Below are 72089 nucleotides of genomic sequence, written 5' to 3' on the forward strand. Positions count from 1 at the left end.
TTGGGTGCAGCTAGCCCGGGGTAAACCCGGGGTTGGAAAAGCTCGTAAAAATCAAAATCGCATAAATCGTCACTTCACTCCAAGTAGTGAGTCGGGGGTGGGGTGGGTGGGGTCATTTGCTTACCCCCAAAAACCCCGCTAAAAGCGAACCGAAAGTCAATCGAAATCCGGCCACAACAATCAAACATTAAATAAATCTACGGACACTAGCGCCACAACAACAACAGTACCCGCTGCTGCTCACTTATCATTTGCACAGACCCCCCGTTCTCGCTCACTTTTATTCCGTTTTTTTTTTCTTCTTTACTTTCAAAGCTTAATTCCGGTAGCTAAAAGCTAATAAATAAGCTTTGCATTAGTCACTACCCTCCTGCCACCTACGCGAAGACACGAAGGACATTGAAACGGTGGGGAGGGAGAAGGGTGCAGAGAGGGGTGCTTTCCACTTTTGTTCCCATTTTTCATACTTAGCTCTCATTATCATTCCACCGAGCAGAAAGAGGTCCGCCAGGTCGAAAAACTTCGCGATGGATCGCGTCCATCCATCTCGTGCACCGGCGGACATCGTAAATCGCACAACAAACACAGCACCGCTCAGGTATTCCCGTACTGTCCCTGCGCAAAGGAATCGACTAATGTTTGGCTGTTTTTGTTTTGCCTACTTCATCGGAGATTAGCCTGGCATCGGCGGTGCGCGTCACCGACGTACCGACTGCGGGCCCCCCATTTTCCCGGGGGCTTCCTGGCGTGGGTTTTCCTGTCTTTGGAGGGAAAATTCCTTCACGTCTCCAACCTCCTCCCGCCACGAGACTGCGAATACCACGCGAGCGACTGCTACTGGGTGCAAAAGCGCACATAAAGTCGTGACCAGTCAAATGAAAAATAATAAAACAAACTCCGCTCTTTTTCCGTCCCGGCGTGTTGTTTTTGCCCCTTACCAAGCCCCAAGAGAGTGGTTCGTTTTCGTTTTGCTTCCCCTTATTTTGCCATTTCCCGCTGAGACAAGCGAAGGCGATGGCGATCGACACTAAATGAATCTTATGGCTGTTTGATAGTTTTTGGCACGCAAATAGCGGCACCACATCGGCAAAACAGCACCCCGGACGGGTCGCTTTAAGGGAAGGGGTATGCTCGAAAGAATTGTACGGTAGAACGATTCTCTCCGAGCACCGAGGGGATGTGGAACGACCCCCCAAAGCACTGGCTATAGCACTACGATAAAAACACCACCTTGCACCCCTTGCTAAAGGTGACGAAATAATGGACACTTTTAGCGAACACCTCCCGCTGAGCGTATGTCTTCGTCTAAGGGTGCAACGGCGGTGGCTTTCAAGAACAACGACACAATTTTCTTTTCCAGCTGTACTGGACTGATTTCACAACAGAAAACACCCTCCGTTTTAAACCCGCTTATGCTTATTTTATATTGCAGCATTCTAGCGAGTTAACAAACAAGGGAATAAAACAAATAAACCACACACACACACACCAGCTCATTCCATCAATGCCCCCAAGATCGAACGCGGGGCCCTACTAGCAGCAGCGTTGTCTGCGTGCGGCTATTTTTGGTGATGCGTACGATCGGGGTTGAATTTTTCTCCAGGTAATCCACTGTATCTGCCAGGCGTCTAAACCGTTTCCAAACGCTCATTAATATTCGTACAATGAATGCATCCCTTTCTCGCGGCTCATTTCCAACCATTATGGTCACGTGGTCGCGATGTTGGTAATTTGCATTTGACCTTGACGGTCCGTATGGGTGTATGATTTTCGAAAGGATAAATGGAGATGGATGTTTTAAAACAATCAAGAATCTTTATTGAATTCTGATTCGATCAATACGATTCTACAAAAAAAATCTCGATCGAAGCATAGTATAACATCAAGCAAACAGCATACGTTTAATTGCATGTGTTCGCATGCACAGTGCTGTGTGTTAATGCATGCAATCGGACACAATAATATTATTATTATTTCTAGTTTTAATAATTTATTAATCACATTTTTCTGGAGATAATATTAACTCCCAGGGGTATCCAAAAACTTAATCCAAACAGCAGGAAATTTTGTAGTCAATCTAGAAATGGTCCAAAAAAGGGGGTCTAGAATATTATTTTCATTTGGCCTTCTTTAGAACTCTAGACATCTGAAGAATATAAATATTTTTTTCAATTAAAAATTCCTTTTTCTTTGTATTTTGTTCAAAAATATATCGTAACGCTAGTCTTTGGTCATTTAATCACAAATTTAATCTATGTCAAATGCTTTAAAATGAACCTCTTTTGATTTCTACAATGCTCGATTTTTAAACGTTACACTTACATATTTTTAACGTTACAAAACACAACATAATCGACCGAAATTGTCCCTCATTGACCGAAAGCGCCGTGTCAAAATCGGTTCTTTCTATTTCCATAGAGCGCCACCCAAATTTGACTAATGCAGCGCTGAACTTATTAAATAAATAATTTAAAAAAAAATAAAGAATCAACTTTGTTCAGAATTCCAGAATCCAATTTTTAAAGATTTTGTTCAGAAAAAAAATTCAGGTCAAAAATAATCTTAAAATTAATTTCCATGTTCCTTTGACACGCTTTTAATCTTCTTCTTAAATTTTTGTATTTGCGAGAACGATATCGTAAGTTGTTTTTTCTTATTTAATTTTAAAATAATTGCCATTATCAGGGCAGATTCACCTTCAAAATACAACTTATAAATTGAACAATAAATCAGTGTAATGGTGCTCAACCAAATCATATTAACCTTCAAAATACAATTAATAAATTGAACAATAAATATGCAAACATGAGATTACGAAATATTCCTAGGTAATTGATGGATTTCACGCGTACCAATTATCACTCATGGTCAAATCCTGTGAACAAACACTAAGAACCCATAGTGTGTAAGCACCAGCGTTCCGCGATTCATACACACACTCCCGCGAGAAACATAAGTTTTATTTGCTATGATTTGAGGCTATATTCTATTTTTTCCTCTGCCCAATTTCCCAAATGTTGCTGTTTTCTTTATGTTTCTTGCATTTCTTTTGCGACCGGTTGCTTTTTGGACATTCCCCCCTCTCCTCTTCACCCTCTGGTTCTACCACACACCCGTACTGCGTTCACAATTTTTGGGCTTATCACGGTTGTTTCTGCATTCCACTATCAACTTCCCCCTTTCCCACCCCTCACTGCACGCACCCTCGTCCAGGGAAGTGATACCGAATGAATTCTGCGTACGACATGCGTAAGTCGCGCCAGTGAATATGATTTGTTGTTTTCCATCCTCTTCTGCTTATCTCTCGTTTTCGCCTGCTATTCAACTCACGCATGTTTGGGCAGGGGAGGTGGGAGGTTGTTTACGCAGAACTTACGCACAAACACAGGCAGACAAATTGTGGCTGTGTGTGAGAATGTTACCTTTCTGCCTGTTTCTTACCCCATCCAACAAATTTTGAAACCCCCCCAGTAATAGTCAGCCCCAAACAACAGACGAAAAAAAAAAAACATTTCAAACGAAAGCGAGCCGTCTCACGTTTTTCTCGCTGCGAGTCGGCGAATTTTTAGAATTCGCCACCAAAATCTGAACATCCATCTCGTTCACCCACGTGCTCGATTATCTTCTCACCCGCTCTATCGAAACCTCTTTCTCTTGTTTTCGTGATCATTTTCGCTTTCAATTTAGCTTCTCACCTTCCATTTCAACTGTTTAGACGATCTTTTCTCTCTCTCTATTGAGCGGGGGGGATAGATTATGCGTGTGTATTTTTTTTTTTTTGGAGTGCCATACGCACTTTTTTCAGCGTTACTGTTCTATCGGTTTCTTCTTCCTTTTCTTCTGGTTCAGCTCACCGTTTGGGTTGCTTGGATGCCTTTTTTCGCTGACCCTACATACATACTCGAACATTACCCTGTGGGGTGCAAAAAATAATGAACGAAATAGAAAAAAAAAACAGCACAAACACACACACACACGCGCGTAGGTTGGGACCATCATCGGAAGCGCTGCGCTGCGTTTGGCGTTCAGCGATCATTCGCGCCCGACGCAACAACCACCCCTAAAACCTCTCCAACCATCTCTATTCACACAGGGTGGTTATTTTGACTTTTTGCTTCTACGGCCCCCCTCCGCCCCCTTCCCATCATCATCCCTTCTTTCTGTTCTTTCTCTTCATTAGCGTAGCGAGACACCTTTTCCTATCCACAGCCGGGGGGTTCTTGTACCGACCAACGTTCATGCATATAGCGAAACGCACTTTTTAATGCGTGAATCGAATAGAACGGCAACCAAAATAACAATAACAATAACAACAATCATACGCGCGCTCACCCGTCTGGGGGCCGAATGGCGAAAAAAAAACATGTACACTATAGCGGCGTATGTGTATGTGTCTGTGTGTGTTGGTGTGTGCGTGTTTATGCGTAAAGGAAAGAGTTGCTTTTTTCCGCGCTAACTAGATTCGTTTGCCATTCGATGGGGTATGCTTCTTCTCCTGCCTATCATTCTGTTGTTTTTTTTTTTTGTTCGTTACGCAAACCTCAACATTAGACTGTTGGAAAAGAGTATTTGAACGGCAAAAAAAAACACACACAAACACACGAACATTCTTCCCGGTCGATGGCATCGGGGCAATTCAACAAATTTGGCAACAAAAATGGCGATTGTTGCGAAAATGGTTTTCGCCCTCGCCGGCCGGTGGTGCCCCATCAGCAACCGGAAGCAGTGGCCGAAGGCACAGGTTACACACCATCACACACTGCGTCAATGAGTCAACACAAAATGTAAGACCGGAACTCGAACTTCTACAGAAAAACCTGTTCTCGTCGCCGGTTGAAATCGACAAAACCCACCCCACGGTGGTGGAACCTGTTCGAGTGTGTTCTGCCTGTAGTCAGCTGCTAATGGAGAGCATCCTGACTAGCATTTGTTGCATCTATTTCCTTCTGATAGTGACACTTAATTAAATGGTGTTCGATTACGCATACTTACGCACCTACTACGCCCAATGCGTCTCCTCTTCGCCGTTTCCTTCGTCGTACGCCATGACATCACGCTCGACTTCACGAAACCGGTGACGGGGTGAACTTGAACGATGGACTAGCATAAGCATTTGGCCACATTGCAAACCGTGCCGCGGGGGGGTATTCTCACTGCTTTTTGGAGTAACGCTTCGCGAATATCCCGAAAAGGGTCTTTCAGCTCACTTCAAGATCACGGAGCACACTGACGAGACACGTGCACTTAAAACTCACTCTTCACTCAGAGTTCGGTGCTACTATCCACATTTCGTCACAATGCCACCAAACTATTCCGGGGGTCTCACTACTTTTGCATAAATTTTCGAACATCCCGAAGGGTCTTTAAAGTTCACCACAAGTTGGCTGAGCACTCACTAAAAGATCATTCACTAAAACTCACTTTTCACCAGAGTCCAGACTTTTCGTGGAATTTCACTTCTTTTAGGAAGATCTTTCAAATATCTTGCGGGGTCTTTACAACTCCAAGGCCGGTAAACACACCAACAGTTCATTCACTGCACTAGAATCCAATAGTAACACTTGGAAACGATCGTTTGGATGTTTCTTCATTGCTTACGATTCCTTTATTTGGCAGAGTGTGATGTCTTTTTTAATCGAAAACAATTCTACTACGCTTCGTCAACAACATGGCGGCAGCTGGCAGCGCAATTTATGTTACTGGATGCATTTTGGAACACACACAATTGTAACTACCTAAGGTTTTTGGGGTCGTCTGCCAGCTGCACGTTTCTGCCAACTTTTAATCCACTGCTGATACATCTTAGGTTAGGTATTGCCCACCGCAAGGTTCACTAATTTCCATGATGTCCGACGAAGAAAAAACCACATTTCCATTCGACAGTTTCATTAAATTTCCGGTCCGGTGTTGCTTATCATCACTTTCTGGTGTGAACCACTAGTTCCAACACAAAATTCACGTAGCTGTTGGGGGTTTTCTTTCCCCTGATCGTTGATCAGGTAACCATCCAAATGTCCATTAAGCGACAAAAGCCCCCGAGGAGATGTCTTATCGGTGCACTACACAGAACCGATGGAAAGAAACCAAAGAAAAGCACTAAACTAAAATCGGCTGCCAAATATTAAGCGCCCCCTTGTTCGCCGGCCAAACCGCACCCGATTGCGAGCAAACTGCGACTTGCGACGCGCAACCGGCACACGATGCGTATAACCTTGACCGAAACCTCGTTTTCGGAGTTGAATTTTTAGATTTTCAAGAGCACCACAGCACCAGGGCCGTGTTTTTACGACGATGAACGGAGATGCGCGCAGGAATCGGTTGGAGTGGGAGGGTGGAGGGAGGGGAGCAGGAGCACCACTGCCCTTACGCACACGCACGCACACATACGTACACCCCCGACCGTATTATGGACAGGAGCAGCCCCGATATGTATGAAAACTACGCCAAACCCGCGCGCCCGCGTGTGTTGGATTGTGTGTCCGTCCCCGGTTGGTTCGGTTGCCGTGTTTTAGTGGGTAACGATTTTCAAGTTCTCGGTCACTGCCGCCAACTACTGCTGCCGGCCTCATCTGCTCTCATCGCCATCGTCATCTGCCGGCGAATCGCCAAAAACCCAAATCACCAAAACATGCGTACGCGCGGCAAACACGCCGGTGCGTAGCGTGCGTTCGGGGCTTTGCGTAAACAAACACATGGAAACGTTTTACCCACCACCCCCCGTGCCCTGCCATGCTCGTCCGTCAACTCCTTTCCCCACCTCGCGCATCCGATTGGTGCGCCATTTTGCTACATTGCGAAACAAAACTGTAATGAGATAGCGAGCGGCGGTCGCCAATCTCGCGCCTCCGCCAGAATCGCGAATCGCATTTGTGCGTACGGCGAATGTATTAGACAGATACACACACACACACACTCGGATCCTCAAGACGGTCTCGCACTCACACAAGGATACATTCTTGTTAGGGGTGGTGGGGAGAGGGGATTGTTCTATCAGATTTACCCTACAGTGCGTAAATATCTACCATACGCACTATTATAACGTCACCAACACCTTTACAAGTTCATATTTTGCTATCTATTCTGACTCAAGTGCGTGTGTGTTAGTGTAGAGAGAGAGAGAGGGGGAAATTTTGTATGCGTTACGCACTCCAACCAACGAGCGATCCTTACACACATACAGCCTCCTTCTTATCCTCCCCCCAGACACTCCCCCCCCCTCCTCCTCCTCCTCCTTTCCACCCTTCATCACTCCCTCCCAGTTAGAGCATCAGTAGAGGGAAGCCGACTTAACCTTCGCATTGAAACAAACAACACTGTTCCCTGCCGCTCCACCTAACCCTTCCTTACCTTACCACCCCCCTGTCCTACCCACCCACTTCAAATTCTAATGAGTTACTCGTTGCGTATACGCAGGCCAACCAGGTAAAATGGCCAACATGTTCCACTTGAAAACCCCCGCTTCTTCGCTCCTTTTTTGAGATCCGGCTACGGGCCCATAGGTGATGGGACTCGTTCCTGACCTACCGCAACCGCGGCAGTCTGGGAACTCTTGATCGAGATCCTCGCGACGCTATCGCTCCCCAAGCAAATCCTGACCTGCACCAACAGTCAACACGCAACTGGAGGCGATGTTTTCGCACCACAACCCTCCTGCTTCGCGCTGTCCATTGCCTTGGGGGTGAGTGTCCCGTTTTTGGTCGGGGTATTGTGCGGTCTGGGTTCTCTATCCCCACCACAACACGGTGGTGGTTTGATGGTGTGCGCGAAGGTTTCGCAAATTTGATCGTGTTCGTCACTGTGCGCCGCGGGATTGCTTGATTCGCGAACCACGGGATGTGGGTCTTTTTTCTTGTTACGAACAAACCCCCCACCACTTTTTGTGGTTTCCCATCAACGACACGCGTGTGAGACTTGTATTTGGAAGGGGTAGATCTGTATTTTGCGCGAGTGAGTGAAGCGAATTTGCGATGTTTTCCTTCAACCGTGCTGCGATCCGTTGTTCTGATGGGTTTTTTTGTTGCTTTTTTCCCTCCACTGTTTGAAAGTAACGGACGAATGAACTCGCATCGCGAGCTCTATGAAGCGGATGATGCAGAAAAGAAAGGTGAAATGAGAGATTGTTATTTTGAAAAGTGGAATTGAGAGAGGTTTTTTTTATTTTTTATTTATTATTTTATTACATTTTTATTTGAATGATTTTATATATATTAATCACTACGGTTGACAGTTGACATTAACTGTCACTATTTCGCAGTAGATGACACCTGCCATCTTGGATCGCACCAATCAGCAAGCGGGTGCTCTTACGCACTTTTTGCCCCATTTCGCTTGTGAGCGAGATGGAGAGAGCCAAACGCCGAAAGTAGGCCAGATAACGGTACTGTGCGAAACATGTGCACTCCTCGCACAAATATTCGTATGTGTGTGTTGTTTTAGCCCAGTTCCTCCCCATCCTCCGTCTACTAATCATAGCGCCTTAATTGCGTTATTTCCCCTTACTTTTTTTGCACCGTCGATTCGCCATTTTGCAAAAAATAAAACCACAACAACAAAAAAGCAAGCGAAACCCCATTTTGTTCCCCACCCCACCAGACGGCGATCCGAAGATTCGCGAAAATATACCGATTCGCGAAAACGGTATGTGGGGGGAAAGCCGTTTCGAATGCTGGTGCTTTCTCCCTCGCGCATTGGCGCACTTTCTTCGGGCGCAAGCAGGACAGCGAAGGATCCCCACTCTTTTTCGCCATTTTCGAAAAGTGCGTGAGTGCGAAAATCTTCGCAACTTCGCGAAATTGCGAACCCGCATTCGCAAAACCGGGCTCCCCCTGCGTCGGTTTGGGCCGTTCGGTTTGGCGCATTCGACTTGCGATCGTGCCCCGGCACGGTTGTGCGTGGCTGGCTCGGCTTAAGCCTGGGTCCACTGTTTTTGGCCAACAGACTTTTGCAGAAAGCGTCCACGGTGGCCTTGCCATGCCATTCGCATGCTGGCCACCGAATGGAGCGGATCGTCTGGTGCTGCTGCCAACATCCGAAACTGAGCCATCCGAAAGCGGAGAACACCTTCCGACCCCAGCGTGGATTATTAGGTACCCCCCATCATCAAAAAGGATAACGACACGACGGCTGAGCATTCGTGATAAACGGGATAAAGAGTGATTTTTTTTTACAAAAGTGTTTAAGTTAAGAATGTGAAAGCAATAACGCATAATTAATATTGCTAGATGTGTGCCAGATAAGCAATTTCAACCACAAAATAATTCAATTCGAGTGTGCAATTTGTGTGATGAGTGAATATTCTGTTGGTACATGAAGTGTGAAGGTGATTGGGAAAATGCAAAGTCGCAGGCGATAAATTCATCAACTATTCGGCTGCTTTCAATCGTCTGTTTGGAGACAAAACGTTTGGGAATATTCATTTCACTTGAGATGCTTCAAATTGATTGTCTAAACTTTGCCTCAACTCCATAAGCGTTTTTGCTGGGTGGTTTAGTATTTTCTGTTTAATACATCAACAATCAGTTCCAATTATTATTAAATGATTGAAATAAGTGTCTTTTTCTTCTTCTTTTGAGGTTATAAAACCTGAAGAAGCTGTGGCCATTCTTATCAGTAACCTTATGGTAATTTAAGAATATTCATGGAAAATTCCGTTATATCTTGAAAAGTATATTTTAAAGATATTTGGAAGATTCTATTGAAACTTGTTTTGGACATTGGAACCAGCATTCGATATTGCAGTAAAAATTTGTATAACTTAGAAGGAAGATAAAAAAAGGAGATGGTGATCTTTTATTTAAAAAAATGCGTGGAAAAGTGAGGTTAATAATGTTTTTAAGTATCAGTAGCAAAAGCACCGACGCGATCTTCAGATCTCTTACTCGCTTGCTTACCCTGAAGTAAGCAAAATGAATTGTAATTGTAGATATCTCTCATTTTTTAAATGTGCTATGGAGTTATTGTATGTCTCTCGCATAACATGGCCAATAATTATTTGATATGCTGAACAGAGGTCCTTGTGCTCCTTGTTGTGAGTGGATCCAGATGAAATAAGAGAATAGTTGTCAGTACATCGACATCATCTTAAGTTGTCTTGTTCGCGAGACTAAATTCCTCATTTAAAACAAAACCTTTAAAAAAATAACACCGTTCACGAACCCAGATAGCTTTCAGTAAATTAGTGATATTAATCCTTCGGTGATCATCCTTTCTTTTAAGCTGAGATGTAACCAAGATCGTTAGCTATTTTCGATACGAAAGAAGGATAGAAATTCATTCCCACACTACTGGAACGTTTCTAATTCAGCGTGAAAAAAATACTTCCGCCGAAGGCCTGACATCACAATCTGACTTCTCGATTATGCTACATACATGTCCGGATCGGCATTCGATTGAATGCAATCCGCCCAATCCCTCCAACGCGCACCCAATCCCAGACGTAGAATCGGCAAAACTGTCACCTGCGTCTGTGGCGAACGTTGGTTCCCACGATTGTTCTCAAGACGCACACGGGCGCACAGGAACGAACCCCAAAATTATAGGAAGGATTTAAGCCAACGATACAGGCATTCTGTGAAGAATCGGGGAAGATCGGTTAAGGCCAAAAATTATACCTTTCTGCGGCAGTATATCTTCAAACCCGATCGAGAATTTATCTACATTCGTGTACCGACCAACAGTTGAGCAATTTTTGTTGAATGAACCACACTTCTTCCCGTGACATCCAATAGTGGAATTCTATTAAACCAACGCTATAATGCACTTCAACCCAACGCGTGTGTGCATTTCCGTCCATTTGAACGGCAGCCCCGAACGAAGCAAGTGAGCAAAACGTGTAAACCGCAGCCTTTTTTTTGGGTTTGATTTTTATTCACATTGCAAATCAAACGCGAGATCGACGAGAAAGAAAGCCAGAATCAAAAGGATAAATAAAAAAAAGCACACACACCCATAAATGCGTGAGGTATCAGAATCATTCAACCCGAGCGCTGGAGGGATACGAATCACCAATCAAATCGGTTCCCTTTCGCATTGCGGTGCGCAACAGATTGCGATCACGGGCGGCGATCGTGTATGCGTCGGGGAGGCGTGGGATTTTCGATTCCCACGGATCCTCGCGATAGCGATCCCGAATGCAAGACCAACTATTTTCGATAGTGCTATGCTTTTATTTTCTTTATTGTTGTAGCAAAGCCAAGAAAAAAGGGACACTGCTCTCAAGAACAGGTCCTAAGAAAACGATTTAGACAAACCAAAAAAAAAAACGACACCCATGAAGAAATTCCACGTGTGGTGAAGCGTGATCGCACAACCTTCGATCAAGTACGAAGTGGTGAAATGCGAAGGAAAAGCGAACGAAAATAAAAGCGAAGGTTACGAATAAACGTAATATCCCATTTTATCCAATAGATTTTATTCGTACCTGTTTTTCATACGCACTTTTGCCCGTTTGCCCTCTCGCCATCAAAACACCCCCTCCCCCCATCCCCTTTGAGGCTAGGGGTTTTGATTTTATTCGTACGATCAAATAATCGGAAAAGGATCCCATCGTGTCCCTTTTGCGCGTTCCGTTTTTACGTTTTTTTTCTGCTTTGCTTTACGGTCGAGCCAAAAGGGACCACTCCTGCACGTTTTTAAAGCTTTTATGTGTTTTTTTTCTTTTCGTTCTTTATCTACTGCCCATCCGCCGCTCGCATCTCTTCCTCGACACGCACTCTTTCGGTATCCTTTCGGTGTGGGCATTGTTGATGGAGGTGTAATTTTTATCATCCTCCCCTATGGATCGTCGCCGACCCTTTCCTGTACACTGGCCCGAGGCGAACAAGTGGACAGAACTTGATTTTGCCTTTTCATCCTTGGTTTTTTTTTATATATACGCGCCGTGTATCTGGTGTCTCGCATTTATTTCTTCCCTTTTTCCAACCACCAAGCAATGTTACCTTATGATGCGGAGACATTTAAGAAGGGAAGATTGTTATTTTATCTTTCCTCTCGAAGTCAACCTTCCGCGATCACCACCGATCGTGCTCTGGTCATCCTTTTCCCCCCCCTCCTGGCACCCTTCCACCGCATCGATCCCCGTAATGGGAACCGAATCACACGCTCTTTCCAACCCCAAGCGAATGTGTCCGCGGGTGGAAGGAAAATGCATGCGTGCTTTACAATTTGTTTGGCTTAGAAGAGGTTATTTTTCCCATTCTTTCTTTCGCTACAATCAGTCGCGCCATGCAACGATCATAAATCAGACACACACACAGGTTGTACAGTCACACACTTTGGCTTTGCAAGTGACATCCGTCTACGACGTTCCACTCCAAGTGGTCAGCGGAAAGAGAACACATTTTATGGATTGTGTATGTTGGTAGCTGATCGATCGAACGGGATGGATCCGTGTTGCGAGGGAATCCGGGTGTGGAAAATAGGTTGGGCAGCTTCTTGCAGTTAGAGACAAGGGACGATTGCCGGTGCACAGGACAATAAGGAAGAATAGATCGATATTCGATAAAACAATGTATAAATTGTCCACAACACGAGTGGATGCGCCATTATTGCGTTATAATGTTTATTAGGCCGGTATAGAAGAAATTGTTTATAGATTAAATGTAAAACAAGACCTTGACCAACTCGTGAAGTTATCTGACTTACTTCATCGAGTTCTAGTTCTGAATCCGTAATTGTGGACTTACTCTAAATATATGGCCCTCTAATAATATATGGTCTTCTAATCGGACCTATGAAGAGGTTTTGAGATTTTTGACTATTGTCTGGATGAATCAGAAGTCGGATCATTTCACATGCAAGTTGGTTACTACCACATAGCGTTAACCGTTGTTTTAATTAAAAATTAGTTATTCATGCATTTTCTTCTTAATTACTTACTCATCGACTTACTATTCGTCTGTCAATCCGTTATACCGGCATATCTGGCGGACGCATCAACGTCATCACTCCATCTCAATTTGGGTCCACCACGCCTCCTCTGTCCATGTGAACGACCTTCAAGGACTTTACGGGCTGGGTCGTCCGGTGTCATTCTCTTGACCTGAACAGCCAAAGCCATAACAGAATAGTAAATCCATAGTACGGCTCATAAAGTTCGGCATTGTCGCGGGGCTCCTCCATTATCCTTCGTTTCATACAAAAATTAGATTTATAGATCGCCTTTTTTGAAAATACGGCATTGCCGTCATAATTTAAATTAAATAAAAAAAAAATAAAAAAGATCAGGAACAGGAACCTTAGGCTAATTTTTAGTCGAGTTATAAGGCTCAGTCTGTTTGGCCAATCATTTTTAGAATTATAAATTAATACATAATAATCTATCATTAGTACGGATTGTACTTGAAAATTAACTTACATTAATACGTTGACTGACTTAAATTATTAAAAGCTTCGTCAAAGTCCGATTCTACGTTCATCATTATCTCCATATTTCTAGGTCCAGGATAAACTGAGGTCGATAATGATCCTGTGATATTAAATGTTGCCACTACAGCCTGAATAACTGTCAGGGTAGGTGTAGGGTGGATGATGGCAAAAATGTTACTACTTTGGGCTTACAGAAAGACTAGAATGGATACAAACATGACCAATATTCCAGAGTCCTCTCAGGGTTTTTTTTTTAAATTCATAGTCAATTAGATGTATACACCACTCGCTGACGTAAATGTCCTAACGGGCCATCCGGCATAGGTTCTACGGCTTGAGGAGTTGTTAGTCCGTAGGCGCTCCGGCGAATCGGGCAGTTCCCTGACCATGGTGGTTCCCGAATACGAGCGGGCAAGGATGTGGGTTCTCTATGAAGATTCTCTCCTCTGACAATCCAAAGGTGTATACACCACAGATTAATAGTTCAATCCCGGCCCGCAAGAAAGGTGATCATTTGGTTGATACATGATCATTTGTAAATTCTGAGATTCTGAGAAGTTTCTGTTCTTGCTAGCGATCTGTAGAACCTCAAACTCTGCGTATGACAGAAGATCTTCGTAGACATTTCTGAGTTTACTATTAGAACATAACCCTACAATCACAAAAGAAATAAGAAATAGGAAGAAATAGTGTTATTTCAAACGCATTGTAAGCTATTTTTTCATTTCATGTTCCGAATATCATCGGTATCATGCCAAATTGAAGCATACGTCTCCTTATTCCAACGCGGAGAACATTTAAACTTTAAATGTTCGGAGAGTTATAATTTAGTATAACAGTATTTTATTATTTTTATATCGACCGTTTCGATTTGCATCAAAGTACTACTAGACCATGCATGAAAGCAACCTGTCAATCGTACTAGCGATCATGAACGATCACATACCTAAAGCTGATTCATCTTTCGCACTGTTTTGTTTCTGTCAAGATGAGACCATATTATGATTAAATCTGTATTTTCCACGCCGCTCGTTACTCGGCGTATTGACTCACAATACGCATGCATTCGTTTCTTTTCTCTTCCCTAATTGTCTGCGCTTTGTTCGATTCCCGTTCCTAATGAAATCGATGATTGATGGATCGCTCACGGGGAAGAAGAATGATCACTTGAAATCAACGTTGAACGCACAGCGAACGCATGGAACAGTTACACCTTTTCATTTCCTTCCTTCCGTTTGTTTTTATTGTGCTTTTCCTCCCGCTTTCGTTCGTCGTTCGCATAAAGCGCATATTCGGCACCCCGATGCACCACACGATCATATTCACCGAAACGCCCATTGTCGACCTGCCGGAAACGGTATTGAGATCTGTATCACAAGTTGACGAACAGGAAGAGACCTTTCCCAAAACTCGGCGTAAACTCGGCGATGAAACCCGCGCGATTGGCGATATCGGTACATAGGCAATAATCGGTCCAGTCAACTCTTCCACCGGGACGCGCTCTGGGTTATTGCGTACGGGTGGTCCGGAAGGTAGCGCCATGGGCACACACACACACACACACGCACGCATGCACGACTTTGCCCCCAGACGCAAGTCATTTAAAGCAAGTGCCGCCGACATGATGCCGCCATCCTAGACGCACTCGCCGGTTCCTGGCCGATCGTTCGAACGATCTTCTTCGTCGCCTGCATTTATCGTGGTTCGTGCATCGAAAGCACAAACTCTGCGCACCGATACACTGTGCCCGGCAGTGGAATCGGGAATTCTGATGACTTTTGGCGGCGATTTCCCTTTTTATCTTTCGAATTTTCTGGTTTTGTTTATACCGCGCGAGAATGGAAATGTGGAAGTTGAAACAAATAAACAAATGACAACATTTTGCCGAGCTGTCAGTTGCGCAGCCTTCACGCGGCGTTACATTCGTGTTGTACGACAAACATTCAAATTCATGCCTCTATATTATATCCCATTTGTGTGCTCACTCACACACACAATCTTTTTTGTTGATTTTTTGTTGATCTCTTAGTTCCCTTGCACGATCGCATCATTTCAAACCATGTGCTAAGAAAAGCAACAACGTGTTGAAATCCCAAATTGCGCAATCGCGTCCTAAAAAAGCATTCGCCCCGGGGGAAAAAATCAACACCGAAAAGGAAGCAGAACTGCACTCGAAAGCTAAAAAGCCATCGTATTAGTCCTGAAGTCCCTAGGATGCGTTGCGCAACCGAACCGTTGCCTTCCTATTTCGCTTTGGCAGCTGCACCTGACCGATCGCCGAAAGCGGGAAAGGAACGCACAGCGAAACGTGCGAGCAAAAGAGGAAACCATAGCACGAAATGGGAAAATGTGCAACGGCGATGAAGTGCACATTTGTTCCTTTTTTTTTTGCTGCTGCTGCACCTCGATCGTACATTTTCGTTTTCCCATGCTCTCGAGAAAACACACATTTGCGATCAGCTTGCGCAACTTGCGCGGTCCCAATGAATAGATACGGCGAGAAGGATGCGCGCCGATCCGTTCGCAGGTCATTCGTTCCTCTCTTTTTTTTCCTTTTCTGTAACGTCATTAACTTCGGTTTCGCCTACACTTTGCCCGTGTCCTTCGTATTCCATGTGAAAATGTTCAACGTTTTTGCGGAGGGGTACATGGTTGGTGCGCATCCTGCAGCATTACTCTTCGCGCCGAAGGATATGCCGACACTTTATGACTTTTCGTACCTAGTGCCGCTCCGTGTCCTTAGGGATGGTTCCTTCTGTCTACCAACACATACAAAGCGTAAGCCATATGTTTCTTGTGACGTGCATATCTTATCGCTAAAAGCATTTTTTTGACTTTTTTGCGTCATGCATCCCAGCATCCGGTAGGCAAGAAGGCTTGTGGGAACTTGTATCATGTTGTGCCAATCGTTAATTGACTGCATTTTTGGGCAATTTCTCCCTCATTTGGGAAGACAGTTGCTTCCGTTGGAAGATCTAAATTGTGGTGCTATGATTTTGTTTTAAGCTTGTTTGAAATTTTAGAAGTTGCATGAGTAATATAATTTTAAATATATAATATAATAATTAAAATATTTAATTATATATATATATTTTTTATATTTTTTTGTATATATAAGTATATATAAATTACAATTACTTAAACATGCTCAAAATTGTTTTTTTTGTCGGAATTTTTTTATTACATTATCCAATTAACAATTTTGTTATATTTTTTATATGATCTCTAAAGGACTATGGCTAGGACTATGGAAAGGAGAATGGCTATTGTTAACTTTGTTATTTTTTTATAGAACTTATTCCAGTTTTTATCAATTTTTAATCGCATATTCTACTTTCACGACTTCTTTTGCTTATTTGCATTATAATCCTATGTCACTCATGGGTGACATGGAAAAATGGCAGAGCTTGACCTTTTTAGGAATGAGTGTCAAATTAGAAGAAGAAAAGGCTTTGATTAAATACCGATTATTCCGTATTTAGCTTTCTATTTAATTAGTAGAATATTTTTTCTTAATGTTGAATGTGAAAAGCAAGCATCGATCATGCGTTTTTACTCTGATTATTATGATACGATCAGATGTAAGCTTGAATTCGTTTGTTTTGTTTGTATAAAATTATTCCTGCCTAATATGAGCTATTTTAAAATAAACCTTTTGCACTAAATACCTTTCTTCTTCTACTTTATGTTAGCTAAACTTTGCAGCCGTTGTGTAGTCAATTATTGAGATCATTGTCTAGACGAACTTATTATCGAGATCGGAAAAATTGTTCAGTCGTTCGCTGCCGGCTGTACTATTTAGCCGGCATTTATTCCGCATTACACCTGCGCATAAGAATTATGCAACAGACGTTAGTTCATTCACTTTCCATGCGCTCAAATCCCTCGGCGTAATTCTTTAATTAACGTTTCGATCAAGTTTTTACATTAAAATTAAAACACATGCGCTATCGTTCTCTGCTCCAAAATAACTTCTCCTCCATTGAATCTCAAGGCACCGCTGCACATACTCAACCCTTAGATCGCGGTTGCGATTGTTTACAGTAAAGAGTTTATTCACATCAGCACGGCCCACACCGCCAGCGCAACTCCCCGTGTGTGTGTGCTCCGGAAAACCCGACCGGAGCTATTTTCGGTGGCCGCACACACACACTTCAATTGCAGACACCCGCGATGCGTTTTGCTGCCGGTTGCGCTCGCGTTCGCCAATGGCCGGATGCATTTCGGTGTGCATATTGTGCGCTTCCTGTCCTTTCCCCCTTTTTTTTTCTTTTTGGTTCGTCACACACCCCACGCCTTTGTATACATTTCCGTACAAGCGTTCGTCTCGCTGGTTTTGTTAAAAATAACGGCAAGCAAAACCGCGCGCAGAAGGATGCACCCGGGAAGATGTTGGGCGAGGCTGCGCACGGGGACGTACGGAAGGCTAGTAGAAGGGTGGTTTAAGTAGAGAAAAATGAGTGGAAGGAAAATACTACGGCCATGTTCAATGAACTTTAGTGTAAACAGCATTTTTCCCGCTGAGCAACGCGATGGTATCTGGCATTATATTTTCAATGATCGTAAAGGTTTGCCTTCCTGGTGGGGCACCTACACCTTCGACGGGCGGGCGAAGATTAATCGGAGACATTCGCTTTATAATTATGAGTGAAAAACATTCCAATGCAATGCTGGATTATAATTTTCATAAACAGACCGTTTAACGCTTAATTTAACCTTCCGAAAGGGATGTTAAGGAATATTCTTAATTTAAAAAAAAAGTCTCTATTTTCTGTAAACATATCCACGGACGGACAAATTGCCTATGTTAATTTCTTCTAAATTAGCTAACCGTACGATAAAAAAGGCCTTTCCTTTGTGATGCGCAAAGACCTTAAGACGACGCATCGAATGGAGGACTTCTGCCCTACACGCGTTGCGCATAGCAAAAGCTCCACCAATTCATTCATCATTAGTGTGCCCTCAAAACGGTTGCAACGTTCTTTGTGACGAACGGACGCAAACTTTCCAGCCGAGAACAAGCCGCAGCACGAGAATAAGATTCCATTGTAACAACACGGCCAACGCGGGGCCAAACGGGCGCCGAGAGAAAAAGAGAGCGAAATTCTGGAAAATCATTCCACTGGCCCACGGAATGCTTGGCCAGAAGAGAAAGGTTAATTACAACCACCAAACGCACGGGGTACGTGCTGGTGCTTTCGCCATGCCGAGTCTGAGTCCGAAAATGGAAGAAGTGGATAATTAATTAAAAACCCCTCCTAATTGGCGGGAGTATTTTAATCATGCTGCAAAACATTTATCAACCAACCGGGTTGGGAAAAGCTAGCGTTTTTTTGTTGTTTTTCCCCCCCTTCGACGTCATTCTTTGAGGTGCCCTTTTTTACAAGACGTTGCAACAGTTACCGTCCAAAATGCAAAGTGCTGTTGGCCGAAAAAGCCACAACAAACGGGACCTCGAAAAGCATTTCCATTGCTATTCGTTAGCGGAAACCAAACATTGGTGGAGAGATATGAAGGCGAATCAATTGGAATTAAATTAGTACTAACTGGGTAACCTTCACGTTGGGCGCCGTTGTCTAAGGGACCGTACTTTATGCAGGTAGATAACGATGTCAAAATTAGGTGCTTTCTTTTTCGGTGCAAATATGCTAACCCAATAGCATGACGCCTGCTTCCATGCTCTACTATTTAAGCAATAATTCTGATATCGAACTTGATCTAATATTGTTATGATAACCTGCTGTACTGTTTGAACTAGAATGTCCTGAAGTACATTTGGAATCCTTGGACGAAGGTGAATTCCTATAATTCACACTTTCTCGATCTTGTTCAAAAGGAAGCTAAGGTACTGCACTGCTACTTGAATTGAACTGTGCCGAAGATAGTAGGCCTGGAATCCTTGGATATATCTGATAGTGATCTGATATGTGTGATGATTCACACTTCGTATATCTTGTCCAAAAGAAGTATATCCTATTCCACGTGCTATCGTATAAGACATGCGACAATAATGAACTCTTGAAGTTATTTAATGCTCCTTAAGAATACATAGAGTTTGTCAACCAAACACGACATCGGAGAAGACAGTTCTAATCTCACTGGTACGCCTGAGTCTCATTTCGACGCTTTGCATAAGGTAATCTAAATAGAATTAGGTCTATTGCGATATGAGGTCTCATAATAGCCATTGTTGACATCGACATATAGGACTTCAATCTGACGTCTAGCTCCCCTGAGATATGAGGAGAAGTGTTACGAAGAAAACTGCACGGTTGATAGCAATCCAAGACACCACTGCTTCAACTTGAACAGAATCCACCATAATTGCTCTAGTTGAACTTCAAAGCCCTGTAAAGGGTAATCGCAAATTTATGCCCTTATAATTAGACAATTATTCATTCTATAAGCATTATTTATAACGTACAGCCCCAACTTACAACTCCCTTCAAAGCATGAAGTTCCAAAAACCCGTCCAAAAACCCCTGTAACTACCAATGCATGGTTCTACTGCAAATACACGATCCCAAGCGCTCTGCGCTGCCACACGCCCTGAGCGACACGATTCTGCTCTGTTGTTGTGCAGCGAATCTAAAATGTCTGCCCGTTGATGCGCGTCCGCCATTACGCGTCCGCCAAACGCAGCACCGCAGCGTGCAGAGAAGAAGGAAAGGAAGACAAAAACACAACCTCAAGCCCTCAAGCCGCGCAGCAAAACTCGCACTATCATGGCGCATCGGGAAGCCGTATTCCGAATTTTAAGATGCACCCAGCGGGCCGAGAACGGTGTGTCCCGGGCAGGCGGTGCGGAAAGGGACGCAGCAGAGTCACCCACTTTCCCATTCCTCCACCCCCACCGCCTGGCTTGTGTTTAGTTTGCGCATCCGTGGCCTTTGCGCGTACGCATAGTTTATATGTGTGTGCGAGCGGGCGCGCGTGTGTGTGTACGCATCGCGCGTTTCTGGTTTTATTCATTTTCCCTTTTTTCGCCTATCTCTTCTAGTCCTTCTAGGACCCCCCCCCCTCCCCCACCCTCCCCTTTCACGTTCCACAAAGCGGACACCGCGGCGAAGAAGCCACGCAAGAGATACGCGCAACCACGGTTCCGTAGGCCTCGTACGTGCACGCAGTCGCGCTCTCGCGGTCTAATCGCGCTTTCCGTCATTTTGTCGCGCACCCGGCCCTTCGTTCCCTTCCCGCGTTGGCCCGCCGGGTGTTGCTCATCTTTCGGTTTCTTCGTTTTAATCTGCGTTCGCATTATTTATTGCCCAGGCCCAGGGCAAAAGGGACGAACACATCCCGAAGAAAAGCGTTCGTTGCAGGGAAGAAAACCACGCGCGAAGCAAAAAGAAGAAACCGAGCTCCACTTCACACCTCCTTCGCCTTTTGCCTCCCCCCCCCCCTCCCCCCACCCTCACCGTCACCTGACGTTACCGATTCTGCGGCCGCGGGTATGCGTGGGCTATATGCGTAAGCGAGAGTTCCGCCCAAGCGTTGCGCACCGTTCGATCCGCGTTCGGAAGAAAAGCCACATCTCGCGCAAGTGAAGAAGCAACCAAAGCAAGAACGTAGAACGAACGTCTCACATACTAATAGAATCCATACGGCATCGTAGAGAAGCGAAGAAGCCAAACGACGCCAATGACATTAAACACCATCGTCGCGTATCGCGTCACCACCATGCGTGCACGCATGCATTCTTTGCCCGTTGCCTTTTCTCTGGCCGTCTACCTCCCACCGCAACCGCTCAAACGAGTTCTTGACGAACGCAGTGGCCTCACGGATCGACAAATTTCCATGTCGGTGCCCGTTTGCGTCCCATGTATTTCAACGTTGGAAATGCGCAACCGACAGCAATCCCGGCCCTACACCAACAGATTTTCCGTTCACATTCGTATCCGCCCGGCCCGGATTTTTTTTTCTTTTCGAAAAATGGACGACAACGTTTGTAGCAGTGGCTGGAGTATGTGCATAGGCGCATCTCGGCGAGCTAAAATTCTTTTGCCCTCTCAATCAAAAACCCAACCGCCGCACCTCGTGTGGGTGGAGTGATTTTCTTTTGAGGTTTTTCTTTTTTCGAGCTTCCTTACGAAGTGCAGTTGGGCAGTTTTCTTTTGGATCGAGACCGTGCACCTTTACGCCTCTGGACACGACACAACACGGCCGCACTTTCATGGTCACTGCCATTCGGTTGTGGACGGCTTTCGGCTTTCGTGCAGCGGTTGTTCTGATTTATTTTTGGATATTTTAATAGCACGATCTGATCGATTTTTAGAGCGGTACATGTGGATGGCACCGCGGCAGGATTATGCATCCTGTCACACGTGATTCTAAACGTGTTCGTTACATTTTACGAGCATGGGATGAGGTGGGAAAGATATGAGAAACTTAATTATGTGTAGAATCACTCTTTAGAACCCGAATAGCATAGGATTTTTTTTATAAACAATTCACCAGAAAAACGACTGATTTTGTAAAATCTGGTAAAAAAGAGTTGAACAATAACTCAAACTCATATTATTAATAAAATGTTTAGAAATGTGCTGTCCAATATCCAATAACATTGTTTAATTAACTAAGTAGAACAATCAATTTCCACAAAGTAGCCAAAAATGGAAACATCAATAGAAAATATATTCAAAGCTACAGTATCGATAAAGTATAATAATTTTAAGAAATGATATCCACTGTGTTATTAATTGTTAAAAAAGCTAGAAAACACTTCAATCAACGAATAAATGATTGACCTACTTTTCACTGGCGCAACCTTTTAATATCGATCACTTAACAGTCATCTGTAGTATGTTATATATCAATATACAGTGCGAACCATAAATATACAAATTTTCGCTCTCAGAGTTATTGGTAAAGGCTAAAGCAAAATGGAAATTAATAATAATGGACATTTTTATTGTAATAACAAATATTACAATATATTTGCTTATAACTTAAGCCATTTTTTAATTTTTTTTTAATCATTTAAAAAAAATATGTTACTTTTTAGCAGTTTTAGCAGCATTTTCGCAGTTGCTAAACAAAAATAGGTAATTGTTTTCTTTACCAATACCTATTGAAATGTGAATTACAAGCAATTGTAATACATTAAATAAAGCCACTTAGTCTATTGTAAATATATCTGTTATTGTGTTAATTCTCCAACACTTTAATTTTGTATTTAATTGTTTTTATTTAATAGCACGTTTCCAATTCCCTTTTTGGACTACAAATGATAAGAAACGATTGATATACGTTCCTAAAGTCGAAAACCGAATTGCAAATGTATAATTACACAAATTACGCAATGATTTGTTTTCCTATTTTGCAATGACCTGGCTTTAAAGAAATCGAATGTTCTATTCTTCTTCTTTACCGGCACAGCATCGTTAAGATAGCTAGAGTTTCCATTTCCGATTCTCTTTGACGCTGTTTACTCTAACTGGACCCTGCGTACTGAATAGGTCCGAATGGGATTTTGGATCGGTCCTGTAGTGTGAAAACCGACACCATAAGAATATAATGTTACTATTTAACTAACATATTAATTTTAACCACAAAACTTTTTTTTCCTAGAGTTACGTAACGCACTGTATTTACTGCCTCTAAGAGAAAACATATTTAATAGATAATTAAGTTTAATTTGCAAACATCTACATTATTTCAATCTTCAATTATTTAGAAAATTCCTTTATTAAAAAGATCATACAAAAACAGTATTATTAAACCTTTACTAAAAATCATGTCACGCCGACCCTTTTTCAAACTGCCAAAACTCTCGGTCTCTCTGTCGGTTTTGGAACGCTCCCCTGCATCGCATTTTGGCCTCCGTTGCCGGTTACCAAGCCGTTGTAAATATCCACAAATGGGTAGAATTTTAATTTCGGCATGTATGCAGTTTGACACCAACACAAACGCATTCGGCCGCGTACCCCAATAAGGCCGCCAACCATGCGTGGGATTTTCGTGGTTTTCCTAGCTGTTTTCCTCCGCTACACGCCCTCGCCCTCGCGATCGTTATTTTGCCCTAGTCTCATCCACTAGCCACCCTCGTACACCACTTCCCTGGCCGCGCTGTGCGTTTTGAAAAAAATTTCCCCCGGAATTGCCAACCCCAAACGCGCTAGCATTTACCCTCACCTACCGACGGAACTGCACATGAAAAATGCACAAATTGTGCGGTCTGATGATTAAAAGGCGAACGAATGAGAGAAGAAAAAAAACGCACTCCTTCGCAAGTCCATCACGCGTATCGCGCTCCACCCGGGGCAGACCTACACGGCCTGCCACCGGCGGGTGTGTTCCGGTGCGATTCGAACCGGAAACAACAGGGCCATGTGTGCGTTTTTCTCTAGCGAGTGGGCGAACAGCGGGGAAAGGGAAGCAGGAAGGTGGTTCGTAAAGGCAGAGTAGATAGAGAAATAATGAACCAACAACATCAAAAAATACACACGCACGCATACACCGGCCGCGCACAAAATGCGCAAAGAAGCGAAAGCGAAAGAACGCGTTGTGAATCGCACACGAAACTATCTCACTCTATTCCCCCCCCCCCAACGATTTGCCCGCACAAAAAAGCGACCAAATTGTGCGTACCGAATAGAGAAGAAAAAAACAACAATCCGACAAAATCAACGGCAGCGCCAGCAGCTTGGAACGCGAACAAGGGCGTGAGTTTCAAAAATTAGAGCTAATAATAATTTTGCGGAAGTGAGCAGTAGCAGCAGCACACGATCGCGGAGTTTTGCTGCGCGAGGGTGTGTGCGTGCATATGCAAGATCTTCAGCTGTGTGTGTGTGTGTGTGTGTGTGTGTGTGTGTGTGTGTGTGTGTGTGTGTGTGTGTGTGTGTGTGTGTGTGTGTGTGTGTGTGTGTGTGTGTGTGTGTGTGTGTGTGTGTGTGTGTCCATGTGGGTGCGGGAGAATAACCGAAAAAAAGCACTTCATCATCGCTGATTGCTTCCTTTTTGCCTAAATAAGAAACGAAACACTTCAGGTTCCGGCGTACGAAATGCGAATGCAGGACGGAGCAGGTATTATGGCGTACTATCTAGCGCTTAGGGTACGTGCGCGCGCCCTACATCGCCTTCCCCTACGTTCCGTGTGCGTGCGAGGAGCGGTTTCGGTGCGGCCTCTCAAGTGCAACTGCACTAAAAATAGGTTAACCCCCGTGCGCAGAAAAAGCCACATTACCGGCCCTGCAGCGAAGTGAGAGAGCCCTACTGCTGAGGGCGGTTTGCCTATCTGCTGCTGCCGCTGCTGCCTATGTTATACCCATTTTTCGTAGGCCAAATTGGAAACGGTTTCTGACAGCTGCAGAAAAGCGCACTAGCAGATTGCGACTTGTTTTATCGTCCACGAAGACGTTTCAATATGACTTTTGTCTTGTTGGAAGATGTAACCAAACATATTGACGCTGAATAAGGAATTTTAAGGTGCGGGAGTTTGCACTGTGCGTTTGGTAAAATTTGAGATTTTGTTAAAGAATACTTTAAAGTTTCCCTATAAACTATAAAATTAACCATATAATATTAAAAAAAAACATTACGAGGATAATATTCTGGGCCTACATTCGGTCCGATACACTTCTTATAGCAACTTGCTATTTTCTTTTTAATATATACATACAGTCCCCGAGATTCGCTATTATAGCGGACCGGTATAATCCGGAAAAAATCCGCGTAACTCGAATTTCCGCGTAAGTGGAATCCTGGGACAATTTCGTTTATATTTCAAAGGCACAGAGTCGACTTCCTTCTCTGCACTTAATTTTTTCATCAAATTATGCAACTTTTTGAAATGATATTAACATTAAATCATCAAATAGAAACAAATATGTCATATGAGAAAGGAAGGTATTTTCGACTAATTGTTCACCTTTTTTGCTTAAATTTTGTGCTACAAACTAGCTCAGCTGTCAAATTTCCAAAAACCGCGTATCTCGGGAACTGCCTGTACACGTATACATAAGCGTACATTATGAATTTCCAATTAATGCACCATGCCGTTGTTACCCTATCAGCTGTTTCAGCTCATCTTTTGAAACGTTCTGACTTTGCGTCTGTCTTTGAATTTGCTAAAAATCGTGAATATTGCAATTTGTTTTTTTGTACTCATAAATTTTAGCTCCGGGGTTTCATTAGCTGGCTAAATGAAGGCATTTTCATTTCGTGATCTTTAATCATTTGGCAAAAATAGTTCCATGTTTTTATTTCTAATTTTACAATCCTTTAGTTTCTGTTCAATACTTTCCACACATTTGCAATTTTCGCAGTTATGTTAAGATGCTGTACCATTTTGTATTTAAATTTTAATTCCTGAGTGTACCCTCTTTCTTTATCTATCTTTTACAGAATACTTCTTTCGATGGAACTAAGCTTATTTTCATTTATCATTCTTCATATCTTGATGCCATTGCAATGTGGGATGTATTTGTATTATTTGTGGTATTGTAATTATACTACTGATGGATTTTTGGATTGCTTGCGTTTTTAATTAACTCATCTGATGGATAAGCCATCTCAATTTTAATAGTTTTGATATAAGGATTGTGGAATGTCTGCTATGTATGATGGATTTTGAATGTGATTTAATATTTTTTATGAACTGTATGGAGTGTTTTCCATTTCTTTTGGTTGTCTATTCACTAGTAAGGCTTTGAGCTTTATTTCGGGGATCATGAGGTTTAAACCTCCTTGTTCTTTAGACAGAGCTAATTGGTGCAGAGCTTGGTCCACTTTTAGACCATATAAATGAACCTTGCTTAGATGTAATATTCGCTAAAAGTTTGTTGTTAATCGACAGAACTAAAATCGTACGCCCGGGTTGGCATGAGCATGGCAGCAGACTGCAAAGAAGTTTTTCTAAGTCACTTATTTTAGACTTGCAGAGACTTGAAAAACAATTTATATACAAATCTAGCGAATGGTTTTTTAAAATATTATTTTTATTCAATTTTTAGTTTGTAGATCTTTTAATACAGCAACAATAATAACAATTTTATGTAAAATAAATTAACCGAAAATGGCTAAAAACTACATCACCAAACTCCTGTAGCATTGATCGTAGCGAAAGTTTTGTCCGTACTCCACCCGAACACGCTTCAAAACCGACTCACAAACTAAGAAGTCACGCGTCAAGAATGACGCTGGCGGAAAACTAATTCCATTCCAAACGGCAAAGTCCTGCTGCTGGAATTCAATGAAACGAACCGACGCGAACTGACGAATTGAACCAAACGAAAAAAAAAACGAAGAAATATAGAAAAGCACTGAACGGAGACTGACCAACGGGCAAGAAACAATCCGGCAAAGCGTAGACCTCGGTGTTAAATGGCGATCGTGGACGTGTACCCACCCCGTAAAGAAATGCCGGCCGGCCCCCGGGAGAAATGATATGGTGAAAATTAAATTAAATTGAATAAATAAACACGACGGTGGTTGCTACGTTGCTGCTGCTGTACCTTCTCCACCACACCTTATCGCTTGATCGCTCTTGTACCGCAAAAGCAAGATCGGCTTTCTTTTCGGTGCGAAAGAGGGGTCGAGCCTTGGGGTGTAGAAGTTTCGCTCGGTTTGTGGGGCTCTTTTCTTCGGATAGCAGCTTATTGCTGACTCCAACAGCTGGGGGGAGGGGTGAAGGGAGGGGAGAGAGAAAAAAACGGCAGCCACAGTTGCACTGCGCACTGCCTACTTTGTTGGCCAAACAATGCGAGAAAGCAAGATTCACTTACCGCTGATTGCTGCATCACCGATGAACTAAAGGAAGGGACCCAACGGGATGCTTGAAGATTGAAATGTTCTACGAAAAGTCTCTTAGAAAAATCCGTACCGTACAGCGCAGCGCATACCGTTGTTGAATGTTGAAGAATTGTTCATTCAATTTAAAGCACTTCAGAGCCGGGACAGACATGTTGGAAGCAGCATCAATGTTGCTTTTCTTTCTTTCACTTCGAATTCTACGAACTTTTACCACAATATAACATGTTTTAGAAAGCACAATAAGTTTATCTTACTTCTTTAAACAAGCCAAAAGGTAATATATTGCTAGTTTTAACGGAAATTAATTAGCGAATATAAGTACAAGTGTTTCAGTACAGTCTGTAAAGCATCAAACAGAAAATGATTTTGCATAAAATAAATTGTTTTTAATTTCTGCGATAAGAAAAACATTAGGCTAAAAAATTCAAAATAAGATCTTCAGCTTTCACAATAATCTCGTTTCGTTTTTATCTATTTTACACAGCATTTAAGCTTGCCGTCAGAATTTGGAAAATGTTTTATATCTATTTTGAAGGATTTTTATACATGACTTTAATTTACTTTACGTGTATTTCATTTCGAGTTTTTAAGTAAATGTTCATTATAGTAATGCGAGATACAGCGCTCGGCTTGAGCTTACATCCATGGGAGTTATGTAGTTAATTGGCAAATCTAATCGATCTAATCTATATTAGTCCATCTAATCCATACTTAATTAATTCATGTTCGAATTAGCAACGAAGGAAATGAATAAAATTAATGGAAAAAATTATTTCTATTCTAATTTACTATTTTCTTTTATTTTGAAAATTCCATATGGATTGAGAAACTGTAGAGATATTATGTAAAATAAACATATTTTTTATGTTTTAGATACAAACGGTCTATGCCTAATATTTCTGGCTTTTTTAAATTTTGTTTTCCCACGTAACAAGTAGAGGAAAATTCAAGTTTCAAGGTTTTGTTATATTTAATAACGGTTTCATAATAATTTTAAGCTGCTTTGTTTAAAGTATAATGATCAATGCAGTTATAATGAAAACCATTGAGAATGCTTTATTATTTTAAAACGGCATTAAGGCACAAGTTTTATTGCGCGAAACGAATTTGTTTCGACCGATCGCAACAGCGTTGCAAACACACATCAAGGAACATGCCGCATCCTAAACATTGCGCAACATTCAGCTGTTGATTATGTTGCGCAATCGGATGAGCCGCTGAAAGGAAGCGAAGATGCGTCCTGGGAAGAGTTTTGTTGTATTTATGATTCTTCTCCTACTCGGATTCGCTGCTCGCTGTTCTTTTTCTGCTTTTTCACCTTTTTTACATGCATCCTTCTCATGTCCTTGCACTTGTACGCACCTGTATCTGTGTGTATTTTTTATACATTGAATTATATTGGGGAAGAATACCTGTCAGAGTAAATAGAAAATCGTACTGGAACTCGGACGCATAAAAGTTAGCAGTGCATTTCCAAACACGACCAAATCACCCGAAAGCCAGAAATAGGCACACAGGAGGAAAAACCGGTGTCTCGGAAGGGCGAAAAAAATCCAATTAGAGAGTCCGTGATTTTTTGGGGTTAAATCACCAAACCACGAAAGGCTGGAGGAAGATGGAACGAATAATAGAAAACCTGTTTCCTCGGCTCAAGATTCGACCCACTCGCCTAGAATTTGGACGCCTATCCCTTTGGCCCTTATCCTCCACAATTGCCACACGGCAATCCAAGCAATCCTTTTTCTTCTTTCTACATTCTCACTGCTCACGTCGCTGTTTCCATCGCTACACGCATTTTTTTCCCCCCTGTTTCGACCCCGCCACACGATGTGTTTCTTTCATTTGTCCTCGGCGTCACGGTTTCCTTCCTGCCTGCCTGCTTCGCGACAGGTTCCTAACCCCCGGGGACAGGAATAGCGTGTCTTGCACTTGCAGCGATTCACCAAAACTTGCCCGGTGGTTCCTCCGATCCGCGCACTAGGCACGGCTGTCGTGGATGGGGGTTACACAATCCGAATGGAAAGGAAGCAGAGCACACAATAATCGAAAACAAACGGCCACCGATGGAAAAGGAATTAAAAATGCATCTCACCCTTTTTTCGCCGAGCGGCAGGAAAACCGGCAAGAGATTTCGGGATTCCACAGACAATCCTTAATTTCTGGTGGAGAATGTCGGGGTGTTTTTTTTTCTTCCTAGCGCTGGAAAGGAATGGCGGGGACTGTAATCCAATGGCGGACAGAAATCTCGACAGTGCTTCGGTACTCTGCGGGGCGATAAAATAAACCTACAAATTTATGTCCGTTTCTATTTTGCCCATTATTTTTTTTGTCGGTCCTTCTTATTTTTCTTGTCGGATTTTTGAACATTTTTTTGTTAACTCCCGCTCCGATTCGGTTTGCTCCCCATCACCTGTAAGACGTCATATTCCTCCAAAGGAGAGTCATTTCATCGATTTGCTTTCGCAGTACTGAAAGGACTTGTTTTAGTAAATTCCATAAAGTTATTTCGATCATATGCTTAAGTTAAATGCGAGGATCAATTAAATCGCCGAGCAATTTTTCGCTCCTCGAGAAGATTCTGTCACATACTCAACTTTTAGTGATGTTTCATTTGATGATTTTATTTTTGTTCTATCACATAATTCTAACATAGCTTTTATTTAATTGCAACATAATTTTATGTATGGCTTAATTTATAGGCTTAGTACGCACTGTGCAAAATATGACTCTGTCTCTTAGCGCCGAATTTAAAAATATTTCGCCGAATTAAAAAATTAAAAAAAATAGCGCCGAATAATATTTAAAATTTTTATATCATTTTTACTATTTGTTGAAAAATTTACAATTTACAACGTTTGTGTAAAATTGCATAGCGTTGATGCTGGTAATTTATTGAAGTAACATAGGCACATAACTAAAACTTGTAAATTTGCTTTCCCAAACTGCGGAAGGCTAAACGAAGTTTATCCAAACTCCTAATCCAACCTCATCCCAATTTGTCATCGGGTATTTGAGCAAACCGGTCACCTTACCAGGGCGCAAACCCCTTAGCGAGCCGTTACCGATTCTTGGCAAAGCAAATGCAAGCCGCCACACATTTCGGAGATTGTCAAAGTTTTAATTTTTCCGTCCATTCCGTCCGTGTTCTTCCTTTTGTTGGCCTGCTTTTTTTTCTTCATTCTCTCACTCCGCCGCTGCTGCGGGTCTATAGAATGTTAAAAAGTTATGTAAACTGTGCCGTCGCTCCCCGCGCAAGCCTTCTCCACACGCACACCCTTCCACAGTCCACAGAGCATAGAATTGTCAAACATTCAAACCGCGATCGTACGCGAACCAGCCATGGCCTCCTTCTTGTGGCGATCGTTCCTCCGTTCCACCCTGCGGTGCGTTCGCTTCGTGCAGTTGCAGATAAACCTTAAATTTACCCCCCGTTTTGGGCAGCAGCATCATCAACAACAACTACAATAATAGTAACAGTAGTAATAAAAAAAGGCTCGTGAAAAGAAAACGAACAGCATCGTCATCCACGATTGCAATCGTTCGCACCAGCGCAGGGAACCCTGCAGGGCGGGGTGACAAGTGCGCCGAGGGGCCCAAGAAAGAGGTGAAGCAATATAGGCGAGATAGACGCCTGGAATCGGATCTGGGTGTGCCAGGTTTTTTTGGGTTGATGCGGCGCGAAAACTCCACGGAGAGTGGAGAGGAGACTGCCAAATCCAAACATCCAACGCCCTGACAGCAGAACCAGAACCTAGACACCAACGCGCGCACACCAGGGCACTGGTAACATTTTACTGCGTGATTGGGAAAATTCGGAAGAGAGAGAGAGAAAGAAAAGCAAACGTATCTTTTCCACAAACTATCGTAGGGCTCAAAACACTTGCCCCCGGTGCCTAGGGGTGTAGACGCTAGCTTTATAACTGCTAGGCATTTTCGATGTCTAGAGGCCTCTAACTAGAATTCCTGTTTTGCCACTCGATGCATCAATTGCTGTTCTGTCTGTTTTTCCCTCATTCATTCCTTTCCTTATTGCATCGCCTATTTCTTGCAGATAGCTGATGCAGGGTTTTTCATGGTTACGTTTTCATGCACTTCCTTGAGGTTGTAGTTTTGAAGTACCTTTTGGGATGTTGCTTTGATTATGTTTAAATTGTTTATTCGTTTGCCTTTTTTAGTTTTTAAAGGAAATTCGTCCTTATTGCATGGTCTATTTCTTGTCGAAAGCTTATGCAGGATTTTCTATTATTACGTTTTCATCCGTTACCCATGGATTTAATTTGTGTGTTAAAATTTTTTAGTATAATTTTAATTATTTTTCTATTATGTTATGTGACTTGATCTTTTTTTTTTCGTTGAAAGTTCTTCCTTATTACTTTGTCTATTTCTCGTAGATAGGCCAATTATGCAGGGGTTTCCATTTGTGGTTTTGTATATGTGGGGATGTATTGTTGTAATACATTTTGAGATGTAATTTTTATGACATTATAATTGTAGCATATGTTTGGCAATTTTCTCTTTTTTCAATTTTCATGTGAAATTCTCAACCAACTCTTAGTTTTTATTTGTGTTATTTCAAATTCTACTTTTGTTTTTATTAGAACTTTCAAGTGTTTTGAGGATTTTTTTTATTGCTGTTCATTGTATAAACTGTTTCAAAGACCTGGAGATTATGTTGCAATATTTTTTTGAGTTTGATTTACGAAATAGATATGCAAAAGCTATTCATTAACTGTGAAAGAAAGGTTCAACCTCGCCATTCAATGTGATGAAAATGAAATGCTCCTATCAAAATGGCTGATCCGGTAGTTCTAGTTATTACAGCACTAAAATTTAGTGCCAAAATTTCCTGTTAAAATATAATAAATCAATTAATGGTTGGAAAATGAACAACAAACACACGATGAAAGAACATTTCACATAATTTTACAAAAACGGTGAAACCCTGTAACTCTCCCGCATTTTTCTATTCTGTTATCATCGTCTTGCCTCCGTTCGTTCGTTCGGTGCGTTTTGTAACTCACTTTTGCCTAGTTCTGGACATCCCTCCCACTGCCCAACGATCCGCTAACCCTCTTCGAGTAGCATCCCAATGCAAGTAACTGCAAGGGGTGTCGGATGGTTGTTTTTTTTTTGCTTTTAAATGTTGATCACAATGATGACGCTGCTGATGATGATGATGCTGATGCCGATGACGATCATGATGGGTTTGGGTTGGGTTTCGCCCTTAAGATCGCATTCGCGTGTGTATGTGTGTGTTGGCGTGTGGGCGAAACATCGAAGGAGGGGAAGAGGCAGCAGTCGGTACGAAAGGATGTGTGGCTAGAACGAGTGCCGTGTGGTGGAATGGTTACGGCCCAGCCAGGGGCGGAAGCAAGACGCACAAACGCATCCCGAAAAAACGCATACGCGCACCGGCACACGCAAACACACGCAACCCCGGCACCCCCTTGGGAGAGAGGTGAAGGTTTGTTGTTTGTGTTCTTCCCGTTTTTGGTGTTTGGCTTCCCTTGCCTGCCCCACCCTAGGCACCAGGGACTAAGCGGCTTGCGCCCGCGTGCGTTTTGTGCCCCGGACTCGGTCGTTACCCTCGCCCAATTCACGGTCATTTCAAAGTCAAAATGCTGCAGTTCGCGCGAATGCCACCGCGCGGCCATCACACAATTGCATTTCTCGGCTCTAGGCTAGAGAAATACCAACCCAACAAATTTCGGCTGCAAATGGGCATGTGTGTGTGTGTGTTTGTGTGGGAGGAAGAGGGAGAGGGAAAGTGACAGAAAGATGGTACGGGATGGGAGAGGAGTGGAACCACAAACGCAAACAAATTTCGTAGAGATAGGGCCCTATTTTGGCCTTTCGCCTGTTTGGCTTCCAGTTCAAGCGGAGTTTAAGCTGAGCAGGGAATCACCAGCGGCGGGGGTTTTGTGAGCGTTGGCGTTCGTTCGTGTGCAGCAGGTCGAATGTGCGTATGCAACTCGCGTCTAGGATGCAGCCCGGCGATCGTGCGTGGGAAGGCGAATCCCATTCACTGTGGAACGTGGACGTACGTTAATGAATAAGAAACAGCGATGTGTGTTGGAAACGGTTAATGAAATATCGTCCGTTGGCGACAATTGGTTGGACGTGGATCTGGTGGATGGAAACTAATTTTACGCGTCAGAATTGACTCAAGAATACGTTTCAGCAAATCATGAAATAAACTTTTTAGCGGAGAGCTTTAAGGGAGAAAGTTGAGTTAGTTATTAGATTATTATTTATTTTAAAAAAGCAGCATTAACCTGTTACGCAACGTTCTGCTTAATACATTCCACGCCCAGCGCGATGTAGTAAAGTTTGTCGTATGTCAAAATTCTTCATTTCTCTCATTATTTGCAATTTTTCATTGAAAAGTATATAATCAACAATACAGTTAATAATTGAACAAACGTAAAATACCTTACTTTTATAAAATCTTTGTTCGTTCCATTGATACCTCATCGAAAATGCAAACAAATATTTTTTTTCTAAATACTCTAGAGCGTCACCCATATTTGGGTGACACAAGCACTTGGAATCATTTCGCGTCATCCATATTGTGGGTGACGTGATACGAAGCGTGTAAATTCTTATATTTTATCCGTGGATGAAGCTGAGACTATTATTATCACCATATTTGCTGGACCTGTTGGTCGTAAAAATTTAACCTTATTCATAAATAAAGCATATGATTTAGAATCTATTAGGCTATCTATAAAATAAACAATTTCAGGCATTTAAGTGTAGTATTTATTATTGAGTACTAAAGTTAAGAACTTAGTACTAATACTGCTAAAGATAAACATGTATTTTACAGGCAATTACTTTAAAATTAGCTACTCGATTTATGTTGAATCTCACGTTTGAACTATGTATAAATAATTCTGCCAAATTTTGCTTCCAGCGTCTAAAATTCATTTCACCGTTTGATCACCATGTTGCTGACAAATGTTTCTGCCAAATGGGCTAATGTGCTCCCCATGCAACATGCGCTCGAAACCGGCCAAATTTCCACCCGCCTCCCCCCCTTCCCTTCCACAACCATCATCACCCACTGCTCCCCAACAAATCGACTGTACGCAATTCCGCATCCGCACGCATCGGCGAAAGCAACGCCAACCAGCCAGCGATGACGGCCGCGTGTACGATTTTATCTTCTTTTTTCTGGGTCTCTTTCCCTTCCCTCCAACAACGAGGCCGCCGGGAAGAATAAGAATGCATCCGACGCAGCGAAGACGGCGGTCGGGGTCCCACGTCGCGATCGGAACGCAAAGAAAACATGCGCCGAAATAGTGTGGCAAACGAAGAAAAAAAAAAAACACCGCGCGATCTCTCGCTCAAGTGGTGCGCCGCGTACACGATTGCGTACGCGCGGTGCGTGAGCAATGGTTGTGTGCGTGTGTGTGTGTGTGCGTGCAGTTTTCTTCGGCAGTGTGTGCGTGTGAGCAAATCACGAACATGTTGGCGAGGGGCGAAGTATTACGAAAAAAAAATCATCAAAACTTGTGCACTCACGCACAATTCTTTGTCCCGCTCATTGTGCTCTCGCTCTTTTTCGACCGCGGTGAGTGCCCGCGTTTCGAACAGCCAGCTATCACACGGGGAAGCGGCACTCAGCGCGATGAGTTTCCGTTCGCACAAAAAGGTGGGGAAGTAGTGCCGAGCACGATGGTGTTTCACATCGTGCGTTTGCTCGCGGTCCATGATTGGTCACGAGTGCGGTTGTAGTGGTGGTGCCGCGGTTTTGCGAATGTTTGTGCAATGCCCGCGAATGCCGAACCTTCGAAAAATTAAAACACGGCTCAAACCTCGACTATCTTTTTTTATTATTTTCTACCGCCTTGCGAATACCATTTTAAAAATTTACTGTGTTGGGTATAAAGCGATAGAAAATAATGTAATAATAGTTTAATTAAATTAAACAAATTTTAAATGATAGTGTCAGAAAAACGGTATTCTCGAAGCTAAATTTGGCTTTTAAAGCAGTTGTCACTACCCAATAATCTTGTCTAAAATCTCTTAAAACCTTAATTCTGTCGATCTTCTCTTGGTTATAAATGGTAATTAAAAGATAAATGCATATCCGAAAAGAAAGATACATCGCTCGCGGTAAGAAACACTTCACAAGCAGATAGATTAATTAAAGCAAATTAGCAAATAAGATAAAGTTGATTTATTTGCTCGCTGTGCCCTTATTTTCCATTCTTTTAACGACCATTTCCCATTCGCGCCATGCGGCTCGTACGTGGAGTTTAAATGCCCGTTTTTTTTTTTTGTGAATGCAAGTTCCCTTCACCTCCCACTCCCAACTGCTACGCCTTGCAAACGTGTCGCTGCCTGTTGCGTGGCCCCCACACTTATCTTATGCACTATGCCTCGTCCCACTAGACCGGGGCTTTCGCGTGTTTGAATGGAAGGAAGCGTGTGGGTTTTACGAGCCGTTCAAAGGGTTTTGGGTGGTTGGTATATTTTTCACTCGTTTGCTCAAATCCACTTTTTTCTGTCTTTTGTTTCTTCGAGCATTAAACCCCCCCCCCCTCGCATCACATGCGCGTTTGCATTGACGCGCATATTTTTTTACGCAATAAAACCGCAACCCATTCGGCGCCATACTCGTGCGCGTTCGAATGATCGTTGGTTGGAGAGAAAGTTAGTGAACCCGGTACCAGCAGCTTTGGAATGGTGTATTCGCGCCCAATAAAAACCACATTCGCGCAAAGAAATTTGCGCCGCAACTCACACGACGCGCAGACCCTTAGAAAGTCACTTTCGGACCGAGTTTCGGGTGGAACGCGAGTACACCAAAACAAAAAAAGAAAGATCCGCCGAACGGAAACGATCATCCTCATGCGGGCGGATCGTCCGCCAAGTGTGTGTCCGCCTCTAGTGGTCGCGCTTTTGGGGCAGGCTAAAATTGCAACACAACCCCGCCGTGGTGCGTGATCTCGCGCAATCGTGGCTGCATTTCCTACGCCCTTTCAAATCGGTTAAGATTTGAAAAAAAAGGAAAGACCAAAATTACAAAATAGGTCAATCGCGCCGACTTGCACGCCGATCACATCGCGATGGCGGCTGTGTACCTTTCGGATAACATTTTTGTGTTTTAGCACCACGGGGTCAAATCGTGCCATGCGGCGGGAGGAAGGGAAGGGCAACCCCGCACGCGTTCGACATCGAACACGGAGAAAACCCGTCAATCGAACGCGGTTCATCGGGACGGAGATCGATATAGAAGCGAGCGGGGGCCTGCAATGAAATGGCAAAAATCTCTAATCAAACCCGATCGAATTCGTGTCGTGCGCTTTGAATGCATTCCCATCATGTCCAACGTCACTCTTGACGACGGACGCTATGCCAAGGCCCATTGCCTTTCAGCACTCCATTAGCAATCGATCTAATTTGTTTGTTACAGGGTTTGCTAAAAAACAAGGGGAAAAAAGTTTCAAATGTGTTTTATTATTTTTCAAATGTTCGCAAGAAATTCAATTTTGAACTCACGAAATATATACGTCAAGATTCCTCCAAAGTGCAAGTTCTTCATCTAATTCACCTAAACCACTCAACAAATCTCAAAATGAAACATAATTTAAAAGTTGTTTGGCAATGTTAGCTAATATTTTCCATATTCTTGAGATGTTTTCTGCATTTTTTTCGAAATTATCGTGGCCTATAGATGAAAACAAAATCGTTTTAATCCAAGAAAATTTCTCAAGAAATTACCCCATTTCGGTCGTTTGACTAAACAGCAGATCAATAGTTTGGAGCAGAATCAAACATATTCAGCCCTGTTATGTTTAAAGGTGAAAATAATCACTTTTTCCAGTGAATTGAATTAGTCATAAGGATTCGCTTCTTTTGCTCACTCTTTTGAGATTTATTACAGTAATACACTACACTAATTCTTCAACTACTATTTCGCGTTTCAATGCACTTACTCCCTCACTCATTGTTATAAGGACTCACGCTTTTGTGTTTCAAATATGATTTGAATTCCACAAGAATGAGACTTGTCCAAGCAGAAAGTACGTTTAATACAACCTAGTCTTAGTACACTGTACGTTTATCTTAAATTTGAAGCTTTATAACTTAACGATAAAAAACTCCAATTATTAATAACATTTTCCTATGAAGGACGAACCCTGTAGACTATCGCGCTCGGATAGCATTCGTGCTCCAACCGTGGGTCTTTCGTTTGCCTCAAGCTAGTAGGGAATTTTTCAGCGAACCCTTCAACTACCACCCTTGCCTCTTTCCACTGTCCCCCGCTTCACCCGAAGAGAACGCAAACACACGAAAAAAAACGAGTTTCTATCCACCATCCACGCATTATTTATCGAATGCATGCATTCGTACGCACCACGCCCCAAGCGCGCGACGCTGCATATGCGACTTGAATCGAGTTTGAATTTTCGCCCAACAGCATTTAAATACTCGCCCCCGAACCTTAAGCCAAGATCGCGAACGCCACGCGAATGCAAACGCCATTTTCGAACACCATCTCTTGGTCGTCGCCCTCCACCAAAACTCCACGGGTCGCCGTTATCATGCCCATGTGGCGAGCCTCGTAATTCGTTGTGATTCGTTCGCACACACGAAAAAAAGGTCACCGTTTTTGGAAACGCATCGCAACATTGCACATCGCGGCAGTGTCGTTTAGGTGTTGAAATAAATATTTGTATCCCCCCCTTTGAGATTCGATTTTTCTCGCTCAACTCGTTCAGGAGCCTTTATATCGACACCACGTTACAAGATCATGCCGCGAGTGATAAGGAATTCCAATCGGCCAGTTTCGGATTCGAAAGTTTATTGTGACATGTCTTCATTTTGTATGGCAATAAATTTGCATCAATGGTATGCTAATTTGAACAAAGATAATGAACACGTTTGGGTTACATTTATTAGAAGTAAGTTTTCTCTTTAGGAAAATGCTATTAATAGAATATAAAATTAATAACTTCTCACGACAAGTTCAAAATATCAAACAGCACAACACATTTGCAAGGTTTAAATTAAAATGTAAATGAATATTGTGTTGTGAAGTTTATAAGTAAAAAGAACAAAATATTTAAAACAAAACCAACTTCCAACAAAAGAGAAACATGAAATAAATTATTTACCATCCCGCCTAATTTTACCAACGTATTGAGCGATGGCTATCTTACAGAAATTTCATTTCAGAACTCCATCATATGCCCTAGAAAAGTGTCTTTAATTTTTAAATCGAAGCTTCACTACAGGAACCTTCCCAACGGAAGTGCACAGCACACAAAAATCGATTTGAAGCAATTTAAACAAATCGATCCGAATCCCTTTAAAATCTAGCAGCATCTGCAGCATGCAAATTAGCTTACACCGTTGCGTTGCAAAGAGTCCAGCTGTTTGGCGGCCCTCTTCCTCAACCTAGGAATGCTTCATAAGCTGGCGAATTTATGACCTCTTGCGGTGCTTTTCCCTACCTCTACCGAAGGTCGCCCGAGGCCGTTGTCGTTGTGGAATTCATTTTTTATTATCACTGATTGAATATGCAAATGTCGTACCGTTGGTCCTGTGGATATGGATTTGATAATTAACGTGGAAACATCACTGCGTGATGAATTGCCTATCGCGAAACGAAAGTGCTAAACTTGAAGATCCTTAAAGGGAACCACAGCACCCAGCAACATCCAAGCAAGAGGTCCGTCTTGATCGATTCGGGAATCAATTTGGCGATGCGCTGCAACCAGCGGAGTTTAAAGTTCTCTTTTCCCTTTTGCCGAATAGAAGCGTAAGCAAATTAATTTTGCTTCCACTCATTTGCATACTGCAGCAAAGGGTTTTTTCTGGTCTGGTGGGGTTCAACGGAAAGCAAAGAAAAACATCTCAGCCTGCATAATTTTGTTTTGATCGATCGTTTGATTGCTGCTGCTGGGTACATCAGGCCACACCACACCTTTCGCCAGGGGAAAAACAACATGCAACCGAAAGTAAAGGGAAAAAAAATCAGAAACTCCATGACAACCAGTGCAGTGAAAGTTGATGACCTCAAGGTTTTTTTTTTGGCGAGCGTGCTTTTTGGCCCGATACACTTCCGGGACATTAAAGGGAACCGATCGATTTGCATAAGCGCGATCGCACGATGATGCAAAGATTTTTAATTCTAATTTACATACGCCGAGGATTGCCGTGCTTCCGTTTGGATGGGATAATGATGGGAAAAGTCTTGGCGGATGGCGGATCTTGTCTTGCGGATTGTATCCGTTATTGAGATTTAAATTTTCTTACCGAATGGAATGCGAATTTCAGTTGGAATATTAATTAGTTTAAATGCATCTCGGTACTATTCCGTCTGGAAGAGAGTTTATCCGGGGATGCGAATCAGCTGTAACTGCTTTTTAAATATTATGTCATTTCTATCAAGATTTAAACGGCAATCTTCACCATCGTACTGCCCTTTAATCGGTTTTGTTTTTAGAGTTTTTAAATACAAGCAAACATCCAAATAAAGAAAAAAACCGAAAGGAACATAAAACCTCATCAACCGAATGGCTTTTTTTTTTTGGCCGTGTAGTTGTGAGTATAGGCCAAAAATAATTACCACACCGCTACCGATTGGCGAAGGTTTTGCGAGGTTGTCCATTCATTCGGCCTAGGGCATTCAGCAAAACAGACGCAAGGCGATCGCAAACGGAAACGCTGCAGGGTTGCTTTGGACCCCACCGTTTGGCATTTGGTGGCGATCCGAAGGGAGGGGAGTTAATTAAATGCTGCGCAAGCAACAGGCGGTCGTCCGCACGTTTAACCTTTAACCATCGATGGCTTTGCGTGGTTGACCTCGCAAATCGCATTGTGGAGAGGTTGGTTCGCTTGAAAAGGGGTTGATGGAATATGTATAACAATTTTTGAATACAATCACTTAGAAATATGTAGCTGCACCATTACTGTAAAACAACGTTGACAAACACAATATTAGTTTATTGAAATATATTATTTTAAATATTGTTATTTTAAGTTTGAAATTCAAAATATTTTTAAATAAAATTTAATTTAAGTATTTTAAATAAAATAACACATTGTACAGGAAATATTCAGTTTTTAAGTAACGTGAATTGTTAGTTAATGTTTAAGCAGTGTAATTAAAAATAAAACAAAACTGCAAAAATATATAGAACAGTAAATAAATAATCAAATAAACAAATGATTTAAAAAAAAAAATAAATAAATAAATCAATAAATAAAAATTCAACATAAATACATATAAAACAAAAAATGATTTCAAAATCAGTCTGAATTATATTTGTATTTCATTAGATATTATTAAGCATTGAAATATCCGTCAAGTTTATCGCATTTTCATTGTTTCTTCTTGCAGTTCTTTTTTATTCTCTCCGCAATTCCTTTGAAGTTTTCTAAAATTTCAATCTGAAATATCATTTGTTGTCATAATTAATTCTTGTTTCATATTTGTTCGTAATATTTCATAGTAAAGATTTTTTATTGTGATTGTGATTTTTTGAAGATTGTGAATGTTTTGACGTTCGTTTTCCGTACAAATTTACATTAATTTTATTAAAATTTGTGGTGTTTTTTTGGTTTTGTTCATAAGTGTTATGTACATGGATGTTTTTTCAATTATGGTTAATTTTCCATTATTGTTTTTGCCAAGTAGATTAAACTTGGCCAAGACTTCTTAAACTGTTCTTAAAATGACGGTAAGTTGAAGTCTTCTTCGGGTTTTACGTAAGTGATTGCTGGCCTTTGGACCTCAATTAGTTAGCTTGTAACTTGTCAAATTGTTTGTATATAAAGTTGCTTAAAACTATCTCCTTTTACGCTCATTAATTTTTATTCTACTTGACACAGCGGTAATGTACCAGCTTAGTAATTGCCTTAAAAGTAGTGTAAATTGCATCACTGCCTTAACTGTATTTTGTCCATTTCCTCGCACCATCATGCTTCTCGAGCAAGACGTCAGTTTTAGACTATTAAATCAACACTAATTTTCCAATTTTCAAACCATTAAAATCGCCGTCCCTAAAACCCTGTCCTCGCTCAATCACACTTACCGTAATCGACGAGCTTTACAACAACTTTTGCATACGTTATCCGTAAAGGCTGCCCACCCGTTCGCCAAGGACTCTCGGCGGACCTACCGTCCGTCACCCGCTATGTAACTAGATGCGCCAACAACTTGGTCGCCTTGAAACATGCCAATAAACAGTCCCATATCTGTCAGCGTGAACGTGTGTATCCACTGTGTGTTTTTTTTTCTTTTCTTCAATCCTCTGCGGAGGTTGCATTTAAAGGGCTTTTGCGCAAAACCATACCACCCCGATAGGAGTTTTGAGTGAGCAAACAAATCTCGCTAGCCTAGCAGCTCTCGCCGGTTGCTCACCCTCATGCCACAGGGGGAAAGCTTGTGCATGAATATTAATAAAATCGAAAAAAAAACCCGTCCTGAATTCCCGTCCGCCCGGTTTCCGTGCAGCTCCGTGCAGCATTCGTGTTTATTCGAGAAAATCATACGAAATCACCTTTAAAAAGGCAAAGTGGAAAAAAAACAACTGTCGCACAAAGTCGCATTCGGTCAGTGCAAAGTGCCCGTACGGCTTTCAGCATCAGCCAACAACGGTGATGGCGAAGGGTTTTTTTTTCTTCGTTAGTTCGGGGGTATGCTAGCCCTTAGGGCCGTCCCAAAAGCGCAGCGACTGTGTTTACGCAACTCATAAGCAAATGCGCGCGGCCCTGTCGCGAAGTCGCCATCCGTCCAACGAAAAAAGGGACGCGAACGAGCGCGCCCGCGCGTACACACGCGCGGATTTAAGTAAAAGGCCAGCGCAAAAGGGTCACGAGAGTCGCGCGCTACCAAAAAATCTGCGCTCTCTAGCGGTCCGAATTGCCCAATCGTTGCCGTCCGGATTACTGTTCGGAGGGGGGGGGGGATATCGGTCGGTCTAATAGAAGAAAAAAAAAACAAAACAAAATATCTCACACACGCCAGCCGGACGCGTACGCAAACAATCAAACACGGACACGGACCATCAGCTGTAAGTGATGACCCTGCAGCCGGTGTGCAATCGGACGTCTAGGTTGGCGTCTGGTTAGCATTGACCAAAGGCTATGCAGGCAAGTGAAGGATAGCGCCCTGCTTTGGGATGGAGATTGTGGCCTTTTAAAACCGATTCCCATACGGTGCGGAATAAATATATCCGTCGTATAACATTTGTTGGGCTTGATCTCCAAGCCAAGGATCAAGCGAATATGAAGCAAGCGCTAACTGAATCTGATCGAAGCAGTCGGTACATGGTGTTGCAAAAACAATATTTTTGGACTAATGGAAAAAGTGAAGCAAACTTTGAGGAAATAATTAAAAAGCATGTGTATTTTAAGTGAATGTAGAATGCATTGAACATATAAAACTAAAACTGAAAATACGATCGAATGTGTCAAAGAAACAAGATTTATTGCAAAATTTCTCATTGTATTACATGAATTTTAACACTAAAAAGACTAAGAGCTCCTTCGATCGACGGATCAAAATGACTTTTCTAATGTCTAATACAGTGTGTGCTATAAACATATGAACACTCGTTTTTGGTAAGCTACTTGAAATCATTGGGAGATAAATATGAAATGCAATTTCACGACTTAGCATATTTTTATTATGGATGAATGAATTGTTGCGAAACAAAACGGAGTTTGAGCCGTAATTTTTACTATTTGTACTTTATTTTATAATTTAAATCAATAAGACAATTTGATCCGCCCGATCCATTTAACAAAAACATTAGTAACTCACAATTCGAAGTGTTTTTTAATTATTTTAACTCATGGAATTACATATATTTTTATAATCAAGCAATGTAGTAAAATGTAACCTAGGTAGTAAAATGCTAAATAAATAAAAGTAAAACTTGTAGATCTATCAAGTGCTAAAAATATTTTAAAATTATTATGAAAAAAAATTAATTCAAAATTTAAAAATTTAAATTATTTATTTTTTAATAATTCGTTCATCTTGGTATTTTAATTTAATGTGCTCTGCCATGTGCTGTTATTTAATTAACTATAATTTAAATATGCTTCAAAAATATGTTTGGCAAGGTTAGTTATTTAAACTTTGTGTCATTTGCGAATGTTTGTCAAAATTTTACTAACTAAGAATAAAATTTCACTGCTTTCGACAGTAAAACTTGAACTCACCTAAACTTTTACAACAAACCTTTTTCTCATAAACATTCGAAGTTGCAGATCGTGTGTGGCAAAATTTGAATATAACCGTCTGCTTTCGCAACGATTGGTAGCGCAACGAACGCATAAATCTCTTCCAAATCCTTAATCTACCGAAACCGTTTCCATACCTTTCGATCGATCAAAACCCCATCCTGGTGCTTTAGTTTGTCCGTTGTTGATATGCAAATTTTTTATTCCTCTATTCTCTGCACACGCATCGACCTGAGAGCTGTGACCCATTCCCAGGCTTCTTTGATGCGATGCAACTCATTTGAATATATTTCTCACTCACTATCAGCTGAGTGTGCAGTACCGATGGAGATCGAAATCCGATCGAAGGAACGCGTCGGAACGGTACGATTGCGTAATGACGCTTTCGCACAACATACGATCGGCCGATGCAAACACACATTGTCAACGGCATTCCGGTGCATCACGGCGCACGTAACGATGTGCGTCGCACAAACGGCATGATAATTTATGCAAAGCGGTGCAAAGGGTTATAAAGATACGATTTTTTTTTCTCCTTACACGACAACCTCCACACTTTCGCCCTGCCAAAAGCTGGGAAGATGTTCCCTGCTGTATTCTTTCCACCGAAAAAAAAAGACACTAGCACACACACACGCACGCACAGAGCGTGTGGGAAAAAAATACGCACGTAGATCGTCCCGATCCCGAATTTCGTCCCGAAGGCATTTTGTGCATCCTTTCGCATAGAAACTGCATAAGAGCATTCGCAGGCGCGCGCCCTCCAAAACCGGCCTGTGAGAAGTGAAGGTTCATTTGCATACGCACCGCTCTGCTTTCGCTGTAATTATCAGCACAACCGCACTGGGTTAGGATGCACTTTTTTCACCTCTCTGGCTTCATGTTCTGTGAGCGAATGAAACAGACAATGTCTTCCTTAGGTGCTCTTTGTTTGATACAAAGAAAAGAGTTTCCTCTATCTGCATCTTAACAATTGCCGAGTAGTAGTGACGGTTGGCGAACGGAGTGGCAAAACGGAACCGAGCGAAAAATATTGGCCGTTGGAAAAGATATTTCCTGGTGCTATTTTCAAGTGTGAGAAAATATTTCTTTCCTTGCGTTCTTTAAACTTTTTTTGTTTGCGTGTTATTAAATCGCGCATGTCTTATTCACTGTGCTCTTTAAACTTCTACCTTTGAAAGGGGTTTTAAAGTAGAGCACTCCTTTATATTATTGTTATTCATTATGATTTTGTTATTATATTAATCTTTATTATAATTATCTAATATTTTATTATAACTTCTTTAATTGTTCACTCATTTGGTAGTAGTTTTCTAATATTTATCAATTGAAGAAGATATTAACTCTATCTTTTATGTGCCTTATTTATTTTCTTTTGATTTTATCAACATTTTGAAACTATATTAATATTAAATCAAACTTTTTCTTCTTCTACTTGGTGTAACGACTTACTAGGTCGTGGCTGTCATTTCTAGCTTATTAGACTGATTTTAGCATGTAGTTATTCCTATTAATTAATTTTTCAAATATAGACAAATGAACGTACTCCAACTGTTTAATAATTAACCATTAGTTAATCAATCCTATGAGTTAAATGTATGCAAGTTTGTATCAAGTTTAAGTTAAATGTTCAAATTTGACTTATTATGTTGTAAATAAAGAAACTTTATTCTTTTTTTGTTTATTATTATCGTAAATCAAGGAATAAAATAAAGGAGGAATCGCTTTAGCTTCGTTCTTCTTAATCCTAATATTTAAGACTAAACGGTCAACTTTTAGCAGACTCTGTTCGGGTTTACTTTGTGTTTGCTTTCCCGCTCTTCCCAGCTGGCCAATTTTCAGCCACCGAACCGAAATCACTTCCCTTCGCAACATCGTTCGCATCCTTCGCACCGGACGGCTATAGCAAACGGTTACGTAATTATTATGCAATCTTTATTGCAACACATGCGTCCCGTCCCCGGCCCGAAGCTGGCGAAACGTCAACAAAAACACGCACCACTACCAAAGGTAACCGGTTCCGGGGCAAACCGGATCTTACGAATTCCAGCCAGATCCGGCTTCCCGTTGCGGTGGTTAATGTTTTCCCGCGTTGCACATTTCCACTGCCGCAAACAGGCCGTGCCATTTGGTTGAATTGCATCCAAGGCCTCCAAGAACCGTCCGGCAAACCCCCGGGACGTGTCCAACAAATGTGACTGTGTATGTACATTTTTTATCCATCCAATTAGATGCCAAAAACAAAAAGGAGCTCACAAAAGGTGAAGCAAACGTGGAGGGAAAAAAAATTAACACGACAGGACACATTTATTAACATTTGACGATGAATTTAAATGACTATGCCAAATATGCAAAACAGCTTGTGCATCTTTTTTCATACTTTTCTTACCTTATTTACTTATGCATATTTTTGTCTCTTTCTTTCATTCCCAATTTTACTTGTTCCTTCTCGTTTCTTTTGGCCAGGGGAATTACAAAAAAAAATCACCCAACCCATTCGCGTCTCGGACGGTTGGTGCACCTTGGCCCCTAGCACATCCTGTCCCGGGAGAGGGAAGTTCTACCGAAAGGGAAACCACCGTCGAAAAGGGTTGCAACCATATTGGGATCTACGGCGCAAGGAACTCTTGTTTGCTATCTTGCTTCTTTACCGATGCATTTCTTCACATATGGTTGATGCGGGATGGCAAATCGGTTAGAAATTCCAATAGGATACAGAACTTGCAGGATCACGGTTTCACGTCAGCTTGGGTGCGGAACGATACAGGGCGCTCACTATTTGCATTCACTTTCTGCCCGTATCTGGATGCGGATGCTAATAACGAAAAACTCGCTCCTATTTGGGTTCAGTTTTCTTACCAGAATCGTCTATCCACTTCCGGCACTCGATGGCCGTCCCGAATCCTGTGCAAAGGTTACCTCACTACACCTGAGGGAATGCGCTTTCGATTTCCGTTTCGCACTAGACGGACGGTAACCGGTCGGATTTTATTACTATCCAAATTAAATGTAAAACAACTTGTCTGCTCTGAAGCTAAAAGAAGGGCTGGCTTGGTTGCCGACAGCTGTATCCTTAACGGCGGCTTCCTGTGCATTGCCAACCGTGCATCGATGGAAAGTGAAACGCGATCCTGCGATCATTTCCGGCCGGGCACCGCAAAAGGAAGCATGTGTTTGATTAGGCAAGCAATCATCATCCTTCTTTGCCGCTTTTCAAAATGGACACCAAACAGCGATCGTTTGCTGTGAAGGATCAATATTTGCTCGCAATCATCCTTCGATTTGGTCAATTTTAGGGTAGAACAAATCCTCATTTTGTTGAACGAAAGTGAAACTCGTCGCTATCCCTTTTCGCTATGGCTTGGGAAATTATTTAGCGATATTAAACTAGGTAAATCTATTGAAATGCTATTTGAATTGCATTATTAACTGTTTTAGCAATAGTTTAATTACATGATTTCTCAATGTCGTGATTTTAAACGTCCCTATCGTCCATTAGTTGATGAGTTTTCTTTGCTATTCCATGCTGTTTCAATAGGACAAGGACTTCTGTCTTTCGTCCAACCAATGACTCAAAGTCGACAAAACAATAGTAACAACTAGAAATACACTTTACACACCTGATTAGGTCTCCACTACATTTTAGTTAACATTGAAGTTGTGAAGCTTGAAGCAGTATGTCTCTGAGTGAGACAGTTGATTATCATTTTATCGTCTCTGGTGCAAGAGATTTCGTAATTTCGAAATCTTCTTTGATTCTCTGATACACTAAAACTGCAAATTTAAATTGGAACATGGTCAATACACCGCTGACGAGTGTCTAACGCAAAATTATTAAACTGAAATTTGACAACATGTCGTTGAACAATCTGAAGGAGATCAGAAAATCAAGGTCGTAATGAGTCTTTTGGACATATCGTGCAAAGAAATCTTCCAAGATCATCTGAATCCAACAATTTTTGCCGACGTGTTATAGATAACTCCCTGCAATTGCGAGCATAATGACCTTTCAGGAGTGTATTTTAAGTCAATTTATCCGCTTTTGCTTTGCCGGCTATTCTAGAATGATAGAAAATCCATTAAAACGAAATATGAAACGCCTTATATTAAACAAGAAGTCTAGGATATCAAGAATTTGTGGGTCATTTCAGGTCGAGCTCTTAACAGACATTACTGTTGAGTTGAGCACTAATTGAGGCTGCAATTAAAGTACTGTACCAGAAGTCTAACTCCAATAAACAAAATAACAAACAATATTGTTTAACAACATGTTAATGTTGATTTTTTTAAATAAAATCTTATTGCCATAAATATTCTTATTGGAAGTATGATACTTACACGAATATCATATTCAAATATGTTTCTATACCTTACCTCTTTAGAGAAATGGTAAAAGTTATGTTAGGTTAATAATTTATATTATTTATTATATTATTAATAATTTATATTATTGTATTGTATTATTAACAATTTATATTATTGTATTATATTATATTATTTCGGTTTATATTTATATTTATTTAAAACAAAACTTTATTAAAACACACCTCATGCTACAGGAAACACTCCTATATTCTCACGCCACTGTAGCGAATCGTAAAGGAATCGAATGTTCCACCCGTATGCCAAAACAATCTTCCACGCTAGAAGAAAATCCGTGTCAGTAACTGGTGTAACTTCCTCTTGAACAACTCTTCAGCTCAATATCCTACGTGAACTCCTTGCTCCGAATTCGCTTTTCTCCTTTCGCCCTTCTCACTTCATTCGTTTTCCAATTTCCCAACAGCACAAGGCGAAAATATCGAACCGGAAAAAAAGTGAAATGAACGCAATCCACCAACACACGCGCAGCACATCCTGCATGAGTATCCTTGAAGGAAGCAGATAAATCAAACCACTTGTGTGAACGTTCTTTAGCGGCAAAATAGTACTTTACGCGCCTTATCGTGCCCATGCCAGCGCACGGTGGATCGGTGGGTGCGTCCGGCCATCCTTCTCCATACATGCAGCAGGCAGGCAGGCAGGCTACGCATTGTGCGTTCGAGCGCAGCTTTTGCGCGTCAATCGAGCGCAAATAAAATGCCATTTATTGCCGGCAGCAGCGGTGTTGTGGCACCCGCTGGTCGTGCGACGATAACACGAGAGCGAACCGTTTGCAAGCGGTCCAATTTTCTGCTACATAAATTGCAAATTGAAATACATTTCGTCGCAATGCGTTTCGTGCAAGATACCTGTAGATAGTGTACCGTTTTCCTACCAAACTAATCCTTTTTATTCTAGTTGAAAGTTTACAACAAAAAAAAACTATGCAAAAACCAATTCTGAATTCTGAAAAATTGAATGAAGTGAATGACATTTGCGCTTTTTTTCTCCCCAAACTCGCTAATGTCCTTTGCACACGTTATGCTACTTTATCTCCCCCTTTAATCAGCGCGTTTTTCTTTTCATTATGCTGGAAATAATTATCCTTTCGCTGTACCACTGGCATGGCTTTTTTTTTATCTATTTCCAAGTAAAAACCCCAATCATCATCATCAGCTCTAGCACGTCTGTGGTGTGCAATGCCTTTTTTCGGGTTCGCCATTAGCCAAATGCACCACGGGGCTAAGGAACCCTTCCCGATATGACGACCTGCCATAAAATAAAGCTAAAAAAAAGGGGAAAATGCCATCTCCGTCGCAACCAAACGAATGGAAAACCCGTTGGTCAGATAAGCGCTCACCTATTTTCCGCACAACTGGGACCACATGGCTGGACGTCTAGATTGTTAGTTTATTTTCACTACCTACCCCCGTCATTTCTATCCATTTTTATTCATTGGCAACAGTTCCAACATTTTTCAATACTCTACAATACGGTTGCCACTATTTCGGATCGGTGTGTATGGTAACGATTTGTCCTTTTTTTTTAATGTATCATTTTCTACTTCGATACAAACAAAAGAGTGTTTTCGACTTCCACGGTGACTCCCTGGGATGCCACCGATGGTGGTGGGGGGCAGCATTTTCGCGGCCCACTTCTAGATGCTGGTGAAAGGTGTTCCGTCTGAGCGTTAGGGTTGTACCTTTTTACCAAAATTTCATCTGCCTTTTTTCAGTTCCAGAGCACCCCTCCTTACCTGGCCAATGAAGTTGCTGATGATGATGATAATGATAGTGGTTTGATGGTGGTTGTTTTGATGGTCAAGGGTCCTAGAATCTTCAGGTGAAGTCGCGCGCTGCGAAATGCACACAAACGACATGCGGTCCGGTTAACTTCGCTGTATTCTTTGCTTGATGTTTAGTTTGCGTTTTTTTCCCCCTGAAAACACACTCTCGCTGGTCTAACACCAGCACACCATCTGCTGGGTGCTGGATATGGGTGTGTGTGTGTTTTTTTAATATTGCTCCTATCCTATAATTTCACCTACGATAGGGGTTAGAATCGAAACGAAGCAAAAGGTGCCAATAAACGATCTAGTGTGTATCGAAGATGTGATTAAATGAACCCACATATGTCCAACGGTGGTCATTATTCTTCGTTTAAAATATTGTGATTCAGATGGAAGAAACCGAAATCAGGCTATAAATCAGGACGATTAATGGTTCTCGATGTGACCATACGGTACGGCTGGTAATCCTTTATCGCTTTTTGTATTTAGAATACACGTTCGATTCTAATATTTAGGCATGAGCTTTCTGAAATGACAAATTTAAATGACATTCCGAAAATATTTAGTTCTATTGAGCTCTTTTTCCATCTGCCTAGTCCCATCGTCGTCGTTCTACAGTGTCTAGTACATTCAACGTTTAGTCCACGCCGATGAGCTATGGTCGAATGCTACGTAATACAGACTAGTGCACCGATAACCGTTGATCAAATCTCAACAAGATCGGGCACCTTCTATGGAGAAAAAACTAAACAAAAAATCTTTTATCATTGACTGCGCTGTTTCTATATTGGAAATAAAAATCTCGACAAAGACTTCAGTCAAGGGACTAAAACACAATCCCAACTACACAGTTACATCATGCATGGCCATGCAGAGGAGAAAACAAAAAAAAACCGGCCATCACAACATCTAGCGTCGCATGGTTTCTTCCGGTTGAAAAGCGATTTTCGCCTTGGATCATTCTCTGCCTCTTTACTGTTTGTCGTATCTTCTTGTTCTCTCACTTTTTCACCTTTCTCTTGTTTCAAATGCCCTCCCCAAATGCTTTTTGTTGGGTAAGGTTATGATAATTTTCTCCACAGTTCTCCATGTCCCACCAAAGGCCATGCAAGCCATATCGGACAAGAACGGGAAGCCGTATGCCGCGCAGAGCAGAAAACACGTGAAGATTCATTAATTCCCTACGTGCACTCCCCGCAGAACGTCAGGAAATAGCAGACGACCGGTGTCTATTTTCTGTCCGGTTAGATGCTTAGCTACGGGTCTCGAGCTAACGTTCGAGAAGGCGATGGCTACGGTGTAGCGCTAAGCTAAGAGATGATGTGCATCAGAAAAGCGAAACAAACAAAAGCGAATCAAATTGAAACGCCGAAACCGAAGAAGAGAACCAAAACGCACGATTTAGAGACGGTTTTTAACGCCACGGTGCAAGAGTTGAGGTTTGGGTCTGGTCGGCGATTCTATCAATTTCTCCACATCGTCCGGTTCGGCGTTCGGTATTTGCGATACAGCTCCCGGGGCACAAAATAGCCTACTACGGCGTGGTTGCTTTTTGACATCTCTCTTTCTGCCGCAAGCTCAGCGTCTCGCGTTTTCCTGCCGGACGAGCTGTCAAACACGGTCGGGATAATTAATAACTCGTTTTCAAAGCCTACTACCGAGTTGTTTACAGTTCTTTGCTTTCCACTGGGCTGGTTTCCGTGTACTGCAACGACAGCAACCATGCAGCGGAACACGAACGCAAGAAGATTAATATAACCATCCCGTAGGAGAACTTCTTTAACAGCAACCAAAATCAAGGCAAGGTTATTGTGGGAAGGAATCGCCATTGCAGCATGATTGGCATGATGCGATTCGATACGATCGTGTGTTTGGCCAGAGTTCGACAGAGCGCAGAAGGACACTTGGGAAAAATGTTTGCGTTGGTGGACTAAGATGGATGAAAGCTTATTCAATGACCCTGGTCATGTAACGTTTGGACGTAACCCAGCTGTCAACAGAAGCTTTCGAAATATAACGACTTCAGAAGTCATTTGCCATCTCGAACTAATCGATCGTTGAAGCTAGTTTGAGCAATTTATTCGAATATCAGTTTATTTTGATTCGATTTAGTCTTTTTTGGTCATTTGGTAAAAATTGTTTGAAGTAGACTTAAATAAAGAATCTAATTTTCTATAGCTCTCAAATAATTATCACAAAACAAAAATATATGTACAGGCAGTCCCCGAGATTCGCTATTATAGCGGACCGCTATAACCCGGAAAAAATCCGCGTAACCCATATTTCCGCGTAAGTCGAATCCTGCTATAATTTCGTTTATACTTCAAAGTCACAGAGTCGACTTCCTTCTCTGCACTTAATTTATTAACCGAATCAGAAGATTTTTAGAAAAACTAATAGATTGAAAGATTAAAAGATTAAAGATTAAAATAAGTTAGAAAGAAATGTGACAATTTTTCACCTTTTTGCTTAAAGTTTGTGCTATAAACTAGCTAATCTATCAAATTTAAAAAAAACCGCGTATCTTCGAATCCGCGTATAACAGGAACCGCGTATCCCGGGGACTGCCTGTATAGGATCCATAAAATCTTTATGCTATTAATTTACCTACAACACATGCCTATAAGTATCACGAAGGAGGTGTCGTAAGCAGAATATCCTCTGTTGCGAATCATCACACCTTTCCCAACACAATTCCCACAGTTCCAGCGAGCTTATGCTTTCCCACGCACGCACGAAGGGCTCCCAATGCAGGACGTCAAAAAATGTATAGAAATGCATTCATACGCATTCTTCCGCTGCGCAACGTCAACTTGATCAAAATGCCAAAAAATTAATTCCCTAAATAAACTAAATCGACGGGATCGGATCGCTGCCGCTATACAAACCCCTGCAATGACTTCAAACCATTCCGATCGTCCTGCAATGCCCTGTTCACCACCAAACCCCGCAACTCCCTCGAAGCGAACCGGGAAGAATCACAAGACACAAGTGGAAGCTGGAAAAGAAGGAACAGCAGAAAACGAAATACCCTACAGTTAATCGGATTTCGGATACGATACGGTTTTTTTGGGGGAATGTAATAGAATCGGGGCATAGTTTTTCGGGAACGCAAAACCTGCCTGCCCGTAGCCGCGGCATGTCGCGTTGCCATTATCCAATAAATTTATCGAATATCCCTTCAGGAGGGCACCGGGGGTGCAAACAATGGATGCTGACCCGGAACGGGGGGTGGGTGAGGTTGGCTGAGGGAACGGGCGGGGATAAAGCAGGTTTTCCTTAACAAAAGGACGAACCGTGCGTGTGGTTACGGTTTCGGGCAAGTTGTTGCGCTCTTGCGCAAATCCCTACACATTCTAGGGTCCGATTAGAATTTCCCAAGGATTTTGGTGATTCGCATTTGCTCAGGTGCAACGGCATGCAGGTAGACGAGAAACGATTTCGATAGCAGTGCAGGTAGAATGAGATACGATCCCTGGTACGACAAATTCCCCTTTTTCCATGGAAGGGGCATCATGCATAAATTCCACCATCACCAAACACCGTGTCCCGACTATCAAGGGGTCAAAATCTCGCCCGCAGTGTAGTTGCCTCTTCCACGTCCGAACTTGATACGACTGGAGAATATTAATTAAGGACGGTAGCCGGATGGTGATGGTGCTTCCAGGCGAAGGGAAGCGTAATCGTTTCACAGATTAATCTCCTGCGTTTTCCACCCGACAAAAGTTGCGAGATGTCCAATGCGTCCCAGGAATTAATTTCACACTGCACCAGCTGGGTGATGCATTTCATCGTGGTTACTTTTTTTTATTAACTGTAATATAATCCACTTTCTAGCGACGGTCGACTGGGCTATGGTAACTAGGCGAAAGGATCTCAAAAATCGAATGATCCCGATCGCGGTGGTTGCTGTCACATCGTAGATGTCCGATTCTTTTTATTTCCCTTACAGTGCAGGTGCAGGGGCACGCCACTGCAAGTGCACTATTGTGTGCAGAAGCTCGAAACAGAAGTAACAGCCACAGACATCATCTAGGCCAAATAACCCAACGAAAAGCAACAAAAAAAATATGCTCCGATGACGGATCAGTTTTTTTGGGATCAGTCATTGCCTTTTAGACGTGTTCTGGTACGCCTCCGGAGCAAGCGCCCGAACACAAACCTTGTCATTGTGTCAGGTTACAACGTCGTTCTCTGTTTTTTTGTTTGGCATCAGGTTGACGACGGAACCACTTGTTAGCGAGCAAAGCCCTTCTGCTAAAGGGAATACCAAGTCAAGTCAAAGAGCCGCACACACATGTCGGTCATATATATAACCAAACAAAAAAAAAGTCGTTAGTGGAACAAAAAACACTGAACTATAATTTAAAGAAGCTATACCACCGATAAATCCTACTATCATCGCGCCGCATTTCGTCTGTTTGCTTTTCTTCAGTAGGATGTCGCAAGATTTTGTGTGCGCGAAATGAGAACGGAAGATGCTTGGCAAACCCCCCAAAACATCTTCTACTGCTACTGTGATGAAACCGAACGTGAACGAGCCAAGATCTCCACGTGTGTTGCGCGAATTTGAGCACAACGAGAACCTAACCAAAAACAAAATAAATCCCTTCGCGCAAGGGCGACGTGTTCAATCCACGTGCACAAATACGTGAACGACACGGCCAAACAGGTCCAAAAGGGAGTTAGCTTTTTTCTAACCCCCCCCTACAGCTACTTCTCTCGCAGGGTGGCGCAAAAATCTAGGTCAAAACAATCGGACGCGCGTGCGAAGGCCATGCACGCAACGCGCGGGGATCCGCTTGTTTACGTCGCCGGCCGGGCGACGTATGTGCGTACGCGAGGCGACGTTCAACAACACGCCTGAAGGTTTTGTGTGCGTGTGCCAAAAAACATTCCGGCAATCGGCAGAGCGCGCATTCAGCTTCAGCTTCAAACTTCGAGCAGAATATGCTCAGTGGAGTAGTGCGTGAGATTTTTGTTTTTTTACTGCTGCTGCTGCCACTACTCTACGCAAGGGAAGTGAACGCAATTTCGATGGCGAAACATGCCGCACGTCTTTCGCAGACCTTGCGGAACAAGGAAAAGAACGGCTTGGAAACCGCAACGTGTGGAGGCTGCTCATGGAATGATGCCGAAGCACTGGCCGAATCGTTGAGTTGCGCAGTTTTTTTTGCTTGTGAACGTGTTGGCGTTGGGTTGTTTACGATTTTGCGGGCCAAGGTTGGCAGATTTCTGTACGGCCAGATCCGGAATGTGTGGCCCTGGGTAGCAAATCTTCAAAACTCGCTGATGAAGTAATCGCTGCTGTCGTTTGGCGCATTCGAGAGATACGACACGGGTTTTGGGATTGGTGGTGAGCGGCAACCGATGGCGGAAATGAAGACGACTAACACCGAGATGACACCGGAATCGGTCCTAACCGCAATGATGTTGCATAAATTAAGATCTTCCGTGCTTTAAATCACTCGCGATGAACTTTTGAGTAATGTCATTTCTTTGGCATTTTATTGCTAAAGTTACATTGAAATGGACGAAGGCGAGCAAGACATTTAATAATTTGGCTTAAATTATTCTCATCATACAAGAGATTATTAGATGTAAGTTCTGGTTCAATTACCATTCGACCAAAATCCCATCAGCAGGACTGACTATCCAGCTATGGGTAAATAAAGTCACAGAAAGCCAGAAATGGCAGGCGCTAGACTTCTTGAGGTTATTATGCCGATAAAGAAGAATAACAGGTGAACTAACCTATTGGTCGCGTTATTCGTAAAGCTCCATGAATGTTGGTGGTTCCAACAACGCTTGTTCGGTCTTCTATATTTGCGACTCGAATTTCTCATAGACTAGTGATGATATTTACAACATGGAGTAAGGTCCTGTATAGATTTGAACTAAATGCGATTTGAATAAATAATTTACAAGCTTCATATCTATAAGTTTATCTCCTGGTATATCAATTGACAATAATCGTTAAGTAGTAATTAAGTTAAACCAAAAAAGTAGGATATAGAGCTTTAAAAGTTTTGAGAATGGATTAAAAAAACACATTTTTGACAGATCGGATAATTATTGCGAAATGATATATGATGATACACACCATACGTCAAACAACAAAATAAACAACCTCTAGATCAGCAGTCGACACACCTTTCACGAATAGGGCCAGATAGTAGAAACATTTTTGAAGCGGCGGGCCAGACATTCCAACATAATTTTTAGACATATGAGTTTGTAGAACCATTTAAAAAAAGTTCTTTTTTTCAAGCTGTATCAGTTCTGTTGGTACTGCGAACGTCTTTTCAAAACTATGATTGCAAACTGTTCGCCGTGCATATTTAATGTTTCATTTTGTTTGTATTCTTTTTTTGTGTTTCGCTTGAATGACACTTGGTTAAAAATGCCGTATTTTAGCGTGTATAACGACCCCCCAGATTATCCAATTACCAGATTATTCATAACACTCTTTCATATCGTCCACACTGGTATTTTCAAACACATTTTCATTGTCATTATCCCCGTCATCACTATCTTCATAAATTGCAGCATCCTCAGTGCCATCAAGATTGTTACTGATTCCTCATTTTTTAAAGGATTTAATGACAATCGTTTCGCTCCATGCAGTCCCGTTGGTGGAATGGAATGGTGGATTTTTTATTCTTCCTTACTTCAATCTTCACTTATCAAACTCTTAAAGCAGCTGACTGGTTAGACCTCAAGGAATGACTTCCAGAAACGTTTCGCTTTGAGGAACAATTTGTTTGCTGCTGGAAGATGACCTCTAAATACATCAGGTACAAGCATTGCTGGTTTATCATAAGAGCCCCAGGTCTCTTTATCCAAGCATTTTGAAACCACAGATTCATCCCTGTCTTATCAATCCATCCTTTTTATTCAACAAAACGAGCTTTAATCCTTAAAGCTAGAACGCTGACGTAAATGTCCTAACGGGCCAACCAGCATAGGTTCTGAGGCTTGAGGAGTTGTTAGTCCGTAGGCGCTCCGGCGAATCGGGCAGTTCCCTGACTATGGTGGTTCCTGTTTTAACAGGCATCCTTGGCAAGAATGTGGGTTCTCTATAAAGATTCTCTCCTCTGACAATCCAAAAGAAAGCTAAAACGGAAAAGTTGTATAACTCGTGTATAACAACCCCCTTAATTGGACTTTTTTACCTTAAAGGGGGTCGTTATATACGCTAACAGTAGTTAGAGTACCTATGGGTTATGAAAAAACGTTGCTCTTCAGTCAGGTTTTAAAATCATTGACAAAACTCTGCCATTCTCGAGCCCTGTCACTTGGTATCGATAATAGTAACAATATGGACATTAGGTTTCAATTTGTGCGTAGAACAATTCTTTAACAGATCTACCTTCATAACATGTGTTCGGGACTTCGCATTGAAGCAACTTTAGTTAGCCTCCAGACCCACCTAAAACTAATTGGTAAGGAAAAGATGATCAAAGAAATTTTGAGGAAAAATCTAGACAAATATTACACAGCTGAGGTCAATGATCAATCACAGATATGTGTTACAAACAAAAGTGACAGATATTCATTGTTAGTATCGTGGTGAAGAGATCTTGTATTATTTGTAAAGTCTTTCAAAATTTTCTATCGAGCCGGATAAAATATACTGGCCCGGTTTTCGTCCACAGGTCGTACTTTGCCGACCTCTGCTCTAGATCGTTCAACCAAATTTGCAGCTTCAATTTTCATGGTTGGAAATAGCCTAGATATGAGTAAAGACTAAAGATGTGTGATCATGAATTATGGTATCTTTATAGATTGGCAATGGAAAGCGGGTCCGGAGGCCAGATGTAATGTAAGCCAGAAATGGCAGGCATGACCTAGTAAGTCGTTACACCAAGAAGTAAAAAAACATCTTCTTAACATTTAGATTGGGATATATTCCATAAAAATGTACAACAATAAATATGAACAGCCGATAATGAAATCGTGTTGCTGAATTCCTTAGCTAGAGATACCATTTTTTCATAAGAAACACAAAACATTCAACGTAACATAAACACAAACATTCAATACAAGGTACATTACGCAATGTCAATCACGTTGATAGTGATACGAGCTGAATTTGATGTCGTTTGATGACATTAGCAATACAGCTAACACACATCAACTGCGCAACAACCGGATAACCTTGTATACGCAAAAAAACCACGTGCCAGCTGTTTAATTACACCATTTCCAGCGAAATAGCTAAACAAGCTTGTTGAAGGTCTAACAATAGATGTCTTAAAATTGTCATCTTGGGAAGATTACTAAGGCCCGGCACCGGTTTCACACCGTTAGCTCCGTGTGTTACCGGATGCGTTACTGTCCGGGTTTGATACGGTAAATCACACACTGCACACGTGTCCCACCATTATGTGCATTCCTCGATTCTTCTACGCATCTTCCGAACCGTACCAACATTACACGTGTCTCGTCCCAGGCAGCTCCAGTACTCCAGAAAAAATGGCCGATTATCGCGCCGTTATTTCACCGCGATAACGCACTCCACAGCACAGCAGTTTGCGGATGCATTCTACACACACACACACACGTGGACTGTTAAGGGCGTGTTAATTTCGGTAGCATGAACGGCACTGGCTGGCCGAACATCTTCGAAACCGGCCAAACAATCGGACCGTTTGTTGCGCGCTTGTTGGTATGGTATGGCCCTCTACGCATGTGAGTGTATCACACATTCTCTCCCCTTTCCCTTTGCAGTTGTTTTTCCCCCCTCGTCGTCCCTTGCATTTTTCTTGAGATCAGACAGAATCGTCAAGTTAATGCTAACCTCCCAACCGCACCACTTTCACCGGCGAAGTGTGCAGAAGGAACAAGTGCCAGACCAGTGCGGACGAAGGGTGTCGGCAGGCTGAACGGACAGCGAAAAAAAAAGCATCAATTGGTTAGAAGACCTAGCACCCCCCCTCCTCCGGGTGTCCAAACTCTATAAAAACCCCACCAATCTAAACATTGCCTTATAGTGGCCCACTGGCGGTGGGAAAAGAACCGCACCACCGATAGTAAACGCACTTCGGGGGTCTCCTTTCTGCTCGCACCAACTCGCCGAAATGCAATGCCCTTCTCCCTTCGCCCCCCAAACAGAGATCCCTCTCCCAAATTCCACCATCTTTCCCTTTTTTCCTATCAAAACAGCAAAAGATCATAGGTTCGCGGGCTGCGTGAGCTGTGCGGGCTTTGCGTTGCCGAATGCGTTTACGGTGCGCGCATCAGCCTCTCGTATGCAACGCACGATGGACCCGTTTTGGGTGGGGGGGTTAGGGGGGGGGGGGGGGGTGAGAGGAAGGAAGGTAGAAGGGGGGAGGACAACGCGCTGATTGCACTGGTATGTGTGCCCGCAGCCGAACGACCGATGATTGTGCGAAGCAAATCAAACCCCTCCGCCGAAGAGCGAGCGAGAGAACCAAAAAAAAAACCTGCCCCCGGGAGGCCGTTGACACCGATCCCCGTTGTCGTTGTTTGCTGTGAAGGTGCACCAGCACCAGCACCAAAGCGAGGGCCCACGAATGACCCATTGGCAAGTGCGAACCAACCGAAAAACGCACTCACGGCAATGGAGCCCCGAAGTGGAGAAAGCGAGAAGAAAGCAATGGTTTTTCTTTTTTATTTTGGCTGTGCGACACTGTGAGGAGAACCCATTTGGCCATTAAGCCCCGCGGGTTGTGGACCTGATTGTTGTTGTTGTCGGTTGATTGGAATAGAGGAATAGAGTTACCGCCAAACCGCAGCACGTCACGTTGCACGCATTTGCGACCTGTTTTTTTTTCGGTTCACAACCAGTGCAGCTAGCGTCTGCCGAATGTCCGTCCGTTTCTGATGATGGTTCCCGTTCGAGAAGAAGCACACCGAGAAGAAGACCCTCGTTTCATCCCTCGAAGATAGTGTTGCGTGTGTTGTGCAAGTGCGCGATAGAATACGCACGCAGAAAAGCAATCAGCGGAAAAAGGGCACAGACGAGGATCGCCAGGGGAGGCGAAGCAAAGTGGTTGGCCCGGGTTGGCAACCACTGGGAGGGAAGAATAATAAAAACAAATTTGGGTCGACGAGCCGCACGCATTTGTGACCATGCCAGCAGCACCGCGCCGCAACCATTATCAGCTTGGAAGGAAACTGTAAATTAAAATTTTTCAAACTTCACCGTGTGTGTGTGTGTTGTCGCGCTGCGCTACGCTGCATCGGGTGGGGTTGCAGTTTATCAGCAACGGATCGACAATCGAGCGGAAAGAAGGGCACAGATAATGAGCGAGGCTCTCGCGATAAGTGACGCGAGCGGGCGGCAGTGCAGGGTGGAACGGGCAGTGGAAGGGCAGAGGCAGGTGCGTGGATCTGAATGAAAATCCCAACCGGCGCGAAGGGACTTTGCACCCGTCGTCGCGATTGTTATTCGGGGATGTTTTCGGACATTTCGAAATACTACGCTACCACCAACCAGCGTGGCCAAAATGGGGGGGTTTGCCCTTTTCCGATCGAATCTTGTTCGCTCACTCGCACGCGCGTGGTTTTGCTTTCCTTCCTTCCACGTCGCTGCATTCGCCAAACGAGCTTGCTGCTGCTGCGGTCGATGGTGGCCGTCATTCCGTTTTCACGTGGCCGACACAAACCGGTTGCGGACCCATGCCGCCTAATTGATCAGGTTGCAGTTTGGACCTAGGTAAAGGGTGATGGTAAATCGGGAAGTAAGAGAGAGAGAGAGAGAGAGAGAGAGAAAGAAGCGAAAACGGAAAATAGAGATGAGGTAAAGTGGGAGAAAAATGGTGGCCATTGCAGGGAAGATACAGCTTAAATAGTATGTTTTTTTTATAAAACTTTCAATATTGCAATCCGCACTGATCCGTAACTATTTGAATCCGATAAGAAAGTAGAATACTTCAAAGAAACAGCCAAATATGAAAGATTAATTTAGGTCATATAAAGAAACCCCATAATTATTGCATGAAAATCAAGAATCTATTGCAATTTTACAGATTCGTGTCTGACATTGTTGCAATTGGGACCAAAATGCACCATTTTTTGCACTTCGTGATGTTTGATGAAGTGTTTAAAGTAATTCATTTTTAAATTCTTTTTTTCTTGGTAACTTCTAGACAGCTACTCCGGAAAAGTTTTGAATTTAGCTCATTTCAAGTCAAGATCAAGTCAATAACATTGGTTTATGCACCTGCAGCTGTCTATGCAATCGAACGCAAGCAGTACCGTGCTATCAGACGATTGCAATTGTCTCAGAGACTTTTTCTCCAAGACTTTCATAAAAGTAGCTCAATCCTGCAAAAATGCTACGTTTCTCCGAGATATTTCTGCGCTCATTTTAGCTTTCAAATCACTTATGTTACAATCAATGTTTTTCAAGTTTTAAAAAACATTTAAAACATAGTGAGTGATAAAATTAATAAAAGTAGTAATAGTAATATTTTTTATATTATTATTAATCAGCCATTATGGCTATGGCCATTATGGTATCATCATTATCCTCACAGCGATGAGATCATTATCATTCCGCAGGATGATATCCTGCTCATCCAAAATCGTACACAACAATCGGTTCACATTTTGGTTGCGCTCCAACAGCATCTGTCTTTCCCAAATGCGTATCCTCGATCTTCCTATTTGGAGGATGTGAAGACGAACGAAACTCTCCCACGCTTCGGACCAACTTAATAGAGCCAGCCTGCACCGCTGCTCCATTTGTTGAGCAAATTTTTAACACCAAAAATAATAATTTCACAACATAACTTGAAATAACTTGAAATGAAACAGGAAGCCATGTATAAATATTGACTTTTCATCGCATTTCATCAAAATCGCAGGCGATACCACGAATGCTTATAATATTTTGAAGGGCAAAACCCAAGCACAAGATGTCTTTGACTAACTTCAGATCAAAGTAGCCATCCGCTCTGCAAAGCCATAAATAAGTTTTATCCACCACTCTGCTTCAAAGATTAATAAATCATTCGGCAGTTGACCCATGATTCGAATTACTCTTCAGGGAACGAGGAATGAATCTTCTCAAATTCTTCAACAAGTACAACTTCACTCATCAAGTTTTACAATGCGAAAAATAGGATGGTAGCTGAGCGCTTCGTCGTTTTTTTTGAGCTGATTCATATGTTATTTTATTTTAATAAAAGTGTTTCGGCTTAAATGGAAACCATTTGGACACATTCGGCTTAAACACTAACTTAGCGCATATTATTTACATTTATTGTGGCGTATAAAACAAAGAGAGAATCTCTGAACTGGGAATTTCTGAGGTGTATTAAATGTGATCCATTCCTTAATCGTTGAATTTTAACTCGGCTTCAAGATTAATTAGTTATTAGATTACGCTTTGACAATCAATATTTGCAACATTTATCAACAAGAAGCAATTTTTAACATTATTAATGTTAACACTTAATTTCCAAAAAACGTTGAAGCAATAACAGGAAACGAACACAATTATGAAACGATTATCAACACCATTCGTCTGAACACATTAATTCTGAGTGCTTTTAATGGCAGTATCGCCTTTGCCAAGCGTAACGTGATACATTTGACATTATTGGCAAGAATATGCAGCAAAATGTACAAACAATTTCAAAACGACTTATAAAATACGTATCAATTACAGTCGAAAATCTCCCCCTAGTCAGTGGTGGACTTGGACATAAGCAAACAATTGCTAAAAAGAGATCTGAACTTATAAAAAAGTACATCAGCCAACCAACTTCGGCAACGATGAGGCAACAGCGCACCTATCACATTACGCATCGCTTGTAGCTGTGAGTTCTCTCGATGTTGAAGCTGTACTATTTTCCTCCCCACTATCATATTGACAGAGGTCCAGGAAAATTGGCACCTGCCGCCATGTAAAACCGGGTAATAGGATCCTTTTCTCTCCCTTCGAGTAAAGCCAACCCCGGATGAAGCCGTCAGCGGGCCGTATTCTACCGGCAATAAATGTGATGAGCCTTTGATTGTGCCTATCAATATAAAACCTGTTCATAAGATGCCGCCTTGGAAGGAAGCAGAACACAAAACCCCCACAAACAACATCGTGCGGTGAATTTATAACTCCAATAAATAGGCCTTTTTCGCCTTGAATTTATAAAAAGCAATCGAACGGCAAAAGGGTACAACCTTTCGGAAAGCTCTTCCAGAAACAGAAAACGCTTAATTTTTACAAACGAGCTACACATCGAACCGAAACCGGACAACAGTAACACCCGATCGAAATTCGCATACGCACCGGTGACCGGTTTCGTAGTGGTCCGAAATTCCGCCAAATCGAACCACTCACGCACACACACACAGCAAAACATTTTCTGTGCTCATTAGCTTTTGCGAGCAGCGCCAACGCCATCAGGGCCACAGGAAGCGATGCGTGCGTGCCGAACAGCGGTCTTTTAGCGACAAACGATGTCTAACTAACCAATAAAACCCTGTGCCACCCATGCCAACCCGCCAGCACCCTGAGCACCGTTTGTGGCAAATTCTATCAGACCGGAGAATGGCGCATTTGGCGAAGGTCAATAAAAATGGTCCCCCACCAAACGGCGAATCATTTACCAGAACTACCGCGGATGATGGTGATGATGGTGTTTTTTTGTTTTGGTTTTCCGTGGATGAGTTGCCTCGCCAAAAACGGACCACTGTGCGTAACAACATGCGAAATGGAAATGGACGAACCCGGGTGACAGGTAGCGGAAACGGACGCCCAAACGTTAATGAAATCGTAAAACAAGGCAAACAACAACCGCAAAAAAAAATGCTTCAAGAATAGCAGTTTGAACATGTGTGTTGAAAATCTTTGAGTAAAGCGGGGTGGATTAAAACTTGCCGACAGTTCTGCGCATTTTTTCATGCCAACTTTAAGCGTTAGCGCGCGTACGAGATCGCGAACATTAAGCAACGAGATCGAGTTGATGGTTGTTGGTTTTAAATTCGTATTGAGTCAACTTCTTGGAACGGCCGCAAAACGTCATAGTTATCTAATACTCATATTTAATATATAATTCTAAGCATACAAGGAAAGTTCTTATTATTTATATCTAATAAACTAAATTATAAATGTTAAATATCTAAAATAGCTATTGTTAACGGAATTGAAAGTGCCGTTAGAGTAGTGAGTTTTTCACAAAATAATACACCTTATTAAAACTGTGCAAAGTTCGGGTAAAATCGAGTAGAAAAAGAAAGCATCAAATATTTAACAAATTCACATTTTAAAGAGTTCCATTGCATTTTAAATTGTGATTAAATTGATAAAATCGTAAGGATATATTTTTTTAACACAATTCGACGAAAACATCGAAAAAGCAATAACGTTTTACAGCACAACTAAATTCAATTCTTTAGATATCTTGACTTCTGGAGATAGCCATATAAAAAGTAGTGCGATAGCCCCCACCCCATTATGGGGCATTGCTAACTAGACTATAAGGTTTCATGCCATTTGTATAAAAATGTCATGCCCCTGAGATACATTGGACTAATCATATTTGGCTTGAAAAGTATGTCTGTATTTTTCATTAGTATTGCACACCACGTTTGTCGAAATATAGTCTAAAATCATTTCATTCAACTATAAAAAGTAAATTCTGGTGGAAAAGATTCATGAGACATATTGCTTTTTATACATATTGAGCAAACTTACTAAACATCCTTCTTATTTCAACATCTTTTATTTAAGCTAGTCGAAAATTGATTGTTATTTCTAAAACTAGCTACATCAAAGTCATGTCATTTTAATTCCGAATCCGCCATTTTTAATACCTTGTTCATATTCCTATAGCATTGTTAGCCTTTTTTTCATCGCAAGCGTTATACGCGTGTATTTCTTCGCCTTGTGCTCTCAATGCCCGATGCAATACAGCTAAAAATGTAGTTGCGCATCTCTGATCGAAATTCTATCTTCAGTGTCCTTTGCAACATCGCATTCTTTCTCTTTCGCATTTCAGCAAATCACTCCAATTGGTTACTTCACGTGATGTCCTCTTCAGCATTCCGCCTACTGGGAGTCTTAAATCTACCCTCGCTGTTTTATAGCCGACTAGTGCGCAGCATCCGTGCACGGCACAAGCCACAACCCTCCAGCTACCGGTATCGCTAATAATGCGCCCGGAAGGAGAGGAATTCAGAGGATGCGATCCAGGATGCGTAGAATTGCTACAATCCTGCAGCATGAAATTGCAGAATACAGGGGAAAATAAGCACTCGGGTTGCTCATTTCCCCTTGCTTCCGGACATTGCGAGAGTATCCTTGCGGCCCTCGGGAACCTCCAATCTTCCACCGCCGCCACTTGATGATGTTCGGCGGTGTTCCGTACCGAAGCGCAAAACACACAAAAATCACAACCGACAGGAAGAGGAACTGCCAATAATGATGGCGTTTAGGGTGAGCAAGCTCCGGAAAAAAGGGCATAAATTGCGCAACGTCACAATGGGCAAGTGGGATGCTGCACACGGGCGTAGCGCAGAAGAAAGGTACGTTGTAACAATTTTTAATTGGCTACCCAGAAAGGTTCTGGGCAGGGCTTTTCCGGTAGGTTTGGTTCGGATCGTTAAACAAGCAGTACCGCGTTACGTGCACCGGGAATGGCGAAATTCATTATAATAGTTCCCCTGATCCTTACGTGATTGGAAGGGTTGCCCTTTTTTTATTGCGGCATCACCACAAATATTACTTTCCTTAGCCAATTAAAGTGAAGCAGATGAATTTCGATCACCGGTGTAATTTTGTTCATTATTTTTTTTTCACATCCTTCAGAGGTGCATGGAGGTTTTCTCTCTTCCTTTTTCGATTAATTTTCTACCCTCTCCGGCGAATGATCGGTCCATTCTTGGGACAACACCGCGGGCGGTCTAACGATCATTTATCATGCAAGCTCGCGATCATGCACTAGGTCCGGAAAAAGGATACGGGCTCGAAGAACGGCGACAGACCCGCGGATTTTGTTTCTATTTTTTCTACGAAAAGGAGTGAAATAAAAATACAACCCTATTGTACTCTTCTCCGCGTAGTAAATTATAAAACTTGTATCCCACCTGTGGAACATTGGGATAATAAAATCATTTGTCGTGAACCGTAAATTGGTTGTAAAGGACACCTAGAAACGGATTGGAAGACAAACTTTGTTAAACAAATTGTGATGCACGAAACTCCTTTCAATCCAATGCTTTTTAAAACTCCAAGTTTACGATTAGGGTAATAAACATCTATAAGATTATATTTATTTATTTAAAGTTAATATCAGAACTTAATTCCAAAGAGCTTTAATATTGACATTCATTCTTCGCTAGAATCTCAATACTGATATGTTAACAGATACTGTTATACAAAGAGATACTGTTATACAAAAGTGCTGGAATTGTTACGTGAAGAATAAGGTAACTCAGTGGATATCTGTGGATTTATAATGCATTTTAAACATTGTTGGTTGCTATTTTGAATTGGTTTATTACTGGGCTATTGTTGGTTGTGTTTATACTGAATTTTATGTCATTAAAGGTGTAGTTCATGGATTAGACATGTTAGACATGTTAAACATGTTACATCATGTAGTCATTAGTAATATATCCTACCTCACAACGATATAGTTTGGTGGAATTTGCATTGAAGAGTTCGCTGATCTTGTATCGTAAGTTTTTAAGATATCTTAATAGTAAAGCTTCAAAGATCTTTCACTTCTCATACATTCGCTAAACGATCCAAACAGAATTTATAAGAAGAATTAATGTACTGTATGATCCGTCATTTTTTGACAATTCTTCAATTTTAAATTGCCAGTGATAGACCTCGTTAAACAAGGAACTCCGGGTTTTGGGAATGTTTTGAATAATAAAAACTTGTCTGGTTGATCAACAGGTTCTAAATATTTCGATAGATAAACCACCTAAACTCCACTTGATCCTCTTATCAGGTGATAGTGCAACAAATATTACTGCGTAAAGAGAGCATATTCTTCACACTTTCAAAGAAGGTGACGACAGCTGTTTAATCCACATCCTTCCTTCATTGGAAGTGGAGTTCTGGCTTCTGGAACTTTACACCTCCAACACCAGCTTTCAATTTTCTCACATGCCTTCAAAATATCCGTCCGAAAGCGATCTGGCTCGCTAACTCGCGGACCATTTGTTCGTCTATGGGCAACGGATGTCCAACGAAAGGATGCACATCTTCCCGGAACCATTTGATTTATTCATAAAATCTCACGCTCTCACTCTCGATTAAAGGTCACCACGATTGGAATACGCTTGGCTAACTACGGGGGAAAAAAACGACACATCCCTTTACCACATCCTGCCGCACAGTCAGCGGATCCATATGTCTTAGATCCTCGGAAGGCGTTCCAGCTGACACCACGACACCCGGGATCACGTGGGGTTCGATTTGTTAAGGAAAGGGAAATCTTACGCTGGCGTGATTTCACTCGCGTCTCACAGTGAAGGTTAAACTTCCGGTGCATCAGCCAAATGTCAATAAAAGTCACTTTTTCCCCGGTCCAGTTGATGGATCCGTGTAGCATGTAGCAACATCTGACGGAATGCAACCCGTCAGTAGTGGCATGAGAAGATTTCGCTCCCACGCATGCAGGATGCGCGGTTTTCTGAAGTGGAATTGGAAAATGGAGCCAAAAGGGGTAAACCATCCATCCATCCATCCATCCATCCTGTATATCCGTGAGCGATTCATTACTCAAACAAGAACCTTCAACACGCATTTGCATTGAATGGCTTTTACCTTCTTTTTTTTCTTGCGCTAAGTGAACGCCTGAATAAAAAGGATGAAGGATCAAACATTATTTATACTTCAAGTCGCTTCTCGTCGGACTCGCACAACAACACAAGTCATATTTTGACAACGGGCTGGAATCAAAAAGGGTACACGATGCGTAGAGAGGAAAACAAACCTACGACATTTAACCATCGAACTCTTGCCCGAAAAAAAGAAGGATAAATTCTATCCCCCGCACGCTGCTTCCTTTCCGTGGGCCGTTTACCATTGCGTGAAGGATGCGCAAGCGAAACGGCCCGAAGCGTGAATGAAGCATGAACATAAACTCAACATGTTTCGTGTCGAGTTGTAGGAAAGCCTGGGAAACTTTTTACCCAACCACCTGCACTTTTTTTGTCGATGTGATCTTCTCATGTGATCGCGAAGGAGGACGCTTTGCACCGTCATTGCGATTGTGAAGGATGCGCCGAGGCAGAGGAATGGCAATGCGTTCATTTATAACGAAATAAAGTGCAGCCTTTGGGTGTGGGGGAGAGTTTGAATATCCGAAGAAAAAGGTCAAATCCTTTCCATCCGAACAGAGCAATTGAAAGAGACGCTGTTGTGGACCCTTTCCGCTTCGGGTTTAGCTTGAATGGAATGAAATCGAAAATGCACTTTCCTACACAATTCAGGTGTTTAACCCTTAAAACTGAAAGCGAACAAAAACCCTACCTCAAGTGGAAGATCAGTGCAGTTGTGGTTTCCCTTCGAAGGGTCGTGTATTTGCACGCGTATCGAAGGAGAAATACGATCGACGGTGCGTATCGTTACGTGGTTTGGTTTGAGTGATTGTCAAATAAAATATCTACTCCTGTGTGCATAACCATTGGAAAACATACTACGGTCAATGACCGCCCAAGGACCCAACCTCGTCGCAGTGGTTGTGACGTGTCTCGTATTGCATAACGCCTCTAGAAACTGTCTAATCTAGAATTTGTTTCGTGTTTTCCCTGCCTATTCCTGAAGACTGCCTGTGTTGACACATTCTTAACCCAGCGCAACAGATTGAACGGAAAGCAAGCGATAAAGCGATATGGCCACCATATTCGTATCGGCAAATCTGTGATGCACGAACCGACTTCTTATCAACCGAAACGGGCCTTTATCATCGGGGAATCGGCCTCCATCTTCATTAGCCATTTGCTGAAACACAAATATTCTTCCCCTACCACACCCTATTAACCGTCTGCCCGTGTGCACGTACACCGTAGTGGCCTAGTTTTGAGGTTTTATTTGGAACCAAATGACTGATTCCGTAACTCGTGGCATGGCGCGATCGCAAATATAGAACAGAGCGCCGTAGCACATTTGGTCGAAGGTGGAGAAAAACAATAATTGCAGCAATCGCTAGGTGTGTGTTTTTGTACAAGTTGCTAAACCAATTCACTTGTTGAAAGCCTTCTATACAGACACTTGCCTTCTTGTGGAAGATATGCACTGGCGGTAGCATTAAATTGTATCCATTCTTCGTTCGCATATTGGGTGTTTCGATGAGTTTTAAGTGTTATCATTCATTTTGTGATGTAAACGATAGGCGATTCTTAAATGTCGTTAGAGAAATAATGTACCTTGATATGATCTCAGTAATCTTCATGATCAGAAAGTTGTTTTTACTCAGTTTCTCGTAGAATAAATGTCAAAACATATTACAGTATCTCAAAAATATTCTTCCAAATACTTCATGATCAACTCGCATTCGTAGACATTATAAAGTGCTGTTCAGTTAGAATTCGGTCAGACAATTTTATGTATAGTTGCGCCACTAGTGGTGCGATTTGGAACTATTTGACATTTATGTGTAGGTACTGGAGCACGCATCCAAGTAGCCTTTTATCAAGGCTCACAAAGGTCCAATAAAGTTCTGGCCAGATTTGGCAAGCTGTCATTACAGTCGGGATGTAGTACAATGGTACCGAACTGTACAGAATTCCGGCCGATAGAACAATATTGGGCGATAATGAAAAGAAAATTGAAAATGACAGGCAAAACCACCAAAACCTCACAACTGGCATATTATTGGAAAAAATAGCTGCTGAAGTTGCTAAATCGGTTGTGCGGCAGCTGATGGGAAGTATAAAAAAAGTCCGTGATTTCATCCGTACATCAAAATTATAATTTTTTGCTTATTTTAGTAAAAAAACAATTAAAAATCCTTTCCTTTGATGTGAAAATTAAACTTCTATGTTAAAGTCCTTTTACGGCTTGTGATGAGTGACCGAATTCTAAATGAACAGCACTTTAGTTAGATAATATCAGAAAGGATTCCAGAATATCGATCATTTCTGATCATGTAAAGGTTGATTACGTCATTAGAATGATACCGTACAACCCAGTTCGTAATAGCTGTCAAGACTATCCAGATACATAGAGAACACGAGCGAGGAATTCACATTGGGACTTCTGCAGTCGACCAAGACCAATAAGTGGAGTTAAGTTGTCTAATAGACGCTAAAGTCTCCTGCTTTCATTGACAGTCTTCATCTTTACCAATACCTGCCTATGCAATAACTATAAACTCTAAAACCTAAAAGAAGATGTAACAACAGCATTCTTGACACAAACACCCAATCGCGAAGAACACTCATATCGCAACCGAAAGTGGGCTTTTGGGTGACAAGAAGAAGAAGAAGACACTGCAAACAAAAGATTCTTCTATACTTTTCCATCTACAAAACGATCATTCTCGTAGGAACCAGCAGCACCCAACCATCCGTCATTCACCTTCCCGTGCATAGAGCTACGATGAGAGCAAACACAACGTGGGCCCATCCATCGGAAGGTTGGATGACAAACATGTGCATGCCAAAGCCTTCGCCATCGTTAGCCCTTCGTAGGGTTCAACGACCCGCGTGTTCGTATGTTCAGTAGCAGCCTTCAGTCGCATGGCAGTTCAATCGCAATGCAACTGCAACAGCATGAAAGTGATAAAGGAACGCCACAGACAGAGACCCCCCCCTCTGAAATCGTTATGGCAGTTTTTATTTGCTTCCATGCGTCTTGCACTTGGCGATAAGGCGAGCGAGCGAGCGAGTTTGTGTTACGCAGCCCGAAAAGTGCATCCATATATTTGCGTCACGCACCAAGCGGATCCAATCACGCGTTGTCAATGTTTGGTTGTCATTAGCCCACAAGCGCACATTTGACGTTTTGATACGATCGCAGTGGGCCGAGTGGTGGTGACAGCTGATGCTCACTACGTCCTTTACGTTCGAGAAAACAACTTTTCAATAACTGTCTCGTTGCCACATGCCCCCGCGATGCCTAAAACCCCCGCAACCCAATCCAACCAGTACAGAGTGCAGACTGCAGCAGCTGCATTTGACTTTCACTTATCAGCGACCGACAGCCAAACTCGCGAAGGTGCAAACGTGTTCCGGCGTGTTAGCAAAACCCTCCCTTGCCCTACGGATGGATGGAAGGTACAGCACACTAAAAGCATCGTGATGCCATCGAACAACTTTCACCCCGTATTCGGCAAATAAAAGTTCGACAGAAAAAAAAGCACCAGAGAGAGAGAGAGAGAAAGGGCAATGCTAAAAACACCACATCAGAAAAGGGCTTAAATGGCAGCAGCAGCACCAGCGGCACGCAAATGTGGTCACTCGCAGGCCAAAAACCATCAGATTCCGCCAGGGTTTTCAAAGACGACAGGCGACAACATTATCGTTTATGTTAATGGCTCTTCCAAGTGTTGTGTGATTATTGGTAAAGAACAGCTAGAGCATAATAACATTGGGTGAAAAACGCGAGGGTGTTTTGAGCGCGAATGTGTTATCACAACAGTACTGACCTCCTTTCTGTTTTCGGGTGAGCTCGGGGCGGTCACTTCGAAGGAAAATGTACGGTGGGCTATAAGTGCCGTTCAGGAAAGCCCCCTGCCTTTGGAAAGAACGTTGTTTTAGCACTGTTTTCTCGATATGCAAAAATATATTCCTGAACCGCCCTGGGAGCAGGGCAGGTCTCCAAACTCACCAAAGCGGAAGTTAACAACACCATAATTAACGCACCCGTAATCACAATCCCGCCCCTATTAGCAATACAAATTTCCAACAAGCACACTCCTAGAGTCCCGAGAAAAGGAAGGTCCTTTTAGAACAAAAAACCACCATCATGGCCAATGTGGGGCAGTGCGTGGTTTTTCACTTTCCGTACCACCGACAGCGACCCATGTCGTTACCGATGCTGATTTGCTGATAGTGAAAACAGCGGTTTAACACCCGGCCTTCATTTGCCAAATGTAATTAAAATCAATTCTTACATACATAAATTTACCCCATTGCGCTGCCGGACCCATTCCGACCGTGGAACTTTTTGCCCCCTCTTCCGGCAAACCTTAGTACTGCTTCTGCTGGCTCGCGGGAAAACAATGGAGTCGTATTTGCTCACTTTCATCACCACCCGCGGATGTTTTCCTTTTCCGTTCTTGAGAACGCACAAAATTAACCAGCTCGTCGTTTAGCACGCCGGATGGCACAGCGCAAAAGGCACTTCACTTCCCATACCCACGTTCTTGTTCGAACTTAGTAGCAGTAATATCGCTTAAAAAATGCCTCCGTAAAAGAAATGATGATCGATTACCAGTATGGCACTGGGCACACTTTCTTTTTTATCTCAGCCCAAGCATCATCCAAACTTCTCATCCAGCGCCAGGGTTTGGTGGGAATTAATAAATAAAAAAATACACCAACCTCCAAAATACATTGCACATCACCACCATCGAGGGCGCAAGGTTGATTATTTTCCCACCCGTTGCACCCGCGGGCACGGGCTCTTAACGACCACGACGACGACGGGTATACGACCACCATGTGAATGGGTCAC

This window comes from Anopheles moucheti, chromosome 2 (assembly GCF_943734755.1).
Source record: "Anopheles moucheti chromosome 2, idAnoMoucSN_F20_07, whole genome shotgun sequence".
NCBI lineage: Eukaryota > Metazoa > Arthropoda > Insecta > Diptera > Culicidae > Anopheles > Anopheles moucheti.